Source organism: Mobula hypostoma, chromosome 7 (assembly GCF_963921235.1).
Source record: "Mobula hypostoma chromosome 7, sMobHyp1.1, whole genome shotgun sequence".
Taxonomy (NCBI): domain Eukaryota; kingdom Metazoa; phylum Chordata; class Chondrichthyes; order Myliobatiformes; family Myliobatidae; genus Mobula; species Mobula hypostoma.
Genome location: NC_086103.1, coordinates 7,600,928 through 7,673,016, shown reverse-complemented (window position 1 = coordinate 7,673,016; position 72,089 = coordinate 7,600,928).

Sequence of the window (72,089 nt, the reverse complement as noted above, 5' to 3'; positions counted from 1 at the left end):
CCACACATCTTGGGAATGTGGAAACTGGAATATCTAGAGGAAACCTACATACTCATGGGGAGAACATACAAACTCCTTACAGACAGCAGTTGGAATTAAACCCAGTCATTAGCACTGAAAAGCATTACGCTAACCACTACCATACCATAACTTACCTACCAACACATGGTTGGGATGTGCGGGGGAGTGGGTGGAGGGAACCAGAACATCCGGGGGTAGGGGATTTGGGGGAGAAGGGGACCATGCAGTTGTAGGGTAATATGCAAGCTGTGCACAGGAAAAAGGAGCTGTCAGGATGGAACTTGAACCTCAGGAGCTGTGATGCAATAGCACTAACCGCTGTACCAACAGTAGCCACATCCCATAAACTGATGAACACACATTTATCAAGCGTGAAGCATTTTCAGACAACCAAAGTAACGCTAGACTGTAGGATTTAATCATGAAGGTGACCTCAATACACTGGGAGTTAATTGAAAAATTAGAGATTGTACGTCTGTCTGCGAGCATATCCTTCAACTTTTTCTTCTCTTAACTGAAAGATCTCAAACCTGTTCTCCCACTCTCAAACATTCACCAGAGGTTCTGAAATGCCATTGTGCTGTGTACTTCCATTTTTAGAATTATTTATTCTTAGTATTATTTATCATTATTATCTGTTTCTGAGTTCAAAGTAAATTTATTGTCAAAGTACTTGTACATCACCATATACAACCCTGAGATTTATTTTTTTGGACGCACTCAATAAATCTATTGAATAATCATAACATAATCAATGGAAGTCTATTCAACTGGGGCATTCAACCAGAGTGTAGAAGACAACAAGCCATGCAGATATAAAAGAAGAATTAATATCCAGAACATGAGTTGAAGAGTCCTTGAAAGTGAGTTCATTGGTTGTGGGAATGTTTTAAAGATGGGGCAAGTGAAGTTACCCCTTTGGTTTGAGAGCCTGATTGTTGAGGGGTAATAACTGTTCCTGAACCTGATGGTCTGAGTTCTGAGGCTCCTGTACCTTCTTCCTGATGGTAGCAGCAAGAAGGGAGCATGTCCTGAGTGGTGGAGGTCCCTGATAATAAACGTTGATTTCTTGCAACAATACTTGGTGTAGATGTGCTCAATATTTGCAGATTGTCTGCTTTTGTATGTAGTTCTTCCTTGATTCCACTGTACTTCTTTCTGCAAGGAAAGAATCTTAGGGTAGTATTTGATGATATATACATGCATTGACAATGAACTTGCAAGGCAAATGGCGCAATCAGGAACCATAGTTAGGTAGCTGGGTTGAAAGTCCGGTCCTCTACAAATGTGTCACCAGGAATAGGTAGTAGACCCAAACGCAGAAACCACAATGCAGACAGGAGTTGATGGACAGATTCAAAAAGCAAGTTTTACTTTCTTGCAGCCAAGACAGGCAACCAGTCCATCTGAAAAATGCAGTAATCCAAATACAAATCCAGAAATAGCAGGCAGCAAACTGACATCAGAAAAGACTCAACAAAGAAAAAATTCCAGCAGCTCCTGCTACTTACAGGACCACACTTTGAGATACAGCAAGCAGGGTTTAAATACACAGATGTTAATTGGAAACGTGTGCACCCAATGATCAATAACAAGAGCGTTCAATCAGTCATGAAAAATATCCCGTAGGGAACTATGTCTGTCCCTGCTGGCCAACCCTGGAATAGACTGGAGTCCTAACATAACTTTATTTTGAACTTTGGACTTTTCCTTGGATTCATTGCAAAGCAGAAATGTTGAATCAACGTAAGAATCAGGTTTAATATCATTGGCAAACGTCATGAAGTTTGTTGTTCTGTGGCAGCAGTACCTAATAATAAAAACTATAAATTAAAAGAAGATGTATATTTCAAAAAAATTAAAAATTAGTCGTGCAAAAAGAGGGGAAAATGCTGAAGCAGTGTTCGTGGGTTCATTGTCCATTCAGAAATCTGATGGTGGAGGGGAAGAATCTGTTCCTGAAACATTGAGTGTGTGTCTTTAGGCTTCTGTACCACCTTCCTGATGGTAGCAATGAGAAGATGGTATGACCTGGGTGGTGGGTGTCATTAATGATGGATACCACCTTTTTGAGGTATTGCCTTTTAAAAGTGTTCTGGAAGCTGGGGAGGCTAGTGCCCATAATGGAGCTGGCTGAGATTACAACTTCTTGCATCTTTTTCTGAATCTGTGCGGTGGCCCCTCCATACCAGATGGTGACACAACCCATTAGAATGCTCTCCATGCTACATCTGTAGAAATTTGCAAAGGTCTTTGGTAATCAACCAAATCTTCTCAAACTCCTAATGAAATATAGCTGCTGTCATGTCTTCTTTGTGATTGCATCAATACATTGGGCCCAGGATAGATCCTCAAAGATGTCAACACTCAGGAAATTGAAACTGTTCACTCTTTCCTCTACTGATACCTTGATAAGGACTGGTGTGTGTTCCCTCGACGTGACCTTCTTAAGTCCGCAATCAATTCCTTGGTCTTACTGATATTGAATGCAAGGTAATTGCTGTGACACCACTCAACCAGCAGATCTGTTTCTTTACTGTATGCCTTCTTGTCAACATCTGAAATCATACCAACAATAGTTGTGTTTTGGCAAATTTATAGATGCCACTTGAGCTGTGCCCAGCCACACAATCGTGGGTGTAGAGAGAGTAACGCAGTTGGCTAAGCACACATTCCTGAGGTACGCAAGTGTTGATTTTCAGCAAAGTAGAGATGTTATTTCTGATCCGCCTAGACAGTAGGCTCTCTCTAAGGAAATCAAGGATCCAGTTGCAGAAGGAGGTTCAGAGGCCCAGGTTTTGGAGCTTGTTGATTAGAACTGAGGGTACAATTGTGTTGAACGTTGATCTGTTGTCAATAAGTGCAAGTATTACTATTGTCCGGGTGATCCACGGCCAAGTGGATTACATTCCACTTAGCTGCAACATCATTCAAAGTCCCGTATCATTTATTTTTAATGTAGATTCAAACTTTCATTGTCAAGAATATGTGTATCATCTAGGGTCCTGAAGGAAGACTGAAGGAAAGCCTGCCCATGAAATATTCCATACTGCAGATCCTTTCACATGACATGTTTACTAAAGTAGTACTAAAGGCTATCTAAGTTTATACAGTGGTAAAACTTGCTTGCATTTGTTAGTCAAGGCAGTGAGCCCAAGGGTTATGAAGTTATGTTGCAGCTTTATAAAACTCTGGTATCTGATTCTAGAGCCATGCATTTATTTCTGTGTCCTCATTATAGGAAGAATGCGGAAGATGTGCAGAGACTGCAGGAGAGGTTTATTAGGATATATGCCTGGATTAGACAGCGTGTGCTCTATGGAGTGGCATAGTAAGTGCCGTCACAAAGGCACAACAGCCCTTCTACTTTCGTAGAAGTTTGCATAGATTCCGAATGTCATTTAAAACTTTGGCAAACTTCTACAGATACACAGTGGAAAGTATCCTAACTATAAGACCATTAGACCATAGGACAAAGGAGCAGAATTAGGCCATTTGCCCCATCGAGTTAGCTCCGCCATTCAATCATGGCTGATCCTTTTTTTTCCCCTCCTCAGCCCCACTCCCCAGCATTCTCCCCATAACCTTTGATGCCGTGTACAATCACAAACCTATCAAGCTCTGCCTAAAAAGTAAACCCAACGACCTGGCCTCCACAGCTGTCTGTGGTAATAAATTCCACAAATTCACCACTCTCTGACTAAAGAAATTTCTCCTCATCTCTGTTTTCAATGGACGCCCCTCTATCCTGAGGCTATGCCCTCTTGAGCTAGACTCCCCCACCATGGGAATCATCCTTTCCATATCTACCATGTTTAGGTCTTCTAACTTCGAAAGATTTCAATGATATCCCCCTCATCCTTCTACATTCCAGCGAGTACAGGTCCAGAGCTATCAAATGTTCCTGGTATGATAAACCTTTCATTCCCAGAATCATCCTTGTGATACCATAAATTCTATTATATTTCTTTATTTTCCTGCAAATGCTTACACTAAAATTAATCCCGTTGGTAAATTTACATTAATAAGAAATATACTTTGACTTTGAGCTTGGATGGACAAACTAGGGTAGTTTTCTCTGGAGTGCAGAGGCTGACGGGAGACCAGATAAAAATTTATAAGCTTATGAGTAGCATAGGTAGATCAGATGTTCTGAGTGTTTTCCCTCGAAATGTCTAATACTAGAGAACATGCATTTAAGGAGAGAGGGAGAAAGTTCAAAGGAGATGTTCAGGTCATCAAGTTCTTTTCCACAGAGATTGGAGAGTGCCTGGAACGCCTTACTAGGAGCGTTGGTAGAGTAGCGATGATAGAGGTGTTGAAGAGGCACATGAATATTCAGAGAATGGAACTGAATATTTAGAACTAAATAACTGGACTGGGCAATTATAATAATTATAGGAATAAGATCCCCTCTCAGCCTTCTAAATTCCAGAGTATACAAGCCCTTTGCTTTTCATTCATCCATGTGCATAAGACTTTTTTAAATGTCTCCAATTATCCCCAACACTGTGTTCCATGCACTTGCCACTCTGACGTGCCCCTATACTTTCCCCAAATCACCTTAAAATTACGCCCTCTCATATTAGCCATTACTGTGCTGGGAAAAAGGTGTTGGTTTAAAAAAGAAAATCCCCCCACCTCCCCTCTATTCGGCAAACTGAACCTTTGCATCTGCTCACCTGCCTGTCACTTCCCAGTGGGTTCTATCCTCCTCTGCTTTCTCGTATGGTCCACTCTCCTCTATCAGATTCCTTCCTTTCCAGCCCTTTACTTTTTCTACCCACCTGGCTTCACCTACCACCTTCTAGCTATCCTCCTTCTCCCTCCCCACCTTTTTATTCCAGCAGCTTTCCCCTTCCTTTTCAGTCCTGAAGGGTCTCGGCTTGAAATGTCGACTGGTTATTTATTTCCACAGATGCTGCCTGACCTGTGGAGTTCCTCCGGAATTTTGGGTGAGTTGCTCTGCACAATCTCTTCTGTAAATGATTTGCTACGCAGTCCGTGCCTTCTAAAACCTTGCATACCTCTATCAAATCACCTTTTGCCCTCCTCTCCAAAGAGAAAAGTCCCAGCTTGCTCAATCTTTATCCTCTATTGAAGGAAAAGTATTAATGATTACACACCATAAAGAAATGTTCTTAGGCCCAATGCTCCATGGCAACCAAAATGTCTGCCTATGGCAGTCCCATTTATTTCTTTGGCATGTATCCCTCTCAGAGCTTCTTAATCATGTTTACTCTACTGATACCAGAGGCATGGAATCACGAACGACTCCATCTAGAAGCAGCAAGAAAGACTAAAGCTTCAAGGTGAATGTGAGGATGTGAGGGGGTTAGCGATGTTCCCAACAGAGGTCACCGGGTACACATTGGTCAGCAGCTGGGTTGGCGGCATTTGGACCTGGCGTGGTGGTCACTCTTCATGGAGGGACAGAGTTGGTGTGGCTGCTTTTCTCGTATGCTGAGGGAAAGATGTTTGATATTTTGAGATTCGTGTGATTATTAGACTGTTCTTTATATTGGTCTCCTTCAGTTTTTTTGGTGCTTTCTTGTAGCTGATTAGCAGGGAGTGATGTGTTAAACTTTGTGTGTGGAGGGGGTTTGGGGATTTTGATGCTACTGTTGCTGTTCTTCTTTGCGAATTGGAGATCAGGGATTGTTGAGTCACCGTTTTTCCTAAGAGGGAGGGGTGGAGGAGTTGTTGCTATTGTTTTTTTTGTGTGCAAGGGGGTGGGGATTTTGGGATTTGAGTTTTGTATATTTTTTAATGCAGGGGGCAGTTGATGTTCTTTTATGAACAAACCCCATGGTCTGTCTGTAGTTCATAGCTATCTGCAGAAGACAAATATCAGTTGTATTGTACATGCATACTTTGACAAAAAAAAAGAAACTTTGAACCTAGAATAAGTGGATTAGATCATAAATAAAGAATGGGATTCCAAACAATTAGTTCATTAATCATGACAGAATGTTTCTCTGGTGGTTTCTGGTCCCTTCCCCTCTCCCCAACCATGATTCCTCTCTCTCTGCCCTCTTCCCACTCTCAGTGCATAATATGATTAGGAATAGTCAGCATGACTTTGTCAAAAGCAGGTCATGGCTTATGAGCCTGATTGCATTTCTTGAGGATGTGACTAAGCACATTAATGAAGGTAGAGCCGTAGATGTAATGTAAATGGATCTTAGCAAGGCGTTTGATAAGGTAGCCCATGCAAGGTTTATTGAGAAAATAAGGAGGTAAGGAGGCATGGGAGTAGATTAGATTAGATTATGAGGACACTCAGTCCTCGTTTATTGTCATTTAGAAATGCATGCATTAAAAAATGATACAATGTTCCTCCAGTATGATATCACAGAAACACAAGTCAGGCCAAGACTAAAACTGACAAAAACCACATAATTATAACAGTGCAAAGCAATACCGTAATTTGATAAAAGTAGACCATGGGCACAGGAAAAAAAAGTCTCAAAGTCCCAATAGCCCTAGCATCTCACGCAGACGGTAGAAGGGAGAAACTCTCCCTGCCACGAGCTTCCAGTGCCGCAATCTTGCCAAAGCAGCATCCTGGAAGCACCCTGACCACAGTCCAACTCTGAGTCCGTCCGAAAACTTCGTGCCTCCGACACCGAGCACCATCTCTGCCAAACGCTTCAACCCCAGCCCCGGGCACCAAGCAACAGGCAAAGCTGAGGATTCAGGACCTTCCCCTCTGGAGATTTCGGATCACACAGTAGTGGTGGCAGTGAAACAGCATTTCAGAAGTTTCACCAGATGTTCCTCCATGCTTTCACATCTGCCTCCATCAAATCAGAATTGTGCACGGCCTCCTACTTGACAGAAAACAGATATCATCACCGGAGAGGCCGCATGCGCCCTCTTCCAAGGGCACATTGCTTTGTGGATCCAGAACTGGCTTGCCCACAGAAGGCAAAGAGTGAATGTAGACAGGTCACATTCTGCATGGAGGCTGGTGACCAGTGGTGTGCATCAGGGATCTGTTCTGGGATCCCTACTCTTCGTGATTTTTATAAATGACCTGGATGAGGAAGTGGAAAGATGGTTAGTAAATTTGTGGATGACACAAAGGTTGGGGGTGCTGTGGATAGTGTGGAGGGCTGGCAGAGGTTACAACGGAACATGGATAGGATGCAAAACTGGGCTGAGAAGTGGCAGATGGAGTTCAACCCAGATAGGTGTGAGATGGTTCATTTTGGTAGGTCAAATATGATGGCAGAATATAGCATTAATGGTAAGACTCTTGACAACGTGGAGGATCAGAGGAATCTAGGGGTCCAAGTCCACAGGACACTCAAAGCTGCTACACAGATTGACTCTGTGGTTAAGAAGACATATGGTGCATTGGCCTTTATCAATCGTGGGATTGAGTTTAAGAGCTGAGAGATAATGTTGTAGCTATGTAGGACCCTGGTCAGACCCCATTTGGAATACTGTGCTCAGTTCTCGTCGCCTCACTATAGGAAGGACGTGGAAACCATAGAAAGGGTGCGGAGGAGATTTACAAGGATGCTGCCTGGATTGGAGAGCGTGCCTTATGAAAATAGGTTGAGTGAACTCGGCCTTTTCTCCTTGGAGCGATGGAGGATGAGAGGTGATCTGATAGAGGTGTACAAGATAATGAGAGGCATTGATCGTGTGGATAGTCAGAGGCTTTTCCACAGGGCTGAAATGGCTAGCACGAGAGGGCATTGTTTTAATGTGCTTGGAAGTAGGTCCAGAGGAGATGTCAGGGGTAAGTTTTTTATGCAGAGAGTGGTGAGTGAGTAGAATGGGCTGCCGGCAGCGGTGGTGGAGGTGGAAACGATAGGGTCTTTTAACAGACTCCTGTATTGCTACATGGAGCTTAGAAAAATAGAGGGCTATGGGTAAAGCCTAGGTAGTTCTAAGGTAGGGACATGTTTGGCACAGCTTTGTGGGCCAAAGGGCCTGTATTGTGCTGTATGTTTTCTAAGTTTCTATGTTTCTAAAAGTCCTATATGAGAATCGGGTTTATCATCACTCACATGTGTCATGAAATTTGTCTCTTTTTGTGGCAGCAGTACAGTCCAATACAGAAAGTTACTACAATACTATGCAAAAGTCTTAGGCACCCTAGCTGTATATATGGGCCTGAGAGTTTTGCACAGTACTGCCCATTCCCTGCCTATCTATGTGCCGGACTAATTCATCTGAAGCATTGCTATGATATCTGCTTTCACTTTTCCCTGGCACCACGTTCCAGGCATCTCAATGTAAAGAAAAACCTGCCTTGTAAATCCCCTTTAAACTTTCACACTTTCACCTAAAAGCTCCATAATTGCACAACTGTTGAGAACAACCTCAAGAGGCAGTGTCTCAGCAAGGCTGCTTCCATCACTAAGGGCCCTCGCATCCAACATCGGTTCTCTTCTCATTACTAATAGTGGATGGGAGGTAGAGGAGCCTGAAGACCCAAGCTCAATGATTCAGGAATGGCTTCTTCCCTTCCAACATCAGATTTCCAAACAGTTCATAAATCTTTATTATATATTTTCTGTGTGTTATTTATTTACTATTTTTGTAAATTATTTTAAATTCATGTTTTTGTACAGTAGTGATGCCACAAAAGAACAATTTCTGTGTATCTAAAGCAGTAATAGTATATCTGTTTCTGTCTCATCTCCATACTAAGAGACTGGCTTTATCCTGGGATTACACCTCACTAAGTCCAGACTCTCTCTTCAGCTGCAACATCTACCTTGGCCATCCCCTTCAACTCTTCAGTCAGCTCTCCGTTCATTCTTTCAGGAATGGAATTCAACACTTGGGTTGCTTGTCTGAAACATGCAACACTGTTGTTGCTCCCATGAGATCTGCAGCCTTCAGGAGATGTGATTAAGGTGGACCCTTATCGTTGTTACATGCCCTTGTTAATGCATGCCAAGTGAAAGGTTAAGAAGGATGCCAGGGAGAGCATTTCAGAACAGATGGTTTGCTTTGCTGAGAGGGTTGCAAAGGGCAGAGAGGAGAGTGATCAAAGCCAATTCCACACGCTGAAATCCACAATCCAAGCTGACAATCTAAGCTTTCACATGGGACTTCTGGACTGTCAGAGATATTTTTGCCCGGATGTAATAAGGAACAATATTGTACAAAACTGTTCAAAAGTCTTAGGTGCATATGTATAGCCAGAGTGCCTCAGACTTTTGCACAGGATTGCAGCAATTTGATGCATTGCACTGTACTGTTGTTCCCCCTCCCCTCAAAAAAACAAATTTTATGACCTAAGTAAATGATTCCAATGAGCTTTTACAAGTATATTAAGAGCAAAAGGATTGTAAGGGATAAAATTGGTCCTCTTGAAGATCAGAGTGGTCGGCTTTGTGCGGAACCAAAGGAAATGGGGGAGATCTTAAATAGGTTTTTTGCGTCTGTATTTACTAAGGAAGCTGGCATGAAATCTATGGAATTGAGGGAATCAAGTAGTGAGACCATGGCAACTGTACAGATTGAAAAGGAGGAGGTGCTTGCTGTCTTGAGGAAAATTAAAGTGGATAAGTCCCCGGGACCTGACAGGGTGTTCCCTTGGACCTTGAAGGAGACTAGTGTTGAAATTGCGGGGGCCCTGGCAGAAATATTTAAAATGTCGCTGTCTACAGGTGAAGTGCCAGAGGATTGGAGAGTGGCTCATGTTGTTCCGTTGTTTAAAAAAGGATCGAAAAGTAATCCGGGAAATTATAGGCCGGTGAGTTTAACGTCAGTAGTAGGTAAGTTATTGGAGGGAGTACTAAGAGACAGAATCTACAAGCATTTGGATAGACAGGGGCTTATTAGGGAGAGTCAACATGGCTTTGTGCGTGGTAGGTCATGTTTGACCAATCTGTTGGAGTTTTTCGAGGAGGTTACCAGGAAAGTGGATGAAGGGAAGGCAGTGGATATTGTCTACATGGACTTCAGTAAGGCCTTTGACAAGGTCCCGCATGGGAGGTTAGTTAGGAAAATTCAGTCGCTAGGTATACATGGAGAGGTGGTAAATTGGATTAGACATTGGCTCGATGGAAGAAGCCAGAGAGTGGTGGTAGAGAATTGCTTCTCTGAGTGGAGGCCTGTGACTAGTGGTGTGCCACAGGGATCAGTGCTGGGTCCATTGTTATTTGTCATCTATATCAATGATCTGGATGATAATGTGGTAAATTGGATCAGCAAGTTTGCTGATGATACAAAGATTGGAGGTGTAGTAGACAGTGAGGAAGGTTTTCAGAGCCTGCAGAGGGACTTGGACCAGCTGGAAAAATGGGCTGAAAAATGGCAGATGGAGTTTAATACTGACAAGTGTGAGGTATTGCACGTTGGAAGGACAAACCAACGTAGAACATATTAATGGCAAGGCACTGAGGAGTGCAGTGAAACAGAGGGATCTGGGAATACAGATACAAAATTCCCTAAAAGTGTCGTCACAGGTAGATAGGGTCGTAAAGAGAGCTTTTGGTACATTGGCCTTTATTAATCAAAGTATTGAGTATAAGAGCTGGAATGTTATGATGAGGTTGTATAAGGCATTGGTGAGGCCGAATCTGGAGTACTGTGTTCAGTTTTGGTCACTAAATTACAAGAAGGATATAAATAAGGTTGAAAGAGTGCAGAGAAGGTTTACAAGGATGTTACCGGGACTTGAGAAACTCAGTTACAGAGAAAGGTTGAATAGGTTAGGACTTTATTCCCTGGAGCGTAGAAGAATGAGGGGAGATTTGATAGAGATATATAAAATTATGATGGGTATAGATAGAGTGAATGCAAGCAGGCTTTTTCCACTGAGGCAAGGGGAGAAAAAAACCAGAGGACATGGGTTAAGGGTGAGGGGGGAAAAGTTTAAAGGGAACATTAGGGGGGGCTTCTTCACACAGAGAGTGGTGGGAGTATGGAATAAGCTGCCAGACGAGGTGGTAAATGCGGGTTCTTTTTTAACATTTAAAAATAAATTGGACAGATATATGGCTGGGAGGTGTATGGAGGGATATGGTCCGTGTGCAGGTCAGTGGGACTAGGCAGAAAATAGTTTGGCACAGCCAAGAAGGGCCAAAAGGCCTGTTTCTGTGCTGTAGTTTCTATGGTTCTATGGTTCTATCTCACTGACCAATCCATTTCATTTTTATTTCTCTAATCTGGAATTTATTTTCAGTAAAAGTCACAAAGGCAGTGGGTGATTCAGTGGTGTAGTGGTTAGTGTAACGTTTAGGCAATGCCAATGATCTAGGTTCAATTCTCACCGTTGTCTGTGAGAAGTTTGTACATTCTCCCAGTGACCACATAGGTTTCCTCCGGGTGCTCCAGTTTCATTCCATATTCCAAAAACATATGAATTCAGATTGTTAAATTGTGGGCGTGCTAGATTAGCACCAGAAACATGGGAAAACTTGGGGCACCCTCCAGCATATTTCCACACTGCGTCGGTTGCTTTACGCAAATAATCAACATAGTCCATGGACACCTGTAATCAACACAGCCCACAACACAACATAGCATGCTCAGAACTTACTAACCCTAACCTTTTGAATGTGGGAGGAAATCCATACAGACAGTGGCAGGAATCGAACTGCAATCAGGGATTGCTGGTGCTGTGAAACGATTGTGCTGATCGCTACACTGCCATGTTGCTCACAGGTCTTTTGTCTGCCTGTGCATTATCAATCAAATCAAACCACCTTTCTAAGAATTAGGAACCATAATGTCTAAACTTCACCATTTCATCTTCAACAATTTGGGCTTCATTGCATAAATTTTCATTTTGATCTCTGAGAATGAGGTCATGTTTGATTATAACTGTCAAAATTTCCAAACAAAGTGAATTCATAGTGGCTGGTAAATGAGCCCCAAGCATCAAAAATTTCTAATTTAACACTTACTGTGATGAAAACCCCCATTAAAAAGAGGTGTGAAAATTCATATCACACAGTGAAACTCCTTTTTTAACCATGACTTCTGACAATATTACTCATATTTTCCATTCCATTAGTTGGAATCAAACTCTATTGCACTATTAAACTGAGAAGTGTTTTTTTTTGTCTAAATCATGGTTGCCAACATGATTTTCAATTTAGATGCCAGTACATATTTATCCTAACACATTTAATAGGGTGATTCAGCGATGCATTCCACTTATCTATAGACTGTGTGCGTGCTACTGGGATTGATATTCCTACTAGTAGCTATGAGGGGTAAAGCTAAGTATTTCCACTCATGTTCAACAGTAGTTTAACTATTCAATTAGTTTGTTATTCCTGTCACACAAATGGATAATATGCATGCTTGTTCATGGAAATGAACTAATAGTAAATAGACAAACAGACATGCTTCCAGGATGCTGCATTGGCAAGTTGGTGGCGCTGGAGACTTACCGTCTGCGTGAGATGATGGGACGTTCAAGAGACTTAGAGACTTTTACCGTGCCCATGGTCTGTTCTTATCAAATTATGGTATTGCTTTGCACTGTTGTAACTATACGTTATAATTATGTGTTTTTTGTTAGTTTTTAAGTCAATTTGTCATGTGTTTCTGTGAAATCATTCTGGAAAAACATTGTATCATTTCTTAATGCATGCATTACTAAATGACAATAAAAGAGGTCTGCGTGTCCTCATAATCTTAAAAAAAGTGAGTCCAGAGGCTGCGAAGCCGATTTAGGGTCGAAGTGAGTGAAGTTATCCACACTGGTTCAGGAGCCTGATGGTTGAAGCTCCTCAACCTATAGACTGATAGACAGAACTACCGGGGCTGGTGTTACTACCTCCATTTGGTGTTGGTACTAGTACTGTTTTTTTTATTGTCACGTGTTCCAAGATACAGTGGAAAAACTTGTCTTGAATACTGTCCATACAGATCAAGTCACTAAGACAAGAATATCTGCAGATGCTGGAAATCCAAGCAGCGCACACAAAATGCAGGAGGAACTCAGCAGGCCAGGCAGCATTACACAGTGCATTGAGCTAGTATGAAGTAAAACAACAACAGAATGCAGAACAACGTGTAACAGAGACAGAAACAGTACAATACAGGTAAGCAATGATTTGGATTCCAATGAGTTAGATTGTAAGGTCAGTGTTCCATCTTATATAGCGAACTATTTAATAGTTTTGAAGCAGCGGGACAGAAGCTGTCCTAATGCCTGGTGGTACATGCTTTCAGACTTGTATCTCCTGCCCAATTGAAGGGGAGTGAAGAGGAATGTCTGGGGTGGGTGGGACCTTTCATTACGCTGGCTGCTTTACTCAGGCACTAGGAAACATAGACAGAGTCCATGGAGGCGAGGCTGGTTCCCGTGATGTGTTGAGCAGTGCCCAAAAGTCTCTTCAGTTTCGTGGAGTCACATGCAGACCAGTTATTTCCAATATTTTTATTAATTTATATCTATAAGGTGGGAATGAGGTGGGAGGAGAAGATGGCGGCACGACGCAGCGCAGGCAGCTCTCTGGTGAAATGATATCGTATTTGTTAAATAGGGGGCCGTGCACAATGCTGATTTGATGGAAACAGGCGTGAGAAGCATAGAGGAACATCTGGAGAAATTTCTGAAATGCCCGGTTCGCTGCCGCTGCTACTGTGCGATCGAGAATCTCTGGAGGGAAGGCCCCAAAATCCCTGACCAAGGCTGAGGTCGAAGCGTTCGGCAGAGATGGTGCTCGGTACTCGGTGTCGGAGGGCTGATCGGAGCTTGAAGTTTTCGGACGACTCAGAGTCGGACTGTGGTCGGGCATGGCAGGGAGAGTTTTCTTCCTTCTCCTGTCTGCGTGAGATGTGGGACTTTCGAGGGACTTTGAACTTTTTTTTTACTGTGACCATGGCCTGATCTTCATCAAGTTATGGTATTGTTGCACTGTTGTAACTATATGTTCTAATTATGTGGTTTTTGTTAGTTTTTCAGTCTTAGTCTGTCCTGTGTTTCTGATATCACACCAGAGGAATATTGTATCATTTCTTAATGCATGCATTACTAAATGACAATAAAAGTGTCCTCATAATCTAATTTAATCTAATCTAAGAATACAGAGTACAGGAAAAAATATAAGCATGTCAATACATTAAACTAAATCGCATATAAAGACTCCTTACCCTATATTCGTACAAGTCAATTAGTTCATAACATTGAAAAATAGTAATTTTATAACATTAAAAAAATCTAATCCACTACCAAGACCGGAGCTGATTAGTAGAAAAAAAAAAGAAAAAAAGATTGTTAGTCATCATCTGTGCATTAACAGCAAATCAAAGGTTCTGAAAATAATCCAGAAAAGGTCCCCACCATGTTTGAAAGTATTGATTAGATTCAAAGATTGAACATCGAATCTTCTCTAAATTTAAACATGACATCACATCACGTAACCATTGGGCGTGAATAGGAGGGGAGACCAGATCTCTGGGCCACCCCTTGCACTACCACCGACTTGTCTGTGAATCTGTTTTTTTTTTGCAATAGTGCCTTGACTTGCCTCGAAGAGGACCACAACCTTGTCGTGTTTTGGGGCATGCATGCCTCAATGAGTCAGAGAGCTGTGTTGGCTAGTGTCAGTGCTTTATGCTTTGGCTATTGGTAGGGCCACCCATGCCGAACAGCTTAAAGGATAGAGGTCAGACGAAAAGTGGTCCACCGATTCTCCAGGTTTGGGGTTCAGCACGTGGCCAAGTGGTTAAGATATTTGTCTAGTGATCTGCAGGTCGCTAGTTCGAGCCTCAGCTGTGGCAGCGTGTTTGTGTCCTTGAGCAAGGCACTTAATCACACATTGCTCTAGTCTGTGCAAGGAGTGGCGCCCCACACAGACTTCCAATCTGCACCTTGTAAGGCATGTGAATGCCCGACGCAGGCCTCTCATGGTCTGAGTCGATGCTCCCCCCTCAGGGATAACAACCACAATTGGTAAAACAGAACTGTTATGGAAACAACAATAGAGAACCCTTCTGCATCTGATTGTAGCAGCATCCCTAAGTCTTCACTTGGGATTTGTATGACTGACAGTAGTGAAAACTGAGACGAAGCTACTGACACGACAAAGGAAGCCCTGGACACTGCCTGAGATGGAGGACTTCATTGCTGCCCTATTTGCCAATGGTGCAAAGGGCAGCTAGGCCTTGATTTGGACAGCCTTTCTTTTTCCCCCAAGTGTCTCTGAATCTGTGTAGGCAACAGCAGCTACATTAGCTGTATCTTGATGTCACTCCATCAGCAGTTGACACCGATCAAGGTATAACTGTAAGCTTGAGAAGAATTCCCTTGTTCTTCACAAGGGTGCCAAAGGTTCCATCGTAGCTGCTTTAGACACAGGTCCCCGATATAATGCTTCAAACCATCTTCCTTTTCCTCTATCTTTTTTATTCTCTGCTGCACAAATAGGTCACAGTGCATCAAGACTCATCCCTGGCGAAAAAGTGATGGATGGTTGCTCTCAGGTGGCTGTTTTGAGTTCAGAAGACAAATAAAGTCAGCTATTCCTTGCGGACAGATATTGACAGCTCAGAACTATCGTGCAGCATAGTGCTAACTAGCTTGAATGGAGGAACCCTACTGGGCAAAAGACACAGTGATACAATGCATGTGAAGCAAAAATGACATGCCTGTTCTGTAAGGGAGGTTGCTGAGGTGAGGGTTAATTGGCACTGTCAAGTGCATAGAGGAGATAATTCCACACTGAATATAAGAACACTTGACCTGTAAAGACACAGAAAAGAAAAGCACTAGCCATCGTCTATCAATCTGTGAATGCATATCCAGGAAACAATGGATTGTATTCCTGTATAGAAATAATTCGCTGTCCCTTTGGAAACGACAGGACTAAAGTGACAAGGCTTGTAATTGCTGCATATCTATGTCTATATGTTAACACATAGTGGTCATTATAGTGGCTTATTTTTTAAGCATTGGGATTAATATGATATAATATGAATGGACACTCGCTGTTACAGGAATTGCAGGGCATCTAACTGCAAGAGCATTAGGAATAAAGAATTAAAAAGGGTAGTAAGTAAAGTACTCAAAGTGTTATACCTCAACGCACGGAGCTTCAGAAATAAGGTGGATAATCTTGTTGCATTATTACTGATTGTCAGGTATGATGTTATGGTCATCACTGCATCATGGCTGTAGTTGGGAGCTAAATGTCCAAGGTTACACGTTGTATTGGAGGAATAGGAAGGTAGGCAGGGTTCTGCTGGTAAGGAATGGCATCATATTAGTTGAAAGATGTGACATAGGACTGGAAGATGTTGAATCCTTGTGGGTGGTGGGTTGAGATAAGAAACTGCAAGGGTAAAAAGATCCTGTTGGCAGTTATATACAGGCCGTCCAACAGTAGTTGGGATGTGGACCACAGATAACAACAGGAAATAGAAAAAAGCACGTCAAAAGGGCAATGTTACAGTAGTCACAGGGGATTTTAACATTCAGGTAGATTAGGAAAATCAGGTTGGTAATAGATCTCAAGAGAGTGAGTTTGTTGAATCCCTATGAGATGACTTTTTAGAGGAGTTTGCCCTTGAGCTTACTAATGGATCTGCTGTACTGGATAGGGTGTTACATAATGTACTGGAGGTGATTCAGGAGCTTAAGGTAAAAGAACCCATAGGAGGCAGTGATCACAATATGAAGGAGTTCAACTTGAAATATGAGAAGGAGAAATTAAAGTCTGATGTATCAGTATTTCAGGGGAGTAAAGGAAATTACAGAGGTGTGAGAGAGGAGTTGGTCGAAGTAAATTGAAAGGGGATGCTGGCAGGGTTGACAGCAGAGCAGCAATGGTGTGAGTTTTTGGGAAAAGTGAAGAAGGTGCAGGATAGATATATTCCAAAAACAAAGAAATACTCAATTGACAATATAGCACAACAGTGGCTGACTAGGGAAGTCCAAGCTAATATTAAAGCAAAGCAGAGGGCATACAACAAAGCAAAGATTAGTGGGAAGATAAAGGATTGGGAAACTTTTAAAAACTTATAGAGAGCAAATAAAGAAATTATTAGGAAGGAAACTATGAAAACAAGCTAGCAAACAATATCAAAGCAGATAGTAAAAGCCTTTTCAAGTATGTAAAAAATAAAAGAAAGATGAGAGTGGATACAGGACTGCTTGAAAATGAGACCAGAGAAACAATAACGGGAGAGTACTGAGTATTTTGTATCAGTATTCACTGTGAAAGATACCAGCAGTCTGTAAGATGTTGAAGGGAGTAAGGGAAGAGAAGTAAGTGCAGCTGCTATTACAAGGAGAAGGTGCCAAAAAAGCAGAAAGACCTAAGAGTATGCAAGTCATCCGGACCAGATGAACTGCCCTAAGGATTCTGAAAGGGGTAACGGTAGAGATCGTGGAGGTATTAGTAATGATCTTTCAAAAACATTAGTTTCTGGTTTGGTGCCTGAGGACTGGAAAATTGCAAATGTCACTCCACTTTTAAGAAAGGAGGAAAGCAGCAGAAAGGACATTATAGACTAGTTAACCCGACCTCAGTGGTTGGGAAGGTATTGGAGTCAATTCTTAAGGATGAGATTATGGCCTACTTAGTGACATAGAACAAGATAGGATGAAGTGAGCATGGTTTCCTTCAGGGAAAATCTTGCTTGATGAACCTATTGGAATCCTTTGAGGAGATTACAAGTAGCATAGATAAAGGGGATGCAGTGGATGTTGTATGTTTGGACTTTCAGAAGGCTTCCAACAAGGTGCCACACATGAGGCTGCTTATCAAGTTAGCAGCCCATGGTATTACAGGAAAGTTATTGGCATGGTTAGAGCATTGGCTAATTGTTAAGAGGCAGTGAGTGGGAATGAAAGGGTCCAGTTCTGATTAGCTGCCAGTGACTAGTGGTGGTCTGCAGGAGTCTTTGTTGGGACTGCTTCTTTGTATGCTGTATATCAATGATTTAGATGATGAAATAGCTGGAATGTTTGCAGATAATACAAAGTTGGGTGGGCAGACACGTAGTGTTGCTGAAACGGGAAGGCTGCAGAAGGAGTTAGACAGATTAGGAGGATGGGCAAGAAAGTGGCAAATGAAATACAATGTTGGAAAATGCATGGTCATGCACTTTGAAAGTAGAAATATATGTGCAGTCTATATTCTAAATGGGGAGAAAATCCAAAAATCTGAGATGCAAAGAGACTTGGGAGTCTTTGTGCAGAACATCCTAAAGTATAACTTGCAGGTGAGTTAGTGGTGAGGAAGGCAAATGCAATGTGAGCATTCATTTCAGGTGGTCTAGAATACAAGTGTAGGGCTGCGATACTGAGGCTTTATAAGGCTCTGGTGAGGCCTCACCTTGAGTATTGTGAACAGTTTTGGTCTTCTCATCTACGAAAAGACATGCTGGCATTGGAGAGGTTTCAGAGGAGGATTGCAGGGATGATTCTGGGAGTGAAAGTGTTGCCACAGGAGGAATGTTTGATGGCTCTGATTCTGTACTTGCCAGAACTTAGAAGGATGAGGGGGGATCTCATTGGAACCTTTTGAATGTTGAAAAGCCTAGACAGAGTAGATGTGGAAAGGTTGTTTCCCATGGTGGGGGAGTCTTGGACAAGAGGGCACAGTTTCAGATACAGGGGTGTCAATTTAAAACAGAGATGCAGAGAAATTTCTTTGGCCAGAGTGTGGTGAATTTGTGGAATTTGTTACCACAGGCAGCTGTGGAGGGCAGCTCATTGGGTGTTTTTAAGACATAGCTTGATAGGTTCTTGATTGGACACTGCATCAAAGGATATGAGGAGAGGGCCATGAAGTGGGGCTGAGGAGGGACTAAAAAGGATCAGCCATGATCAAATGGTGGAGCAAACTTGAAGGGCCTAATGGCCTATTTCTGCTCCTATGTCTTATGGTCTTATGGACCTGACAAAGGATTGTGCATACTGCTGACAGGATCAATGACATCTTTCTTCCACCCATCCGTGATATTTACGAAATCTCTTGGCATAGTCAATGATTGCTCCCATCCATCTAACAACCTCTTTGACCCTCTACCATCAGACTGGAGGTACCGTAACATTAGGACAAGGGCTGTTAAGATGGGAAATGGCCCCATCCCGAGGCTGTGAGACTACTAAACTCCCTGCCACCACTTAGGTCTCATCATGTGCTATATACAGCATATATACCAAAGACTTTTGGACAGTACTATAGATGATTGAAAAATGGAGGGCTGCGTAAGAGGGGAGAGTTAGATTGATTTCAGCATGACATCATGTGCCAAAGATCCTGTATTGTACTGTAGCGTTCTATGTTTCATGAATGAGTTTCTAACACAACTACCATTTTAATCAGGATCTGATTATCTGCTATCAGGACAAAGCCAACTTCCCTTCATTGTTGAATCTTGAATCTTGAATTTATAGAGTCATGCAGCATAGAAACTCACTCTTCAAACCATGTCTATGCTGACCTTGAAGTAGGTAGTTATAGTAATTCTACTCTAATCCATTTTATTCTCCCCTGATCCACCTCCACCCCTGTAGGATCTACTACTTACTTGCATGTTAAAGGCAAGTTATATTGGCCAATTAAGCAACGATTTCTGAACAGTCTAAGAACGCACAAACACTGCCCCCATTATTCTTTATTTTGTACTTTTTAAAAGTCTATAACTTATAATAATTCTATGTCTTTGCACTGTACTGCTGCCACAAAACAACAAAACTCACATCGTAAACACTGGAAATCCAGAGCAACACACGCAAAATGCCAGAGGAACTCAGCAGGTCAGGCAGAATCTATGGAAATGAATAAACAGTCAACATTTCAGGCTGAGACACCTCTTTAGGTCTGGAAAAGAAGGGGAATGGCACGTTAGAATGTCTGTAGACAAGGGAAATCCAAAGCAACACACACAAAGTGTTCAAGGAACTCAGCAGGCCAGATGGCATCTATGGAAACAAGTAAACAATCAACGCTTTGGGCCGAGACCCTTCATAAGATGGACAATGGGCTGACGTTTGCCAGAAGAAGAAGAAGAAGGTGGGATCAGAAGAAGGAGTGTAAGTTGGAAGGTGATAGGTTGAACCAGGTGTTTTGGATAGTTGGATGGAGTGATTGGTTCAAAAGGTAAAAGGATGGAGAAGAAGGAATCTAATGGAGGAGAGTCGACCAGGGGAGAAAGGAGAGGAGGAAGGGCATTAGACAGTGACAATATATCTGTTTCTGATATCAGTCCCATACATCTTGGGGGGAAATAGGTCATTCAGAGGAAACCCCCGCAGTCATAAGGAGATCATGCATACTCTACAAAATGAGCATTCAAGATCAGGACTGAGCTGGGTCATTGGACCAATGAGGTAGCAGACCAACCAGCTGTGCTACTGTGGTGCTCCTTGTCATTAATACCTTGCAGTGTTATTTCATGAAATGTCAAACAAAGGCCATTTGGCCCTTTGTATGAGTCTCTGGACTTTGGGTTATCCTACCTGCTCCCTTCACCTACTCTCTCAAGTCAGAGCCTGACTTCTTTCCCCTTTTCAATAATTCATCCTTAAAGATTCTTTATTGTTACATACACATTGAAGCATACTGTGAAATGTATAATTTGTGTCAGCCACCAACACAGTTTGGATATGTGATCGAGTCAGCCCCCAAGTGTTGTCATGTTTCCCGTGCTAATATAGTATACCCACAACTTAATATTTCTAACTCGAACGACTTTGGAATGTGGGATGAAACCGGAGCACACAGGGGAAACATACACAGTCACTGGGAGAACATACAAACTCTTCACAGACAGAGACAGGAATTGAATCCAGATCACTGGCGTTGTAAAGCATTACACTAACTGCTACACTGCCTTGTGATACACTTGTAAGGTGTTTCTTCTTTTATGTTACTGCGCATGAAAATTAAAATGGCTTCTTTGTTATGTTAAATGCTGAGGAAGTCTCTAGCTAGCACTTTGCTTGGGTTATAACAGATATCAGAGTACTATGAACCAACGGGTGTCCATGTTATTCTTTCTTGGGGTGATATGCTGTCTCATATGGCTGGGAACCAGGGGCTTTTGGCGGAGAGTTGGAGGAGAGACCGGGAGGATGGTATATAATTAAGCTGGAAAGGGTTCCAGAAATGATTCACAGTTCATGAGATTGTTACTGGAACTGGAGAAGTAAGTGGTAGAAGTGGGTACAATTGCCAATGGTTAAAATTCCTTTTCAAGTTCAAGTTTAATTATCATTCAACCATGCACAAATCCAGTGGAACAAAACAGTGTACATCTGGGACCATGATGTACAACACGATAACTCTTAAACTCTGTGAGAAGATGAAAGATGTATGATTGTTATGAGGCAATTAAGCACTATTGTCTGAGTGATGTGCAGCTAATGTTGCAAAGCCTGTGTAACGTTAGCTAGTCTGGTGATTAGGATATATTTACCATACACAGACATGGATGATCAGCACCTTTACCCAGGGCGGCAATGGCTAACGCCAGAGGACGTTCCTTTAAGGACGAAAGCTTAGGAGAGATGTCTGGGGTAGATTTTTTACGCAGAGAGTGGTAAGTGCCTGGAATATGCTGGCAGTGGTGGTGGTAGAGGCTGATACATTGGGGCATTTAAAAGACTCTTAGATAGGCACAAAGATGTAAGGAAATAGAAGGTTATGGACTGTGCAGGAGGTAAGGGCTGGATTGATCTTAGGGTTGTTTAAAAGGTAGGCATAACATCATGAGCTGAATGGTCCATCACGTGTTTCACTGTTCTATATTCTGTATTATGTAGAGGAGTGGAAGAAAGTGTGGTCTTCTACTTCTATGGCACTTCCAAGTCAAGGTTCGACATGTTGTGCATTCAAAGATGTTCCTCTGCACACCACTACTGTAATACATAGTTATTTGAGTTAAGCCTGATTTATACTTCTGCGTTAACTGGATGATGTAACCTACGCAAGTGACTTACGCGTGTTGTGAGCATTTATACTTGTGCGTTGGTGTGTCTGCAATTTGCGCACGTCACGCATGCGCACACACCTGCCCTTGCAAGGCTTCATGGTCATGGTAGTCTTTCTCGGGGTAAACAAGATGCGAGCGTCTTTTTTCATAAAAGCGAAATGTGTCCTCCATAATTTCGGAGGTCTGTAAAGCTTTATGGAAAGCATTGCAGCCAGAGTTCCTTCCCTGCCCTTCAGTCGCCCAATGGGAAGCTATTGCAACGTAAGATGACATGCGATGCTACCAAGCGGACCAATCACAGCTGTTGCGTTCTGCGTTGCAGCGACACGTAGTTACATTTTGGGAGAGGTGCGTGTTGCAGCAACGCAGGCTGTCACGTAGGGTTACGTTTTGGCTTTGCATAGGGTTTGCGGCGACGCAGTACTTACAGCGACGCGTTGACATAGAAGTATAAATCAGCCTTTACTGTCACCATCCTGTCAGTTTGAAGCAGTCTGGCCATTCTCCTCTAACCTCTCTCATTAACAAGGCATTTGTGCTCACAGAACTGTTGCTCACTGGATGTTTTTTTTTCCTGTTTTTCACATCATTCTCTGTAAACTCTGAGTCTGTTGTGTGTAAAAATCCCAGATCTGCAATTTCTGAGACACTCAAACCACCAACAAGCATCCTACGGTCAAAATCACTTAAATCATATTCTGCCCCCTTTCTAATGTTTGGTCTGAACAAAAGCTGAAGCTCTTGACCACGTCTGCATGGTTTCATGCATTGAGTTGCTGCCACGTGATTGGCTGATTAGATATTTGCATTATGAGCTGGTGTTTAGGCATACCTAATAAATTGAACACTAAAGTTTATGTTTAAGATGTGGGCAACAGTACAGAGGGAGGTCTGGAATAATTTCTTTACTTTTGATTTGGAACAAAATCCAGTCAGTGGTAATGACCTGGATTTTACTGCAAGAAATTGGATTCACACAAGGAAAGTAAATACTCAGGACACATGGGAATGGCACTAAATGGATTGTTCTGTAGCGAGCTGGAATTAAATGTTCCGAATGCCTCCTTCTGTGTCTCTCTGACACATGGCACATTAGCAAAGTACATTCTAACATTAGGTACATTAAGCAGGTACATTAATATCATTTAAAAGACAATTGGATAAGGATGTTCACTCAGTGGCCATTATATTAGGTACATCCGTACATCTACTCATTAATGCAAATATCTAATCAAGCAATCATGTAGCAGCAACTCAATCCATAAAAGACTGTGGACATGGTCAAGAGGTTCAGTTGTTGTTCAGACCAAACAGCAGAATGAGGAGGAAATGTGATCTGAGTAACTTTGATCGTGGAGCGATTGTTGGTGCCAGATGGGGTGCTGTTAGTCTCTCAGAAACTGCTGTTCGTCTCTCAGAAACTGCTGTTCGCATGGGAATTTCTTCAACAACAGTCTCTAGAATGGTACAAAAGAACCCCCAAAAAATCCAGTGAGTGGCAGTTCTGTGGAAGAAAGTGCCTTGTTAATGAGAGAGGTCAGAGGAGATTGGCCTGACTGGTTCTTGTTGACAGGAAGGCAACAGTAACTCAAATAACCACATGTTACAACAGTGGTGTGCAGAAGAGCATCTCTGAATGCACAATACATTAAACCTTGAAGTTGATGGGCTGCAGCAGCAGAAGACCATGAACATTCACTCCATGGCCACTCTATTTCAAGTCAAGACAAGTCACTTTTTATTGTCATTTCAACCATAACTGCTGGTACAGTACACCGTAAAAAACGAGACAACATTTTTCAGGACCATGGTGTTACATGAAACAATACAAAAACTAAACTGAACTACGTAAAACAACACAAAAACTACACAAGACTACAGACCTACCCAGGACTGCATTAACTGCAGTCCTTTTGGTGCAGGAGATACCTAATGAAGTGCCTGCCGAGCGTAGTAGGAAATATTTGGAGGGTTAAGGACCAAACACGAACAAATGGAACTAACTTTGAAGGATATCTGGCTTGGCATGGATCAGTCAGGCTGAGGGGCTCATTTCCATTCTGTATGACTCTATTGTGACTCTGTGCACTGAGTTTTGGCCATGAAGTTGCATACAGATGTGCCCCTACAAATAACTAACTGCTGTGCAGCAATTAAAAAAATGACAGAGAAATGAACACACTGAACACATTTCTCTTAGCACCTGACCTGATGCATGAGATCCTTGCACATTAGTTTGAAGTGCAGTGAAGAGTTAAAATGCAGATTGCAGGAACAGTGCAATTTTTCCAAGGTACAACTTTACATTTTCATCTGGAAGGTTTAATGACAGGATATTTCAACCAAGTGAAGTCTTAATGAGCTCAGCCATTGATGTGAGTGAGGCAAAGTCAGGTCAAAAGGCTAAACAAAAGCTTTAGGTAAAAATTTACAGGCAGATGGAGATCAATTCAGAAAGTGGGAAGTGATTCATTTCGAAAGGTCAGATTTGAAGGTAGAGTTCAGGGTTAATGACAGGATTCTCAACACTGTACTGTACTGGAATTAGAGAGCATGAGAGTTGAGCAAGCTAGTGCTTTTCTCTTTGGAGTGAAGGAGGATGAGAAGTGACTTGATAGAGATAAATCAAATGATAGATGCATAGATCGAGTGGATAGCCAGATATATTTCCCCAGGCGGAAATGACTAATACAAGGTAGTCTTAAAGTGATTGAAGGAAAGTATGCAAAGGATGTCAGAGGTATGTTTTTTTTTTAACAGAGTGATGGGTGGTGGTAGAGGCAGATCATTTGGGACATTTAAGAAAATATCACATAGGCACATGGATGATAGAAAAATGGACAACTATGGAGGAGGGTAGGGGTAGACTGATCTTAAGTCACTCAGCATCATGAGGCAAATGGTCTGTACTCTGTTGTAACATTCTACATTCTACGTTGTTGTTCTAATCGGCTATTGTATACTATTCTGGTCCGAACACCACATGAAGGCTATGGCAGAAACAGAGCGGGTGCAGATGTTTCCTGGAATGGAGGGCTATAGTGATAAGGAGAGATTGGACAGGCTTGGTTTATTCTCACTGCACTACAGGTGACTGAGAAGTGACCCTATAGAGGTTTATAAGAGTCATAGAAAGTACGTATAGCGAGACTCTTTATATCAGGGCACCGGAATATTGAACTAGAGGAATAGATTTTGCTTGCAGGATGTCACCCAGTATATCCACATCAGCCTCTCCTCTCCATAGTTTCTCAGGACTGTTTATCAACCTATGGACTGAAACTTTATATTTACACTCCACATGTCATACCACACTGACATTGTCACTGTCCTACTGTGTTTTCATACGCCCTGCTGCTACCTGGAAGAGTTGATTTTGCCAAGAGCTACTTTTTCACTTCGTTGTTTCCTGTCAAATCAGAATCGTGTTTAATATCACTGGCATATATCATGGTTTGTTGTTATGCAGCAGCGCTACAGCACAATACATAATAAAAAAACATGTAAATTACAGTAATAAGTATATATATGTTTTTAAAAAATTAAGTAGGTAGTGCAAAAAGAGAAAATAAAGCAGTGAAACAGAGTTCATGGGTTCAATGTTCACCCAGAACCCTGATCGCAAAGGGGACAAAGGTATTCCTGAATCATTGAGTGACCTCATCTAAGTCACCGTATAAAATAGAATAGAAAACCTACAGAACAATACAGGCCCTTCGGCTCACAATGCTGTACCGAGCATGTGCTTACTTTAGAAATTACCTAGGGTTACCCATAGCCCTCTATTTTCCTAAGCTCCATGTACTTATCCAGGACTCTCTTAAAAGACCTTATCATATCTACCTCCACCATCATCGCCGGCAGCTCATCCCATGCACTTACCAGTCTCTGAATGAAAATCTTACCCCTAACATCTCCTCTGTACCTACTTCCACGCATCTTAAAACTGTGCCCTCTCGTGCTAGCCATTTCAGTCCTGGGAAAAAGCCTCTGACTATCCGCACGATCAATGCCTCTCATTATCTTGCACACCTCTATCAGGTCACCTCTCCTCCTCCGTCGCTCCAAGGAGAAAAGGCCGAGTTCACTCAACCTATTCTCATAAGGCATGCTCCCCAATCCAGACAACATCCTTGTAAATCTCCTCTGCACCCTTTCTATGACTCCCACATCCTTCTTGTAGTGAGGTAACCAGAACTGAGCACAGTACTCCAAGTAGGATCTGACTAGGGTCCTACAGTTGAAATCAGAAGTTTACAAACACCTTAGCCAAATACATTTAAACTCAGTTTTTCACAATTCCTGACATTTAATCCTAGAAAATATTCCCTGTCTTAGGTCAGTTAGGATCACTACTTTATTTTAAGAATGTGAAATGTCAGAATAATAGTAGAGAGAATGATTTAGTTCAGCTTTTATTTCTTTCATCACTTTCCCAGTGGGTCAGAAGCTTACATACACCCTGTTAGTACTTGGTAGCATTGACTTTAAATTGTTTAACTTGAGTCAAACGTTTTGGTTTGCCTTCCACAAGCTTCTCACAATAAGTTGCTGGAATTTTGTTCCATTCCTCCAGACAGAACTGGTGTAACTGAGTCAGGTTTGTAGGCCTCCTTGCTCGCACATGCTTTTTCAGTTCTACCCACAAATTTTCTATCGGATTGAGGTCAGAGCTTTGTGATGGCCACTCTAATACCTTGACTTTGTGCTTAAGCAATGTTGCCACAACTTTGGAGGTATGCTTGGGGTCATTGTCCATTTGGAAGACCCACTTGTGACTGAGCTTTAACTTCCTGTCTTGAGATATTGCTTCAGTATATCCACAAAATTTTCCTTCCTCATGATGCCATCTATTTTGTGAAGTGCACCAGTCCCTCCTGCAGCAAAGCACCCCCACAACATGATGCTGCCACCCCCATGCTTCACGGTTGGGATGGTGTTCTTCTGGGATTGATTTGCACTTTTCGCACCAATGTACGTTCATCTCTAGGAGACAGATTGCGTCTCCTTCCTGAGCGGTATGACGGCTGTGTGGTCCTATGGTGTTTATACTTGCGTACTATTGTTTGTACAGATGAACATCGTACCTTCAGGCGTTTGGAAATTGCTCCCAAGGATGAACCAGACTTGACATAATTTTCTGACCTTAATCCAATAGAAAATTTGTGGATAGAACTGAAAAAGCATGTGCGAGCAAGGAGGCCTACAAACCTAACTCAGTTACATCAGTTCTGTCTGGAGGAATGGAACAAAATTCCAGCAACTTACTGTGAGAAGCTTGTGGAAGGCTACCCAAAATGTTTGACTCAAGTTAAACAATTTAAAGGCAATGCTACCAAATACTAACAAAGTGTATGTAAACTTCTGACGTACTGGGAAAGTGATGAAAGAAGTAAAAGCTGAAATAAATCATTCTCTCTACTATTATTCTGACATTTCACATTCTTAAAATAAAGTAGTGATCCTAACTGACCTAAGACAGGGAATGTTTTCTAGGATTAAATGTCAAGAATTGTGAAAAACTGAGTTTAAATGTATTTGGCTAAGGTGTATGTAAACTTGTGATTTCAACTGTATATATCTGCAACATTACCTCTTGGCTCCTAAACTCAATCCTATGGTTGATGAAGCCCAATGCACCGTATACCTTCTTAACCATTGAGCCAACCTGCGTAGCAGCTTTGAGTGTCCTATGGACTCGGACCCTAAGATCCCTCTGATCCTCCACACTGCCAACTGTCTTACCATTAATATTATATCCTGCCATCATATTTCACCTACCAAAATGAACCATCTCACACTAATCTGGGTTAAACTTCATCTGCCACTTCTCAGCCCAATTTTGCATCCTATTGATGTCCCGCTGTAACATCTGACAGTGCTCTACACTATCCACAACACCCCCAACCTTTGTGTCATCAGCAAATTTACTAACCCATCCCTCATCTTCCTCATTTAGGTCATTTATAAAAATCATGAAGAGAAGGAGTCCTTGAACAGATCCCTGAGGCACTCCACTGGTGACTGACCTCCATGCAGAATGTGACCCATCTACAACCACTCTTTGCCCTTTGTGGGCAAGCCAGTTCTAGATCCACAAAGCAATGTCCCTTTGGATCCCATGCCTCCTTACTTTCTCAATAAGCTTTGCATAGGGTACCTTATCAAATGCCATGCTGAAATCCATATACACTACATCTACTGCTCTACCTTCATCTATATGTTTAGTCACATCCTCAAAAACTCAATCAGGCTCGTAAGGCACATCCCGCCTTTGACAAAGCTATGCTGACTATTCCTAATCATATTATGCCTCTCTAAATGTTCATAAATCCTGCCTCTCAGGAACTTTTCCATCAACTTATCAACCACTGAAGTAAGACACACTGGTCTATAGTTTCCTAGACTATCTCTACTTCTTTCTTGAATAAGAGAACGACATCCACAACCCTGCAATCTTCCAGAACCTCTCTTGTCCCCATTGATGATGCAAAGATCATCACCAGAGGCTCAGCAATCTCCTCCCTCTCCTCCTACAGTAGCCTGTGGTACATCTCATCCGGTCCTAGTGACTTATCCAACTTGATGCTTTCCATCATATTTGCTATATGCTCAAGCTTTTCAGTCCTCTGTAAGTCATCCTTACAATTTCCAAAAACCTTTTCCATATTGAATACTGAAGCAAAATATTCATTAAGTACCTCTGCTATCTCCTCCATTTCCATACACACTTTCCCACTGTCACACTTGATTGGTCCTATTCTTTCACGTCTTATCCTCTTGCTCTTCACATACTTGTAGATTCCCTTGGGATTTTCCTGAATCCTGCCCACCAAGGCCTTCTCATGGCCCCTTCTGGCTCTCCTAATTTCATTCTTAAGCTCCTTCTGTTGCAAGGACGTGGCTGGGGATGAACCCAAGTGCAGGACACAGATGTTGAGGCAGAGTCGTTAGGCGTAGCCCCTTCACAACAGGGAGTCAATATCCAGGAGATGAAGCGGAGCTTGGAACTAACAGTTCTTAGGAATAGGAAGCAGGGTTTGCTCTCACAAGAGTCAACCAATGAACTGGCAGCTTCTTGCTGTGGTCACAGGGTTTTTATCCTGCCGTTTGATGGGAAGCAGGTGCGTGTAGTTAGTGGTACTTGGGAATGATTGGAATCTAAAAGAGGTGATCGAGGCCCAAATCTTGAGGTAAATGGCAAGGTGGGGGATTGCTAGATGGGACCATGACACCTTCCTGATAGCCTTATAATCTTCTAGATCTCTATCATCACCTAGTTTTTTGAACCTTTCATAAGCTTTTCTTTTCTTCTTGACTAGATTTACAACAGTGTTTGTACACCACAGTTCGTGTACCCGATTAACCTTTCCCTGTCTCATTGGAACGTACCTATGCAGAACTCCACACAAATATCCCCTGAACATTTACCATATTTCTGCCATCCAGTTCCCTGAGAACATCTGTTCCCAATGTATGCTTCCAAATTCCTGCCTGATAGCCTCATATTTCCCCTTACTCCAATTAAACACTTTCCTAACTTGTCTGTTCCTATCTCTCTCCAATGTTCAGAGATTCTTGTCAGGAAAAGTAGGGGAGGCTTGACCCAAAAGCAGAGTAGTGTAGTTTGAATTTACTTTTCTTTGTGACTGTTGTTCTGAAATCGTAATCATATGTCCTATTTGTGTTATGAGTAGTGTGCAATATTGTTGGTATTATGTATTATGATATTATTGTTGGTACCTTGGCCTTAGAGGAATGCTGTTTTGTTTGACTATATTCCTGTGTGGTTGAACGATAATTAAACTTGAACTTGAATAATAGCTTTAATAATGGACAGCAAAGAAAAGAAGCCATGAGGGTTCTCAAAACAATGGAGAAAATACTAAATACAACAAGTAACAGTGTAACAATGAAGGCCTGTGTGTTCATCACCCCGTCTACCTGTGACACCAGTTTCAGAGAACAATTTCTGAGGTTCTCTTGCTCTACAACACTCCCGTACTGTTCACCATGGACATCCTGACCCAGTTTGACTTCCTAAAATGCATTGCAGCTTGTTGTCCTGGAATAGAGGAGAAAAATAGGTTTAAAATTGTTAGATCAAATGTAGGAATAGATTGGAACACTATTCAATCTTTATATCTCTCTCATTTCTCTCCCTTTTTATTGTTTTATTTCCTAGTTTATCTCCATCACCATATACAAGTTTGCTGATGCTGTTGTGGGCTGTATCAAAGGTGGTGATGAATCAGCCTACAGGAGGCAGATTGAAAATTTGGCTGAGTTGTGTAATAACAACAATCTCTCACTCAATGTCAATAAGACCAAGGCATTGATAGTAGACTTCAGGAGAGGGAACCCAGAGGTCCATGAATCAGTAATCATCAGAGGATTGGAGGTGGAGAAGGTCAGTAACTTTAAATTCATGAGTGTCACTATTTTAGATGACCTGTCCTCGACCCATCATACAAATATAATTGCAAAGAAGGCCCAACAGCACCTCTGCTTTCTTTGGAGCCTGCAGAGATTCAACATGTCATCAAAAGCCTTAGCAAACTTCTATAGATGTGTGGAGGAAAGTGTGCTGACTGGCTGCATCACATCCTGGTATGGGAACACCAAAGCCTTTGAGTGAAAATCCTACAAAAGGTAGTGGATTTGGCCCAGTACATCATGGATAAAACTGTCCCAACCACTGAGGCACATCTACATGAAACATTTCAGTAGAAAAACAGTATCCATCATCAAAGATCCTCACCACCCAGGCCATGCTCTTTTCTCGCTGCTACCATCAGATAGAAGGTACAAGAGCCCCAGGACTCGCACCTCCTGGTTCAAGAACAGTTACCACCCCTCAGTCATTGGACTCTTGAACAAAAGGTGATAACTACACTCATTTAAGGACTCTTTTATCTTGTTACTTCATGCTCATTATTTATTGCTCTTAATTTATTCTCTGCATTTGCTCAGTTTGTTTACAGATTATAGTTCCTGATGTTTACAGTTTACAGATCCTGTCTACAGTTACTGCTCTATAGAGTTGCTGAGTATGCCGGCAGAAAAGGAATCTCAGGGTTGTATGTGGTGACATTTCTGTGCTCTGATAATAAATGTACTTTGAACTTTTGAACTTTGTCCTGGATGGTGAGGGTCCTTACTCATGCAGGCAGCCTTCCAGAAGTTGTTCTCAGTGGTGGGGTTGGTTGTGCCAACTATGGAGCTTTAAGGCAGGGAGTGGGAGGTGCTTGAAATGAACTGCCTGAGGAGGTGGTGGAAGAAGATATAATAAAAAATGTTTTAACAATTTAGTCATGCAAATGGATTGACAGGAACTGGAGAGGTATACAGTACAGTGCTTGCAGAAAAAGAATCTCAGGGCTGTGTATGGTGACATGTATGTACTCTGATATTCAGAAGGGCATTCAGAAGAGGGCGGAGCTTCATCATGATAGCACTAAACAGCGACTCCTTTGCTTACACCTTCAGAAACAGCTCTATTTCCATCTTTAATATCTTTATTTTCCCCTTTCAGGGTTCTTTTGAAGACCCTGATCTGGGGTTACATGCTGACTTCAGTTCTTTGCAGGAATGGGACCAGATCTCGGGGTTTTACGACAGGCCGTTATTCGACATGCCAAGGACGCGGCCTAAGATCTTAGCTCACCTTCAGAGGTCCAAGATCTTGTGGCTCTGTAGATGGACGGGTCGAAGGTCAGTGTCCCAGCAGGAGATCGGTGTGTCATGGGAGTGGGAAGATCTTTGGCTGTGTCCCCAGAGATCTGAGATCTTTGGGTACAGAGCTCAGAAGAAGCGACACGATGGACTTTTAACATCGTAAACTAGCAAGTTGGTTGTTATGTCTCCCCTCTCGTTGTGAAATGGAGACGTCTTTATCAGGGAGAGAGAGAACCTGTGGTATGTCGTATACAGGGTGAATGAGTAGTCTTTGGGGTACTGCAAGTCTATGTCTTTTCTGTTGCTTTGCTTCACACTTGAGTGCTCGGTGGTGGGTGCCGATGATTTTTTTTGCTGGTGGGGAGAGGGAGGAATCATTGATTGCTGCCGCTTACTCGCGGGAGGGAGGGGAACTGGGGGGAACTTTGGGGTTCTAACATTTAAATGTCATTCATTCTTTGGGGGCACACCTCTCTTTTCATGGATGGTTGCGAAGAAAAAGCATTTCAGGATGTATATTTTATTGATTTCCCTGACATTAAATGTACCTTTGAAACCTTTGGTAATAAATTTTACTTTGAACTTTAAGCTTTATACTTCAGTTTATCTTTCTTCATCACCCCCCTTGTCTCATTTTAACTCTTTCTATTTTTTTTCTCTTTAATCCTTGGATCATCTGATTGATTCAAATCATTCATTTCAGAGAATGTATACAGTATGCAACCTGAAATTCTTACTCTTTGCAGACATCCATGAATCAGAAAAAAAGGAATGACTGGGAGAAATGCCAGAACCCCAAAGTTCCCCTCCCTTGAATGGACTAATAAACTAAGCTAATTCTTCAATGGGTTTGACAATTGCCCTCTTATTCACACCCCCTCAGCACACCTGTCCAGGTGCAGAGGTATCCAGTACACCCTCAGCACCAACGCTTCCCCTCTTCCCTCCTCCCCCCTCTAGTTCAACACATGGAGGAACAACACAGGTTACCTCTGTCTGTATCTCTTCCTTCTCCTACCATACACACCTCTACCTACCAACTGCTATTGTCTCAGTCTTCACCTCCCCCATCCCCCAACTTCCATCAACTCCCCAGTCATGGACTCACTTTTACTGCCCAGCAGGTGAGAACAGTAAAACATTGGGACCGGATGGTGTGAACCCCAAGGTCCTGAAGGGGTGTGCTGAGCAGCTGTGTGGAGTTTTTGAGTGCATTTTCAATCCCAGTCTCAGCCTGGAAAGGGTCCCGACTGTGAAAACATTATGTGAGGTCCCAGTACCCAAGAGGGGCCAATCAAAAGTCTTGAATGACTACTGTCCAGTGGCCCTGACCTCACACATCATGAAGACCTGAAAGATTTGTCCTGGCTCACCTCTGGTCAGGTCAGCCCTCGATCCTCTGCAGCTTTCCAACCAGAAGCATATTGGAGTCAACGATGCTGTCGTCTACCTGCTGAACAAAGCCGACTCCCATTTGGATAAGCAGGGCACTGTGAGGATCATGGTTTTTGATTTCTCATGTGCCTTCAATACCATACAGCCCTCATTGCTGGGGGAAAAGCTCAGTTCAATGTAGATTGGCACTTTCATTGCATTCTCGATAATGGACTACCTGACTGGCAGACCACAGTTTGTGTGGCTTCAGAGCTGTGTGTCAGATATGGATATAAGCAGGGGAGTGTATTGACTCCCTCCCTCTATACCTTGGACTTTAGATCCAACACTGAGTCATGTCTTCTGCAGAAATTCTCTGGTGACTCAGTGATAGTTGGGTGTATAAAGGGAGGATGGGAGGATTAATACAGGGCTCTAGTGGAAGACTTTGTCAAATGGTGCAAACTGAATCATCTGCAGCTCAGCATTAGTAAGACAAAGGAGATGGTGATGGACTTTAGGAAGACGACACCTACATTGTTCCCTGTTACTGTTGATGGTGAGGACCTGGATGTGGTGAGGACCTACAAGTACCTGTGGGTGCACCTGAATGACAGACTTTAGGGGAGAACCAACACAGAGGCTGTGTACAAGAAGGGCCAGAGTCACCTCTACTTCTTGAAGAGACTGAGGTCCTTTGGGGTATGCAGGGCTCTCCATCACGTGCTCTAACAATCTGTTGTCACCAGCACAATCTTCTATGCAGTGGTATGCTGAGGTAATGGCATCAACATGGGTGATGCCAACAGGCTCAATATATTGATTAGAAAGGCTAGCTCTGTTATAGGAGTCAAACTGGACACACTGCAGGCTGTGTTAGAACAAAGGACCCTATGTCAAATTCTGGACATTGATTGTGCTGCTCCAAAGAGCACTATATGAGGTCCTTCTTACCCCCGACCATTAGGCTATATAGTGAGTCAACCTATAGCGGGGGAAGTGATGCCCCCTCTGTTCGTGGTAAATTATTTTTTATTCTTTCTACTTATCTTCTAATATTTATATCTGTGTACTGGTAATACTACTGACACTGTAATTTCCTTTGGGATCAATGAAGTATCTACCTATTAATGAGACCAGCAGCAGAAGAGCTATGTAGACTTGCATGGACATCATTCTGTGGCGTCACTTGTTATAGCCACCCGGGTGCCAGAAATGGTGCGACAGAGCGTGCTGAAGTCTGTGCTAGGTGAAAGGCTAACCCCTGCAGGCCCACTCTCCCATAAATACTGCACTCTAGTGTTCACTCCCTGGAAAGCAACATGGATTATCTTCGTCTGCTACCGACACAGCGCAAGATGAGTAACTGCTGCATGAACTTGAATCAGGAGTGGAAAGAAAGGGGGCAGAAGCCGGAATAACAAGCAACACACACACAAAATCCTGATGAAGGGCCTTGGCTTGAAATGGTCGGCTTGTCATTCCTCTCCGAGAATGCTACCTGACCTGCTGAGTTCCTTCAGCATTTTGTGCGAGTGTTGCTTCGAATTTCAGCACCTGCAGAATTTCTTGTATTTAAGAATAGCAAATAACAGGCTTGTACTCTTTCCTCAACTCCACCTTCATACTCAAGCTCCTGATGCCTTCCTTTTCAGTCCTGATGAAGGGTCTCAGCCTGAAACATTGACTGTTTATTCCCCTCCATAGACGCTGGGTGACCTGCTGAGTTCCTCCAGCATTTTGTGTGTGCCACTCCATAAGCTTACTCCATTTATTCCTCCAGTAATGTCAAAAACTCCAGGATAACTTAGCAACTGTAATTCCTCTGGCTCTCTTAGTTGTAATCTATATTCATTTTGCTGCTCAGCGGCTCTGTTGTCAGTGCTATGCAGTGAAAGGTTAATTTTACTTTGTGCTTCTGCGATCCCAGGGAATTCACCTGAGTGTTTCAGAGAAACACAACATTCAGAAGTAGTCAACCTGCGTTCCCTGAGACAGGAGCAGAACAGTCTGCTCAATTGCTGCACAACAGCTTAAATTATATTTTACACAAAACATGATAGGAATAATTTGGGAGAGGCACGCAAGGGGGCAAAACACGCATTTGCCATTGTGTGAATGACAAAGTTGGCATGGAAGAAACATATCTCAGTCGATGAAAAGGTTGGAATGAACCTGTAGAAAGGAACTAAACATAGATAAATAAAGAACTTATGCAGCGCTTGTCATAATGCCAGAGCTTTTGGAAATCTCAAGTGTGATGACTCTTTGTGAGCTGCCCCTCTTGTCATACTTTTTACAATTAAAAAGTTGGGGCCTTGAAGACAGAAACGGGTGAATTTATTATGGGGAACAAGGAAATGGCAGACGAGTTGAACAGGTACTTTGGATCTGTCTTCACTAGGGAAGACACAAACAATCTCCCAGATGTAATATTGGCCAGAGGATCTAGGGTAACAGAGGAACTGAAGGAAATTCGTATCAGGCACAAAATGGTGTTGGGTAAACTGATGGGACTGAAGGCTGATAAATCCTCAGGGCCTGATGGTCTGCATCCCAGGGTACTTAAGGAGGTGGCTCTAGAAATCGTGGATGCATTGGTGATCATTTTCTATAGATTCAGGATCAGTTCCTGTGGATTGGAGGGTAGCTAATGTTATCCCACTTTTTAAGAAAGGAGGAAGAGAGCAAACAGGCAATTATAGACCAGTTAGTCTGATATCAGCGGTGGGGAAGGTGCTGGAATCTATTATAAAAGATGTAATAGTGGCATATTTGGATAGCAGTGGCAGGATAGGTCCGAGTCAGCATGGATTTACGAAGGGGAAATCATGCTTGACTAATCTTCTGGAATTTTTTGAGAATGTAACTATGAAAATGGACATGGGAAAACCAGTGGATATAGTGTACCTGGACTTTCAGAAAGCCTTTGATAAGGTCCCACATAGGAGGTTAGTGTGCAAAATTAGAGCAAATGGTACTGGGGGTAGGGTACTGACATGGATAGAAATTGGTTAGAAACATAGAAACATAGAAAATAGGTGCAGGAGTAGACCATTCGGCCCTTCAAGCCTGCATCGCCATTCAGTATGATCATGGCTGATCATCAAACTTAGGACCCTGTACCAGCCTTCCCCCCCATACCCCCTGATTCCTTTAGCCACAGGGCCATATCTAACTCCCTCACCACAAGGGCCATAGTTGGCAGACAGGAAACAAAGAGTAGGGATTAATGGGTCCTTTTCAGAATGGCAGGCAGTGACTAGTGGGGTACCGCGAGGCTCGGTGCTGGGACCGCAGCTATTTACAATATACATTAATGATTTAGATGAAGGGATTAAAAGTAACATTAGCAAATTTTCAGATGACACAAAGCTGGGTGGCAGTGTGAAATGTGAGGAGGATGTTATGAGAATGCAGGGTGACTTGGACAGGCTGGGTGAGTGGGCATTTTCTAAGGAATAGAAGGTTTTAACTTTACACTGGGTGTCAGATGTGGGAATCCTGGGAATCTTCCAGTCTCCCAGATGGCCACATCTGCACCAGGTGCACTGAAAATCAGCTCCTGAGAGACCATGTTGGGGATCCTACAGCTTATTAGGAAAAGTAAGCTGGAGATAGGGAGGAGCTATAGGGAGTTAGTCACCCTGAGGCTGCAGGAGTTAGATAAGTGGGTGACTGTCAGGGAAGGGAAGGGAAGAGCTCAGATAGTAGAGAGCACCCCTGTGGCCATCCCCCTCAGTAATCATTATCTCATTTTGGATGCTGTTGAGGGGTGTGACCTGGCAGAGGCGACCATGGCGATCGGATCTCTGGCACTGAGCCTGGTTCCATGATGCAGAAGAGAGAGCAGAAGATGAGGAATACTGTAGTCATAGGGGATTCCATACTGAGGGGAACAGACAGGAGGTTCTGTCAGCCTGATAGAGATACCTGCATAGTGGGTGGTCTCCCAGGTCCAGGGGATGGGATGTCCCTGATCGGGTGCAGAGTATTCTGAACAGCCAGAAGTCTTGGTACACTTTGGCACCAATGACATAGGTAGAAAAAGGGAGGAGTTCCTCAAGAGAGAATTCAGGCAGTTGGGTAGGAAGCTGAAGAGCAGGACCTCCAGGGTAGTAACTTCAGAACTGCTGCCTGTGCCACGCGCTAACGTTTGCAAGAATAACATGATCAGGCATATTAATGTATGGCTGAGAGACTGGTGTAGGGGGCAGGGCTTTGGGTTACTAGATCATTGGGCGAGGTACAACCTGTATAAAAAGGATGGGTTACACCTGAATGCAAAGGTGTTTAATATCCTAGCTACGACTACGTCAACAAGCAGGCAGGTTTAATAGAGCTCTTAAGGAGGGTTTAAACTAATTTGGCAGGGGGATGGGGATTGGCGTGATATGGCTGAGGAAGGGAAAAGCAGAAATAAATCAAAGATAGCATGCAACAGAGATGATAGGAAGGACAGGCAGAAGATGAGGCATAATCACAACAGGTGGGATGATTTACAGGTCAATAGAGATGTGGTGCAGTTAAAATAGAAAGCCATAAATATTGGGCTGAGAGTGTTATATTTGAATGCATGCAGCATAAGAAATAAAATGGATGATCTTGAAATTCAGCTACAGATTGGCAAGTATGACGTTGTGGCCATCTCTGAAACTTGGCTAAAAGATGACTGCGATAGGGAGCTGAATATCCAAGGATATACAGTGTATTGGAAAGATAGGTTAGTAGGCAGAGGAGGTGGTGTAGCATTGTGTATCAGAAATGATAATAAATCATTAGAAAGGGATGACATAGGATCGGAAGGTGTAGAGTTTCTATGTGTTGAGTTAAGAAATGGCAAGGGTAAAAGGACACGAATGGCAGATGTATAAAGGCCTACAAACAGCAGCCAGGATGTGGATTACAAATTACAGCAGGAGATAGAAAAGGCGAGTCAGAATGGTAATGTCATGATAATTGTTGCGGATTTTAACATGAAAGTGGATTGAGAAAACTAGGTCAGTACTGGACTTCAAGAGAGAGAATTTGTAGAATGTCTAAGGGATGGATTTTTAGAACAGCTTGTTATTGAGCCCACTAGGGGATCAGCTGTGCTGGATTGGGTGCTGTGCAATGATCCAGAGGTGATAAGGGAGCTTAAGGCTTAGGAACCCTTAGGGAACAGTGATCAAAATATGATCGAGTTCACTTTGAAACTTGAGAAGGAGAAACTAAATTCCAATGTGTCGGTATTTCAATGGAATAAAGGAAATTACAATGGTATGAGAGGGGAACTGGCCAAGGTTGACTGGAAAGAGACACCAGCAGAGCAGCAATGGTTGGAGTTTCTATGAAAAATGAGGGAAGTGCAAGACAGATATATTCCAAATAAGAAGAAATTTTTGAATGGAAGAAGGACACTACTATGGCTGACAAGACAAGTCAGAACCAAAGTAAAAGCTAGAGAGGGCATACAAGCTAATGGGAAGACAGAGGATTGGGAAGCTTTTAAAAACTTGCAGAAGGAAACTAAGAAGGTCATTTAGAAGGAAAAGATGAATTATGAAAGGAAACTGGCGACTAATATCAAAGAAGATATTAAAAGCTTTTTTAAGTATATGAAGGATAAAAGAGAGTCAAGGGTAGATATAAGACCAATAGGCACTGGAGATATTGTAATGAGAGATGTAGAGATGGCAGAGGAACAGAACATGTATCTTGCATCAGTCTTCACAGTGGAAGACACCTGCAGTATACTGAACATTCAAGAGTGTCAGGGAAGTGAAGTATGTGCAGTGAAAATTACAACTGAGAAGGTGCTCAGGAAGCTTAATAGTCTGAGGGTGGATAAATCTTCTGGACCGAATAGAATGTACTCTCGAGTTCTGAAAGAAGTAGCTGGAGAGATTCCAGAGGGATTAACAATGATCTTTCAAGAATCAATAGATTCTGGATGACTGGAAAATTGCAAAAGTTACTCCACTATTTAAGAAGGGCGGGAGGCAGCAGAAAGGAAACTATTGACCAGATAGCCTGACAGCAGTGGTTGGGAAGTTGTTGAAATCAATTGTTAGGGATGAGATTATGGAATTCCTGGATGCACTTGACAAGATAGGCCAAAGCCAGCATAGTTTCCTGAAAAGAAAATCCTGCCTGACTAGCATACTGTAAATTTTTGTGGAAATTACAAGCAGGGTAGACAAATGAGATGCAGCAGATGTGGTGTATTTGGAGTTTCAGAAGGCCTTTGACAAGATGCAGCACATAAGGCTGCTTAACTAGATAAGAGCCCATGGAATTCCAGGGAAGTTAATAGCATGGGTGGAGCATTGGCTGTTCGGCAGAAAACAGAGTGGGAATAAAGGGATCCTCTTCTGGTTGGCTGCCGGTTATCAATGGAGTTCCACAGGAGTTGGTGTTGGGACCGCTGCTTTTTATATGTCAATGATTTGGACTATGGGATTAATGGATTTGTGGCTAAATTTGTCAATAATACGAAGCTAGGTGGTGGAGCGGGTAGTGTTGAGGAAACAGAGAGCCTGCAAAGAAACTTGGATAGTTTAGGGGAATGGGCAAGGAAGTGGCAAATGAAGTACAATGTTGGAAAGTGTATGGTCATGCACTTTGGCAGAAGAAATAAATGGGCTGACTATTATTTAGGTGGGGACAGAATTCAAAATGCAGAAATGCAAAGGGACTTGGGAGTCCTTGTGCAGGATATCTTAAAGGTTAACCTCGAGGTTGAGTCGATGTTGGAGAAGGCAAATGCAATATTGGCATTCATTACTAGAGGTATAGAATATAAAAGCTGGAATATGATGTTGAGGTCCTATAAGGCACTTGTGAGACCACACTTGGAATATTGTGTGCAGTTCTGGGCTCCTCGTTTTACAAAAGATATTCTGACATTGGAGAGAGTTCAGGGAAGATTCACAAGAATAGTTGCAGGAATGAAAGGGTTACCATATGAGGAATGTCTGGCAGCTCGTGGGCTGTATTCTCTGGAGTTCAGAAGGATGGCGGGGGGCATCTCATAGAAACATTCCAAATGTTAAAAGGCCCAAACAGATTAGATATGGCAAAGTTATTTTCCATTATAGGGGAGTCCAGGACAAGAGAGCATAATTTCAGGATTGAATGACGTCCATTTAGAACAGAGATGTGGAGAAATTACTTTAGTCAGAGGGTGGTAAATCTGTGGAATTTGTTGCCACAAGTGGCTGTGGAGGCAAAGTCATTGGGTGCATTTAAGGCAGAGATAGATAGGTTCTTGATTAGCCAGAACATCAAAGGGTATGGGGAGAAGGCTTGGAAGTGGGGATGACTGGAGGAATTGGATCAGACCATGATTGAATGGCGGAATAAACTCGATGGGCCGGATGGCCTACTTCTGCTCCTATATCTTACGGTCTTACGGATTTATCTTATACTGTGCTCCAATGTTGTATGTTCCTCTAAGTGAAGCTGAATAATAAAATGTACGATAATCAATAGATGAGATAGTTGGGAAAGATTAAAAAATTTTTAAAAAGAAGCACCAAAGTGCTTTAACACACAAGATAATGGAGGAACTTAGCAGGTTAGGCAGATCCTATGGAGAGAAATGGACAGTCTACGTTTCAGGTTGAGACCCTTCATCTCGATTGAAAGATGAAGGGAAGATAGCCAGAATACAGAGGTGGAAAAAGAGGTGGCAGGTGGTAGGTGGATCTAAGTGACGGCATTGGTGGCCGATTGGAAAATGGGATAGGAGAATCTGGAAATGGTGCAGGAGGCAGGGAAGGGATTGGTAGATCCAGATGAGGGGGTTAATGGTGGTTTATGATAGACAAATGGGGGAGTGTAGAGTGTAATTGCCGTAACAGGCTGGGAGGAGATAGGTTGATCCAGATGAGGAGGGCAAGGCTGGTGTGCAATAGGAAAATAGAGGAGGGTAGAGTGGGAATGGCACGTGAGGCTGGGAGGTGATAGGCGGAAGTGGCAAAGGGCTGGAGGTGAAGAAATCGGATAGGAGTGGAAGGTAGAGTGTGGAATAGAGGGAAGTGGGCCGATGAGTAGATGGGATGGGTGAGTGAGGGGAGGACTGTGTGAATGATGGCTAGTGTGGAGGAGGGGAAAGGGATGTAGTGAATGGCGGCCATGTTGATTAGGAGGAGAGGCAAAGGGGAACAGAGTCGGAAAAGTTACTGGAATCTTGTTGTCCAGATTCTAACATCTGCATTCTCTTGGGTCACTGCATGTATTGACTGTCTTTAGACACCCAAAACTCAGGATGGCAAGGTCAGTGGTGAATCATGTAAGTCCCCAGACTGCGATAGCAGTTGTAGTTTTCTCTCTGTCACTGATGCAACTATCTGTGAATGTCCTGACACCACAGGTGTCAGACTTCATATTGTGGAGTGCATGCCATCTGCGTGTGAGATCTTTTCATGTCAGGTAACTGTTGTTCACCATTTCTCTCACAGACTTGACAGAGTGAAGTCTCGGTCCGATCTCAGGGGAGACGAAAGCAACTAGAGACAGGCAGTGATGCAGGGATACTGATCCTCAGTCACTGTGGCACATGTGTAGCTGCCAGTGGAAAGCACTGATTTACAAATGCAAACACACACACACACACACACACACACACACACACACACACTCACATACATGCACACAGATGCAGATGTGCATACACAGGGACATACACACATATATACATGCAAAAAGGCATAGCCACAGATACACATATGCACACAAAAACACTCACATATACATGTGCAAATGGATATACAGTTCTTGCACGCACACACACACACACACACACACACACACACACAATCTCAGATCATTATTTTACTCACAATGACTTGCATCAAGAATATTTGTACACCTGCAGAGCGGTATGTGCAGTTTAAATTCAGTGATGCCTAACAGAAACAGCCTGTGAGGGGATGTTATCATCCCCTACTAACTGGGATTGGTATTAGTTTGTTATTGTTACACATACTGAGATATAGTAAAAAGCTTGTCCTGTCGTCTGTTCGTACAGATCAGATCATTACACAATGCACTGAGGTAGAAAAAGGTAAAACAATAGCATTGCAGAATAAAGTGTAAAAGGTACTGGAAAAAGTGCAATTCGGATAAAGTGCAAGATTGTGAGGCAAGAGTTCATCTTATGCAAAACGTCCATTTTAGAGTCAGTCAGGTGGATGCTGAACTAGAGCCTGGTGGTATGTGCTTTCAGGCTTTTGTATCTTCTGCCTGATGGGAGAGGGGAACAATGAAGAGAACTATGCGCAAGTCCATGGAATGGAGGGTAGAGAAGGCTATGGTCCAGGTGTGGGTCAGTATGACTGGGCAGAATGACAGTTCACCACAGTCTAGATGGGCTGTACAGCCTGTTTCTGTGCTGTAGTGCTCTAAAACTCTATGACTGTAAGAGAGAATATCTGGGTAGGGGGTAGGGAAATCTTTGGTTACATCAGCTGCTTTACTAAGGCAATAAGTGTAGAACAAATAATCGAGTCCAACATCTTCCAAAACACAGAGGTCAGACTAGCTGGCTTAACATCAGCCACGGGAGGTGAGAACATGAAAACTAAAAGCAGTATGATTCGTTTGACAATTGGCTTTATTGCAGTATTATCTTTTTCCCCTGTGGCTCGTAGCCCGCCAGCTTCATTTCACTCAAACAAGTGCTGGCATCAAACCCAAGAATGTTTACACATGCCAGAGTGTGGGTACAGTTGGAAGGCTGAGGTAATGAACATTCGTAAGACCAAAGAACTGATTGTGGACTTCAGAAGGGGTAAGATGACGGACTACACACCAATCCTCATAAAGGAATTAGAAATGGACAGAGTGAGCAATTTCAAGTTCCTGGGTGACATCATCTCTGAGGATCTCTCCTGAACCCAACATATCAATGCATCTACAAAGAAGGCACAGCAGCAGTTGCATGTCATTGGGAGATTGAGGATATTTGGTATGTCATCAAGAACATAGAAAGACTCAGAAAGTCTGGTGTCTCATAAAGGCAGCATCCATTATTAGGGACCCCCAGCACCCGGAGCATGCCCTTTTCTCACTGTTACCATTACGGCAGAGGTATAGAAGCCTGGAGGCACACACTCAGTGATTCAGGAACAGCTTCTTCCTCTCTGCCATCCGATTCCGAAAAGGACATTGAACCCATGAACACTACCTCACCTTTTAAATATATATTATTTCTGTTCTTGCATGATTTTTCATCTATTCAATATACATATACTATAAATGATTTACTTATTTATTTATTTTTTACTTTTTTATATATTATGTATTGCATTGAACTGCTGCTGCTAAGTTAACAAATTTCACGATGCATGCCAGTGATAGTAAACCTGATTCTGATTCTGACACTCACAAATTTCCAACAGATGTACCATGAAGAACATTACAACTAGCCACAGCACCATCTGGTATGAAGGTGCTTCTGCACAGGATCGAAATAAACTGCAGAGAGTTGCAAACATAGTCATCTTCATCATGGACACTAGCCTCCATAGTATCCAGGACATCTTCAAGGAGAAATGCCTCAAAAAATGTCATTCATCATTAAGGAACCCTTATCATTCAGGTCATGCCATGCCCTCGTTACAGCCATGGGGAAGGAGTTACAGAAGCCTGAAGGCTCACACTCAATGCCTCAGGAACAGCTTCTTCCTCTCTCCCATCGATTTCTGAATGAACATTGAATCTATGAACACCATCTCACTATCTTTTATTTCTATACTTGCATTATTTATTTAATTTAACTACTTAATATATAAATACAATAATTCACATTTTTTCTATTATTATGTATTGCATTGTACTGTTACCGCAACACATGCTGGTGATAAGACCATTGAATATAGGAACAAATTTAGGCCATTCAGCCCATTGAGTCTATTCTGCCATTCCATCATGGCTGATCCCAGATCCAATAAATCTGCCTTCTGGCCATATCCTATGATGCCCTGACCGATCAGAAAACTATCAATTTCTGTCTTAACTATACTCATAGACTTGGCCTCCACCACAGTCTGTGCCAGATCATTCGACAGATTCACTACTTGCTGGCTAAAAAAATCCTCCTTACTTCTATTCTAAAGGTCACCCCTCAATTTTGAGTTTGTTCCTTCTAGTTCTGGATACCCACACCATAGGAATCATCCTCTCCACATCTACCCTACCTAGTCTTTTCAACATTTTGTAGGTTTCAATGAGATTACCCCACATTCTTCTAAATTCCAGTGAGTACAGGTCCAAAACTGCCAAACTCTACTAATATGTTAACTCCTTCATTCCCGGAATCATCCTCTGGAATGTCTCCAATGGCAATTTATCCTTTCTGAGATAAGGGGCCCAATACCGTTGACAATACTTCAAGTGCGGCCTGACTAGTGTCTTTTAGAGCTTCAGTGTTATCTCCTTGTTTTAATATTCTATTCCCCTTGAAATAAATACAAACATTACATTCGCCTTTTTCACCACAGCCTCAACCTATGAATTAACCTTCTGAGGGTCTTGCACAAGGACTCTTAAGACCATTTGCACCTCTGATGTTTGAATTTTCTCCCCACTGATCTGCAGCATTGATCCTTTTACCAAAATATATTATCATACATTTTCCAACACTGTATTCCATCTGCAACTTTTTTGTCTATTCTTCCAATTTGTCGCAGTCGTATCATCCACAAATTTTGCCATAAAGCCATCAATTCCACTATCTAAATTATTGACAAGTATATGAAAAGTAGTGGTCCCAATACTGACCTCTGAGGAACACCACCAGTCACTGGCAGCCAACCAGAAAGGCCCCTTTTATTCCCACTTGCTGCCTCCTGCTTGTCAGGCATTCCTCTATCTATGCCAGTAGCTTTCCTGTAACGCCATCTTGTTAACTATCCTTATATGAGGCACCTCATCAAATGTCTTCTTAAAATCCAAGTAAATGACATCCACTGCCTCTCCTTTGTCCACCCTGCTTGTTACTTCCTCAAAGAACTCAAACAGATTTGTCAGGGAAGATTTCCCTTCACAGAAAACATGCTTATTTCATCATTACTCTCCAAATATCTCGAAACCTCATCCTTAATAATGAACTCCAACACTTTCCCAACCACTTAGGCTAACTGGCCAATAATTTGCTTTCTTTTGCCTTCCTCCATTCTTAAAGTGTAGAGTGACATTTGCAATCTTCCAGGCCTCCAGAACAACGCCGGAATCAAGTGATTCTTGAAAGATCATGACCAATGCATCCGTTTTCTCTTCAGCAACCTCGCTTAGGACTCTGGGGTGTAGTCCATCTGGTCCAGGTGACTTATTCCCCTTAAGACCTTTGAGTTTGCCTAGCACTTTTACCTTTATAAAACAAAGGGTGATTGATAAGTTCGTGCCCTAAGGTAGAAGGAGTCAATTTTAGAAAACCTAGCACATTTATTTTTCCTACATTTACACACTTAGTTCAGTGGTCATGGAGCATACGGATCCCTTCTTCGTAGAAGTCGGCGTCTTGGACCTCCAGAAGTGGTCCACAGCAGGGTTGATTGATAAGTTTGTGGCCTAAGGTAGAAGGAGATGAGTTATTAACTTCAAGCTTTCCGCATTTTTCACTCAAAGAGTTGAACTGCACGTGCATGTAACGAGAGCTGTATAACTCATCTCCTTCTACCTTAGGCTATGAACTTATCAATCACCCCTGCTGCGGACCACTTCTACAAAGAAGGGATCCGTATGCTCCACGACCGCTGGACTGAGTGTGTACATGTAGGAGGGGACTATGTTGAAAAATAAATGTGCTAGGTTTTCTAAAATTGACTCCTTCTACCTTAGGCCACAAACTTATCAATCACCCCTCGTAACAATGACACTCACTCCTGAATCCCTGACACTCACAGACTTCTGGCATACTGCTAATGTCTTCCACAGTGAAGACCGATGCAAAGTAGCCATTAAGTTCATCTGCCATTTCATTGTCTCCTATTACTACCTCACCAGCATCATTTTCTAGTGGTCCAATATCAACTCTCACCTCCCTTTCATTCTTTATATAACTGAAATAAAAAATTAGGTCCTGCTTTATATTGGCTTGTTTGCCCCCATACTTCATCTTTTCCCTTCCTATTGCAGTTTAGTTGCCTTTTGTTGGATTCCCAATCATACAAATTCACACTCACTTTTGCTACCTTATAAGCCATTTCCTTGGCTTTTATGCAGTCCTTAACTTTCCTTGTTAGCCATGGCTGCCTACGCCTACCATTTGAGAACTTCTTCTGTAATTAAGCATGGTTCGTATTCTGATTCTGATGAGTAACAGGACAACATCGGAGAGGCCTTTGTGACTTGTATCATTCCACTGCTGTTTAATGATCTGCTTGGGCTCATTTTCCCTGAGTCACTGTTTCATCTCTTCTGCTGGCTGATACGTTTGGGCAGTTCAGAAGACTGGTTTGTTAAATGTAAACACAAGAAATTCTGAATATGCTGGAAATCCAGAGTAACACACGCATACAAAATCGGTAGCCGAGCAGTTAGTGTGACGCTATTACAGTTCAGGGTTTTCAGAATTCAGAGTTCAGTTCTAGTGCCATCAGCAAAGGGTTTGTCTGTTCTCCCAGTGAATGATGTGAGCTTCCTCTGGGTGCTCTGGTTTGTCCCATAGTCCAAAGACACCGGTTTTTTATAGTGAGGAAGAGGCCCTTCCAGCCCAGTGAGCAGCCCGCCCAGCAACCACTTGATACAGAATCACATTTTCCCATAATTTATCATGAAACAGGAGAAGGTCATCAAAGATTTCCTCACTGTATTTTCTCCTGCTTTTCTGACAGTGGGTTATTGATAATTTTTGGTGAGGGTATTGCAGTGAAAAAATAGCTACACTCTCACTGTGATTAGAAAGAATTTTTTTCTGATACGTTGGCCGCTGTTTATCCTTCTGGTAAAGCTGACACCCTCCCACAGAATAGTCTGATTAACAGGCACACAACATCAGAATCAGAACCAGTTTTGTCATCACTGTCGGCAAGTTACAGTAAGTAATATGAAAATAAACATGTAGTGCTAAAAAAGAGCAAAAGTGAGGTAACGTGCATAGGTTCGTGGTCAGTTCAGAAATCTTACGGCAGAGAGGAAGAAGCTGCTCCTAGAACACCAGGTGAATGTTGGAGGTGAGTACAAAAACAATATTTAAAAGACCGATTCGTGGATAGGGAGGATTTAGAGGGTGTGGGCCAAATACAGGCAAATGAGAATAGCTTAGGGGAAATTTTTGGTTGCAGGGATGAGAATTAGAATAATAATTTATATATTTATATATATGGTGCAAAAAGAGAGCAAAGATAGTGAGGTAGTGTTGTTTGCATGAAATCAAATCAGTGAGAATTGTGCTGGGAAGCCCCGCAGGTGTTGGCATGCCTCTGGCGCCAACGTAGTATGCCCGCAGCTTACTAAACTTGAGCCATACGCCGTTGGAATGTGGGAGGAAACTGGTACGCCCAGAGGAAACCCGTGTAGTCATGGGGAACATGTACAAGCTTCTTACAGGCTGTGGTAGGAACTGAATGGTGATTGGTGATCGCTGGTGCTGTAAACACGAAATACTACTTTACCATGTCGTCTATTCCCTTTGTGCAATCTTCTCCCAGCATTTTTGCTGGGCTTGCTTAATTTCTTTATCCTTGCTCAAAGCATGTTTTCTTCTACAGGGAGTTAGCGAGAAGGCAGCCGAACTACAGGAACAGAATGATCTTCTTTCTGGGATAATCACTTCAGTTCTAATGATCCAAAGGCATAAATATAAATCTCATCACCACGGTATTTAGAAATTTATATTTAGTTAGTTAGATGAATTGGGAATATAAATCTAAAATTTCATCAGGAAATTCCAAGATTTTCATAAAAACTTATTTTTGTCATGTTGGAAACCTCACTTTAGGAAGAGGCCATTCAGCCCACATAGTCCGTGGTGGCTCTCAGAGCAATCCCGTGGGCCCCGTTCACCTACTTTTCCCTATAAAATATTTTCAGGAGACCAGGTACACCATGATCTGGAGGAATGTGCTTTGCTTTCTTGTATATGTGTACAGTCAGATGACAATAAACTTGAACTTGAATAAAGAAGGAGTAAGAGTGCTGAAAAATATTTACAAGGATATTTACAGGACTTGCAGGCCCGAGTCATCAGGTAAGGTACATTTTTTTCTTGGAGTGTGGGAGAATGAGGGGTGACTTGATAAAGATATACAAAATTATGAGGGGTATAGAGAGGGTCATGGGTGGCAGTGTGGAGATATGTCCCTACTAAATGAGGGGTAAGGTGCTCCTCCCCTCCACTAGCCTGCAGGTCATCCTTGGGCAAAGTGTAGCACCTGCTTAGCCTCACCAATCATGGTTACTGAAGCCATGGAGTAGGTGGTGGATGGTTGTTTGAGCAGCTGGTGCTATCACAAGTCCTGGTTATGCAATCACTGACACCAAGCAGACAATCTCTGCAGAGTATTGATAATGGCTGTGGTCACCCATCTTATAAAGACACTGCCTAGAGAAGGCAATGGCAAACCACTTCTGTAGAATAATTTGTCAAGAACAACCATGGTCATAGAAAGACCGTGATCGCTCATGTCATATATAGGCATCCGTTAGTCTCATGAGACCATGGATTTGCACCTTGGAAGGTTTCCAGAGCACAGGCCTGGGCAAGGTTGTATGGAAGACTGGCAGTTGCCCACGCTGCAAGTATCCCCTCTCCATGCCACTGATATTGTCCAAGGGAAGGGCTTGGCACCGGTGTCGTCACAGGGCAATGTGTGGTTAAGTGCCTTGCTCAAGGACACAACACGCTGCCTCAGCCAAGGCTCGAACTAGCTACCTTCAGATCACTAGACAAATGCCTTAACCATTTGGCCACGCGCCAAAACTCATGTCATATAGCATGCACATAACAAAGGAACAAGATCGGGTTAATGCTTTTTCCACTGAGTTTTAATCGGACAAGAACTAGAGGTCATAGGTTAAGGGTGAAAGTTGAAACATTTAAGGAGGAACTGAGGGAAGCTTCTTTATTCAGAGGGTGGTGAGATTGTTGAGTGAATGGAAGTGGTGGAAGCAGGTTTGATTTCAATATTTAAACGAGACTTGGATAGTAGATGGTTGGTTGGATGTGTTTATGGGGGGAGCTATGGTCCAGGTGTAGATCCATGGTACTAGACAGAATAATAGTTCGGCATGGACTAGATGGGCTAAAAGATCTGTAGTGCTCCATGACTTGAAGACAAGGGTTTCCAACCATTTTCACACCATGGAGCCTTACCATTAACTAAAGGGTCTGTACACCCCAGGTTGGGGACCCCTGCTCTAAGGAGACTACAGCTCATCATTGTAAAAGAACAGTCCAATTATCCTCACTTCCCCTCTGCTGTCTGCTCTGACCCTCAGCAGTAATAACTGGTTAGTCACAAAGAGAATCTGCATTAACTAATGATGAGCTTTGCTGATTCTGTTAAAAACAGCCATTTAATTCATGCAATTTGGTTGAACCCAAGCATGCAGTTCATATAAGATTAAATGTGTATGGGCACTCACTGTGCTTCCCTGACCATCTCTAAACAGTCAAACAGAACAGAAAATCTGATACCCAGGAGGGGAATAGGAGCTCACACTGGTGAGGGCTCTCTCTTGATCCCAGTGTAATCTCTATGTTTCCAAAGTGGCGTCATCCACTTCCACGGTTCTTATGTATTTATTTATTTGGAGATGCAGTGCTGAACAGAAAGAGCCACACCGCCCAACAACCCACCTGTTTAACACCAGCCTAATCACAGGACAATTTCCAAAGACCAATTATCCTACTTACTGGTATATCTTTACACTGCTTAAGATCTACCATTTCTCCCTTGCTAAGTGTTTTGATCTGAAATTTGTGGTAAGCTTGCTCTATCTCCTTGAAGTAGTTTTCAGATGTCAAAATAGACAATAAAAGGCCATTCAGCCCATTGAGGCTAGAGAGCCCTGCCTCATTTCTAGGTGTTTTGCTAACATGCACCTCCAAATGAGAATCAGAATCTGGTTTAAAATCACTGGTATATGCTGTGAATTTTGTAGTTTTGTGGCAGCAGTACATTGCAATATATAAAAATAAAAACTTATGAATTATAATAAGAAAAAAAAATATATATAAGACCATAAGACATAGGAGCAGAATTCGGCCATCTGGCCCATCGATTCTGCTCTGCCATCCAAAAATGGCTGATTCTTTTTTTTTATCGCCTCCTCAACCCCTGTTTCTAGCCTTCTCCCTATAGCCTTTAATGCCATGTCCAATCAAGAACCTATCAATCCCTGCCTTAAATACACCCAACAACCTGGCCTCCACAACTGCATGTGACAACTAATTCCACAAGTTCAGCACCCTTTGGCTAAAGAAATTTCTCCGCATCACTGTTTTGAAAGGGTGCCCCTCTATCCTGAGGCTGTGCCCTCTTCAGCTAGACTTTCCCACCATGGGAAACATCTTTTCCACATCTATTCTGTCTAGGTATTTCAATATCGAAAGGTTTCAATGAGATCACCACTCATCCTTCTGAATTCCAGCGAGTACACACACAGAGCCATCAAACGTTCCTCATATGATAACCCTTTCATTCCTGGAATTATCCTTGTGAACCTCCTCTGGAACCTCTCCAATGCCAGCACATCTTTTCTAAGATGAGGAGCCCAAAACTGTTCACAATACTCAAGGTGAGGCCTCACCAGTGCCTTATAAATCCTCAGCATCACATTCCTGCTCTTCTATTTTAGACCTCTTGAAATGAATGCTAACATGGTATTTGCCTTCCTCACCACCAACTCAACCTGCAAGTTAACCTTTAGGGTGTTCTACACAAGGACTCCCAAGTCCCTCTGCATCTCAGATTCTTGGATTTTCTCTGTTTAGAAAATAATCTGCACATTTATTTCTACCTCAAAAGTGCATGACCATGCATTTCCAACATTGTATTCCATTTGCCACTTTCTTGTCCATTCTTCTGATCTGTCTAAGTCCTTCTGCATCGTACCTGTTTCCTCAACACTACCCACACCTCCACCAATCTTCATCTCATCTGCAAACCTGGCAACAAAGCCATCTATTCCATCATCTAAATCATTGATATACAGCATAAAAAGAAGTGCTCCCAACACCGACCCCTGCAGATACCACTAGTCACTGGCAGCCAACCAGAAAAGGATCCTTTTATTCCCACTCACTGCCTCCTGCCAATCAGCCTATGCTCTAACCATGTTAGTAACTTTCCTGTAATACCATGGGCTCTTAACTTGGTAAGCAGTCTCATGTGTGGCACCTTGTCAAAGGCCTTCTGAAAGTCCAGATATTCAACATCCACTGCATCCCCTTTGTCTATCCTACTTGTAATTTCCTCAAAGTATTCCAACGGGTTTGTCAGGCAGGATTTTCCCTGAAGGAAGCCATGCTGACTTTGTACTATCTTGTCCTGCATCACCAAGTACTCCATCACCTCATCCTTAGCAATTGTCTCCAACATCTTCCCAACCACTGAAGTCAGACTAACTGGTCTATAATTTCCTTTCTGCTGCCTTCCTCCTTTCTTAAAGAGTGGAGTAACATTTGCAATTTTCCAGTCCTCTGCCACCATGCCAGAGTCCAATGATTTTTGAAGGATAATTTTTAATGCCACCACAATTTCTAATGCTACCTCTTTCAGAACTCTAGGGTGCAGTTCCTCTGGTCCAGATGATTTATGTACCTTTAGGTCTTTCAACTTTTTGAGCAACTTCTCTCTTGTAACAGTACCTGCACCCACATCTCTTCCTTTACACACTATAACATAAGGCATACTGCTAGTGTGGTTTGTGTTGGATCACAAGAGGAGGAATTTGTTGAATACCTACGAAATGGCTTTTTAGAGCTGCTTGTGCTTAAGCCTGCTCAGGGAAGCATTTCTTAGATTAGGTGTTGTGTAATAGCCCAGATCTTATTAGGGAGCTTAACGTAGAGGAACCCTTAAGAGGTAGTGATCGTAATATGATTGAATTCATACGCAATTTTGAGGGAGAAGCATACGTCACATGTATCAGTATTGCAATGGAATGAAGGGAATTACGGAGGCATGAGAGAGGAGCCTGCCCAGATGGATAGAGGACAATACTGGAGGGGATGATGACAGAGCAGAGGTGGCTGAAGTTTCTGGGAATAGTTCACAAGGCGCAGGATAGATACGTCAGATAGATGAAGAAGTTCTCAAATGGCAGGAGTAGGCAACTGTGGAAGTTAAGGACTTCATAAAAGCCAAGGAAATTGCATATAATGTAGTAAAAGTGAGTGGGAAGTTGGATGATTGGGAAGATGTTAAAATCCAACAAAAGCCAACTAAGAAAGCTATAAGAAGGGAAAAGATGAAATACAAGGACAGACTAGCCAATAATATAAAACAGAATACCAAATGATTTTTCAGTTATACAAAGAGTAAAAGTGATATGAGAGTGGATATTGGGCCAATGGAGAATGATGTTGGTGAGACAGTAATGTGGGACAAAGAAATGGCAGATGAACTTAATGGGCACTTTGCATCTATCTTCATTGTGGAAGACACTAGCAGACTGCCAGAGGTGCAAAGAAAAATGTGTTAGGCAAACTCAAAGGTCTTAAGGTGGATAAGTCACCTAGACCAGATGGTCTACACCCCATAGTCCTGAGAGAGTTTGCTGAAGAGATAGCAGATGCATTGGTCATGATCTTTCACAAATCACTTGTTTCTAGCATGCTCCCAGAGAACTGGAAGATTGCAAATCTTAAAGACTCCATTCTGTAAGAAGGGAGGAAGGCAAAACAAAGGAAATTATTGGCCTGCTAGCTTTGGCACTGCTACTTTTCACATTGTTTGTCAATGATTTGGGTAATGGAATTAATGGCTTTGTGGCGAAGTTTGCAGCTAATACGAAGGTATGTGGAGGGGTAGGTAGTGCTGAAGAAGCAATGCAATTGCAGCAGGACTTAAACAATAGGAAGAATGGACAGAAAAGTGGAAGATGGAATACAGTGTTAGGAAATGTATGATAATGCATTTTGGTAAAAGGGACAATAGTGCAGACTATTATCTAAATGGGGAGAAGGTTCAAACATCAGAGGCGCAAAGGTTAATTTACAGATTGAGTCTATGGTAAAGAAGGCAAATACAATGTTGGCATTTATTTCAAGGGCATAGAATATAAAGGCAAGGAAATAATGCTGAGCCTTTATAAGACATTAGTCTGGCCACACTTGGAGTATTGTCAACAGTTTTTGGCCTCATATCTCAGAAAAGATGCATCGTCATTGGAGAGAATCCAGAGGAGGTTCACAAGGATGATTCTGGGAATGAAGGGGTTAACATATGAGGAGCATTTGGTAGCACTGGGCCTGTAATCACTGGAATTTAGAAGAATACAGGTGAATCTCATAGAAACCTGTTGAATATTGAAAGGCCTAGACAGGGTGGCTATGGAGAAAATGTTTTCTATGATGGGGGAATCCAGAACTGGAAGGCACAGCATCCAAACTGAGGCATAATCTTTTAGAACAGAGGTAAGGAGGAATTTTTTTAGCAAGGCAGTAGCGAATTTGTGGAATGCTCTACCACAGACTGCAGTGGAGGCCAAGTGTATGGGTATATTTAAGCTGGAAGTGGATTGTTTCCTTATTGGTCAGGGTGTCAAAGGATATGGCAAGAAGATAAGTGTATGGAATTGAGTGAGATCTAGGATCAGCTGTGATGGAGTGGTGGAGCAGACTTGTTGGGTTGAATAGCCTAATTCTGCTCCTATGTCTTATGGTCTTAACAAGAACAGACGGAGAGGCACGTTTTTCACACCGAGGTAGGTGCGTGTCTACTAACAAAAGTTGTAGAAGCAGGTACAGTTGGAATTTAAAGACATTTCCGCACATATGTGGAGGGGAGAGGTTTACCTCGGATGGACCAAATGCATGCAAATGGAATTGGTTCACAAGTGCAGAGCAGGTTCTCAGTTCACTGTTGTCACCAGGAAGAAGGTGGAATAAGCTCTTTAGGCCTGTGCATTGGGCTCAGATGTTTTTAACGCACCTGAATTGCTTTATTGTTGTTTAATGTGAGTCATTAATCGTTTAGAGTGTCCCGTGTTTTTTCTCGAGCGAATGGGTCTTCATAATGCAGCCTCCTTTATTTTGAAAGGCTCAAGAATTCCATGTTACTTGCATTATTTTAGCAGCTGCCCAATTAGCTAATCACAGGGTCCTGGTTTTAAGAATGTCGCCTCTCAAGGGGCGCTTGGCTGAGCCGACAATGTTCTTTTGGTATTATTAGGAATAAACTCTTGGCACCATCACTGCACCAGAGTCTGTCTTTTCTCTGCACTTGGGTTCCAATATTGCCAGCGCACATCGTGACATGATGTCCAGGAGCCTCAAGTCCCAAACCACCAGGTTCCAGAACAGTCATTACCCTTCAACCATTCGGCTCTTGAACCAGTGGAGATAATTTCACTCAACTTCATTCGCTCCATCACTGAACTGTCTCACAACCTAATGGACTAATTTTCAAGGACTCTTCATCTCATGCTCTAAATGTTTTTTTTTGTTCCTTTGTATTTACTGTGAATGCCAACAAGAAAATGAATTTCAGAGCTGTATATGGCAATATATATGGACTTTGATAATAAATTTACTTTGAACTTTGAATCTACATTGGCTAGTTCCCCTGCTGTATGACTCTCTGATTCTATATAACACTAGCACTGTATATCCAGTAATAAACAGATTCAGAAAAGTAAATAATAAAAATAACCAAGCTACAATTTTATGCACCCGTTGATGACTGCTTACCCCCAATATAATTTGGCTAATGTTCTTATTCAGGACACTTAAGAGTTATTAAAATTTTAATGGATATCTTGGATTGATGCCAATCCTTGAATATTTTGAACTATAAAATCTGAATGGAATAAAGAAGTAGTTCACCAATCAGAGCTCTGCATTGTTCGCTCAGTGGAAGAGAGAGCTGGACCAGGGCAATCTACAGTCATGCCACTCAGGGACTTGGGCTACATTATTTCTTTGTTTTCTGACTGTATGTTTATCTGGAATCAGAACCATATGTGTTGTTTGTGCTTTGTGAAATTTACAGCCTGCTGTGTTCTATTATTATGTGTTTTCCACCTTGGTCGCAGAGAACCATTATTTTGTTTGGCTACATTCATGTATGGTTGAATAATGATAATTAAACTTGAACTTTTCTTAGGCTTACACTATTATATTAACATTTATATAAACAGCCTGAAACATCAACTGTTTATTCCCATCCATAGAAACTGCCTGAATTGTTGAGTTCCTCAGCACTTTCAAATTCCTATCTTTGTGCATTCTTCTGGTACAAACTGATGGCTTCTCTGAAGAACCAGCTTAATAATTTGTTTGTTCGTTCTGTGTCGTTTAACATAGGCATTCACGGTCTTTCCATGACCATTATTGATCTTGGCAAATTTGTCTGCAGAAGGAGTCTGCCATTCCTTTCTTCTGGACAATGACTTTAAAGACGAGCAACCCCAGCCATTATCAATACTCTTCAGAGATTGTCTGATTGGCATCAGTGGTCGCATAACCAGGATTTGTGGTATCTACCAGCTGCTAATATGACCACCCACTGCTGGCTTCCATGGCTTCATGTGACCCTGATCAAGGGGTTAAGCAGGTGCTACACCTTGACCAAGGGTGACTTGCAGGCTAGCGGAGGAATGGAGTGCCTTACACCTCCTTTGGTAGAGACATATCTCCACACCACCAACCATAATGCTATCTATACCCCTCATAATTTTGTACAACGCAGTTACTAACAGGTTCATGCAAATTTGAAATTATCAGTTAGACGGAGAAACTAAGAATTGGAAGAACCAGTAAGCTCATGTTAACATTTTAAATGAGAGCAGTTTTTACTTCCTTTAGATGAAAAAAATACACTTTAAAGAATAGGCATATGATGAGTCAAATTCAGATTCATTTTTCTTTGCTACACGTGCATCGAAACACACAGTGAAACGTGTCGTTTCATTAATAACCAACACAACTTAAGGGTATGCCGGGGGCAGCCCGGAAGGGCTGCCACAAATCTCGACACCAACATAGCATGCCCATGAGTCTCAGCTGAACAACACAGAACAGGGCATGGGGACTGGAGTGACAGTGCTGAAGATGAGGTAGAAGGTTTACAAACAGAGGCAATGTGTAGTGAGACTGCAGGCAAGGAGAGGCCTACGAAGGGGCAAAATTGCAGTCAACAGGATGAGTTGCAATGTAAAAGGCAGAAAGAGATTGAAAAGGGTGAAAACAGGAGCAAAGGTGTTACATTTGAATGTGCACAGTATATGGAATAGGGTGGATGAACTTTCAGCACAGTTACAGATTGGCATGTATGATATAGGCATCACTGAATCATGGCTGAAAGAAGATTATAGCCGGGGGCTTGGTGTCCAAGGATACACATTTTATCAGAAGGACAGACAAGTAAGCAGAGGGGGTGGAATTGCTTTGATAATAAAAAATAAAATCAAATTATTAGAAAGAGATGACATGGGGTTGGAAGATGTTGAATTGTTGTTGACAGAGCTAAGAAACTGCAATGCTTAAAAAAATCCCTGATGGATCTATATACAGACCACTAATCAGAATCAGTTTATTATCACCAGCATATGATGAGAAATTTGTTAACAGCAGCAGCAGTTCAATACAATACATAATATAGAATTTAATAAATAAATAAATCAATCAATTAGAGTATTCGTATATTGAGTAGATTAAAAATTGTGCAAAAAAACCAGAAATACTATATATTTTAAAAGATGAGGTAGTGTCCAAGGGTCTGTACCTCCTACCTGATGGTAATAGTGGAGAAGGGCATGACCTTGATTGCTGTAAGTCCTTATTAATGGACGCTGCCTTCCTGAGACACTGTTCCTTGAAGATGTCCTGGGTACTTTGTAGGCTAGTACCCAAGATGGAGCTGACTAAATTTACAATCCTCTGCAGCCTCTTTCGGTCCAGTGCAGTTGCCTCCCCCACCCCTCCCACCCCCCATACCAGATAGTGATGCAGCCTGTCAGAATGCCCTCCACGATAGATCTATAGAAGTTCTCCAGTGTAGTTGTTGACATACTAAATCTCTTCTAACTCCTAATGAAGTATAGCCACTGTCTTGCCTTCTTTATAACTGCATCGATATGTTCAGACCAGGTTAGGTCCTCGGAGATCTTGACATCCAGGAACTTGAAACTGTTCATTCTCTCCACTTCTGATCCCTCTATGAGGATTGGTACGTGTTCCTTCATCTTACCCTTCCTGAAGCCCACAATCAGCTCTTTCGTCTTACTGACGTTGAGTGCCAGGTTGTTGCTGTGGCACCATTCCACTAGTTGGCATATCTCACTCCTGTACGCCCTCTCGTCACCACCTGAGATTCTACCAACAATGGTTGTAAGGATGTGGTGTACAAGTTATAATGGGAGATAGAAAATGCATGCCAAAAAAGCAATGTTACAATGGACATGGGGGATTTAAAAATGTACGTAGATTGGGAAAATTAGGTTGGTGCTGGATCCAAAGAGGGGGAATTTCTAGAATGTCTACCAGATAGATTTTCAGAGCAGCTCATGCTTGAGACTACTAGGAGATCAGCTACTCTGGACCGGTTTTTGTGCAATGAACCAGAAGTGATTAGAGAGTTTAAGATGAAAGAACCCTTAGGGGCAAGTGATCATCACATGATCAAGCAACATACATCAAAGTTGCTGGTGAACGCAGCAGGCCAAGCAGCATCTATAGGAAGGGTCTCGGCCTGAAACGTCGACTGCGCCTCTTCCTATAGATGCTGCTTGGCCTGCTGCGTTCACCAGCAACTTTGATGTATGTTGCTTGAATTTCCAGCATCTGCAGAATTCCTGTTGTTTGCGTTGATCACATGATCAAATTCACTCTGAAATTTGAGAAGTAAAAGCCGAAGTTAGAGGTATTAGTATTACAATGAATTTAAGGGAATTACAGAGGCATGAGAGAAGAGCTGGTCAGAATTGATTGGAAAAAGACACTGTCAGTTACGATGACAGATCAGCAATGGCTTCAACTTCTGGAAGCAGTTTGGAAGGCACAGGATATACACATCCTAAAGAGGAAGAAGTATTCTAAAGGAAAGATGTGGCTAACAAGCAAACTCAAAGTCAATAAGGTAAAGATGGAATACAAAAGTAAGCTAGCCAATAATATTTAAAGAGTATACAAAGGGTATTTTCAGATACATAAAGAGTGAAAATGAAAGGTGAGAGTCAACATCGGACTGCTGGAAAATGATGCTGAAGAGGTAGTAATGTAGGACAAGGAAATGGTGGATAATCTGAATAAGTATTTTCCATCAGTCTTCACTGTGGAAGTCCCTAGCAGTATGGTGGAAGTTCCAGGTATCAGGGGGAATGAAGTATGTGAAGTTAGCATTACTAGGGAGATGGTTCTTGAGAAACAGGAAGGTCTGAAGATAGGTAAGTCACCTGGACCAGATGGTGTACACCCCAGATTTATGAAAGAGGTGGCTGAAGAGATTCTGGAGGCATTAGTAATGATCTTTCACGAATCACCAGACTCTGGAATGGTTCTGGAAGACTAGAAAATTAAAAATGTCACTCCACTCTTCAAGAAGTGAAAGAGGCAGAACGAAGGAAACTATAGGCCAGTTAGTCTGACCTCAGTGGTTGGGAAGATGTTGGAGTCGATCTTTAAGGATGTGGTTTCGGGGTACTTGGAGGCACATGATAAAATAGGCTGTAGTCAGCTTGGTTTCCTCAAGGAAAAACAATGCCTGACAAATCTGTTGCAATTTTTTGAGGAAATAACAAGCAAAGGAGAATCAGTTGATGCTCTGTATTTGAATTTTCAGAGGGCCTCTGACAAGGTGCCACACTTGATGCTGCTTAACAAGCTATGAGCCAATGTTCTTACAGGAAAGATTCTAGCACGGATAAAGCAGTGGCTGATTGGCTGGAGGTAAAGAGTGGGAATAAAGGGAACCGTTTCTGGTTGGCTGCCGGTGACTAGTGGTGTTCCACAGGGGTCTGTGTTGGGCCCAATTCTTTTACATTATATATCAATGGTTTGAATGATGGAATTAATGGATTTGTTGCAAGGTTTGCAGATGATATAAAGATAGGTGGAGGGCCAGATAGTTTTTAAGAAGTAGAGAGGCTACAGAAGGACAGACAAATTGCGAGAATGGGCAAAGAAGTGGTAAGTGGAACAAAGGGCGGGAAGTGTATGGTTGCGTATTTCGGCAGAAGAAATGAAAAGGTTGACTATTTTCTAAACAGAGAAAATACAAAAATCTGAGGTGTAAAGGGACTTGGGAGTCCTAGTGCATGATTCCCTAAAGGTCAATTTGCAGCTTGAGACTGTGGTTAGGAAGGCAAATGCATTGATAGCATTCATTTCAAGCAGACTAGAATATAAAAACAAGGACGTAATGTTGAGACTTTGTAAGGTATTGGTGAGGCCTCACTTGGAGTAATGTGAGTAGTTTTAGGCCCTTTATCTTAGAATGGATGTGCTGAAACTGGAAAGGTTTGAAAAGAAGTTCCTGAAAATGATTCCAGGATTGAGTGGCTTGTCATATGAAGAGCGTTTAATGGCTGTGGGCCTGTATTCACTTGAATTCAGAAGAATAAGGGGTGACCTAATTGAAACCTGCTGAATAGTGAAAGACCTTGAAAGAGTGGATGTGGAGAGGATGCTTCTTATGGTGGGAGCGTCTAAGACCAGAGGACACAGTCTCAGAATAGATGAGGAAGAATTTCTTTAGCCAGAAGCCAGTGAATCTGTGGAATTCATTGCCACAGGGAGTCATGGAGGCAAAGTCTTTATGTATATTTAAGGCAGAGGCTGATAGATTATTGATTGGTCAGGGCATGAAGGGATACAAGGTGGAGAGGCAAGAGATTGGGGCTGAGGGGAAAATGGATCAGCCATGATGAAATGGTAAAGGATACTTGATGGGCCAAAAGGTTTAATTCTGCTGCTATATCTTATGGTCGAATACAAGCAACAGACAACAACGGGGAAAACAGGAGGTTTTGAAGTGAAAAGCCATTGCAGTGGGTCTGTTCCATTGTCTTGACCTCAGAATTCCAGGTCCAGTGGTAGGAGTAGTTGTCACAAACTGAGGTCTGTCTTGGTTGCAGTGGAAGACCATGACTTCTTCTGTGCCTTGTCATGCTCCTCAGCCTCCAGGAAGTGTTGCACGATTGCCTTCCTGACTGTTGAGCTCACTGTTTGTCTCATTCGGCCAGTCCGCTTGAGCTGGCTTTGCGTGCTAGCACAGGCGTGTCCCTATCTCATCGGGTATGAGGCCTACCGGCTACCCTCACCTGGGTTAGCCTGTCGAAGTGGTGTACCTGGGTGTGGTCACGATCACTTGCAAACAGGTACTTGAGTTCATAGATGAGTTGAGTTTCTGGCGGGTACCAACTGTGAATGAGCTGCCCAGAAAGGAAATGACCCTTCCCTGGACACACCATACTGTTGCTGCTAAGTTAACAAGTTTCTTGAACACATGCCAGTGATGATAAACCTGATTCAGAAATGCATTTTTTTTTTTGTCAACAACCAACACAGCCCAAAGATGTGCGGGGCAGCCCACAAGTGTCAACAGGCCAAACCACAATTTACTAAGCCTAATTCAAATCTGCCTCTTTGAATGTGGGAGGAAACTGGATAACACAGAGAAGACCCACATAGTCATGGGGATAACAAAGTCATGGACCCCAATCTTCTGATCACTGGCACTGCTTGGCATTACGCTAACTGCTAGGCTACTCTACTGCCCTTACTATGAATATGCCATGCTTCCAAGAATTCAGTGACTATGAGAGAAGTGGCAATGCACAATATAGTAGTTAAGCTTCACTGTAAATACTGAAACACTTGTTACCCTGGTCCAAGATCTCAGCAGTCACTAACTAGGCTGCATGCTGTATTAATATCTCACTGATAATCATGACATACTGATTTATAGAGCAGTAGTGTGTAGAGCTGAATCATGGACCACCTACCGTAGGCATCTGAGTACCCTGGAACCATCACAGGTCCTTACAAAGGATTTTGAGGATCAGCTGGAAGGACCGACACATTAACTCCAGCATACTGGGGGAGGCCAATATGAACAGCATCTCCACCATGATAAAGCAACACCACCTCTGATGGATAGGTCATGTCATCTGGATGTCTCCGTAGCTCATCTCTCCCCAAACAGATCCTTTACTCCTAGTTGAAGAAAGGTTAGTGACCCCCTGGTGGGCAAAGGAAGCATGTCAAAGATAACATCAAAAATGGCCTGAAGAAATTGAACATTACGTCTCAAAACTGGGAAGACATTGCACTCAACAGCTGCACCTGGAGGAAATATGATCGAGGGAGCTGCACTACATGAGAATAACCTACACTGTGCTGCAGAGAACAAGCGGTAGCTGTGAAAGGAGAGACTGAACCACTAACCACAGCCACCACTTACCCACGCCCACACTGCACCAGAATGTGTGAATTCAGAATATGTGGATCCTCAGCCACCTGAGAACCCAACAATAGACAACTCTTTAGGAGAATATAATGAGAGGTGGGACTAACAAGAGTTGTCCTCTCTAGAGTGGCAACGGCTAAGGGGAGATCTAATAGAGATTTATGAAAGGTTAGGAGAGGCATAGATACAGTAGGCAGACAGTATCTTTTTCTCAGTGCTGAAATGGCTAATAGCAGAGGGCATGCATTTAAGGGTGAGCGGGTAATTTCAAAGGAGATGTGAGGGGCATATTTTTTACGCAGAGAGTGGTGGATGCTTGGAAAGGATTATCTGGGGTGAAGGTAGAGGCAGATACATTCGGGATTTTAAGAGGCATTTTGATAGACACATGAATGTGAGGAACATGGAGAGATATGGGCACTGTGTAGGCAGAAGGGATTAGTTTAGTTGGTCATTTGATTCCAAATTCAATTGGTTTGGCACAACATTGTGGGCTGAAAGGCTTGCTCCTGTGCTATACTGTTCGATGTTCGATGAGAACATCGTTCTCAACTCGAAAGATCGTGCTACCACTATTGGCAAACTAATTTAAAGTTGAGCTGTTGGAGGAGAGCTGTTGGTTGAGTGTGTGGAGGCAATGAGAGAGTTGTCACCTATTTACTCACTGCTGCAATCAAATTTGTCATTTATAAAATACGACAGAGCCAAAGGGAATGGTTAGCAAGGAAATATCAAAATTAGCAATTAGGCAAAGTTAGGAGAACAAATTGTTTGCTGTTGCAATCCGTAACCATCATGAATTTTAATTTAAAATTGATTTGCAAAATAATTAAAGATGCATGAAAGTGCCAAGGTCTCTGATGTATAACTGGGTGTTTGGTACTGAGTGGAATTGCTGAAAATATATTTAATCAATAATGCACTATAGACTAATGAAAAGTCCCACCTGTTAACTCTTCTCTGTTGCAAAATGGTCTCAGCATTTGCTTTTTACACCAGAAGAATGCACAGCTGAGGAGGTGGTGGAGGGAGATTCTCTCACAACGTTTAGGAAGCATCTCTCTTTATTCAGAATCATCACATCAGTGTGTGGAGCTGAGCAGGATCATTGATTTGATCACCCACTCTCCAGGACAATTTCACACTGGTACAGGTAGCAGTGGATATGAAAGGTGATAGTCCATTGCCAGCTAGAGAAGCATCTGCTGTGAAGTGGTGAAGAGTCCTAACCTCATGGGAGGAAAATACTCACCATCGTATTAGTATTGTTACTTGGATTAAAAGATTCCCTACAATAGCGAAGAGACTGCATTGCAAATTTCAAGTGGCTGCAAATCTTTTTTTGTCTTTACTGAAAGGTGCATGTATAACACAAGTAAATACTCGATGTCCTCGTTATTATTTGTTACTTATTATTATCATTATTTTTCATTTTTCCTTAACTCAAGCTAGTAAAACCTGAGGTGTGGGCATAACCAAGCATGCTTATTGCTCAATTGCCAGGAACTTTGGGACTTTTCTAGTGGTGTTTAATATTGTGGCTTTCTGGAGATTTACACAGATATTGCTGTGCAGCCCTAGTTGTTTAAAGCTATAGTATAGCGCTATTGGGATGATACTAGTTGTAGATATTACTATTGAGACAATGTATACCCTGTTCATGTTCCATAGTCTTTCAATTTCCTCTTTTAATTCAGCACATTAATATTATTATTGTTAGGGGGTATTCTGGAGTTATATGAAAATTGTTCGTTCAATATGTGGCATGTCATGTGACATTGACAATCATGGTCTCATGACTATGACTGTTTCTCGCAAATTTTGCTGTAAAAATGGTTTGCCATTACTTTCTTCTGGACAGTGTCTTTACAAGATAGGTGACCCCCAGCCGTTATCAATACAGTTCAGGGATTATCTGCCGGGCATCAGTGGTTGCAAAATCAGGAATTGTGATATGCACCAGCTGCTTACGACCATCCACAACCTGCTCCCCATGTTTTACGTGATCCTGGTCAGGAGGCTGGGCAGACACTACACCTTTCCCAAGGGTGACCTGCAGGCCAACGGAGGGAAGGCGTACCTTACACCTCATTTGGTAGAGATGTATCTCCAGCCTGCCACCCTTATGTGAATATAGCAGATATTAATTCAAACACAAACCTGTTTTAAGTTCTTACTGTAAATATAAATAAGTTCAGGAAGCTTCAATTAACCTTCATTTTTCTTTGTAAATTGCAAACAGTAAATTGAAGTTAAAAACACAGACTGCTCCACAGACTAAGGGACTGCATAAGCAACAGGCATATATTAAGACAATGTGGTTATGTCAATTGTCCTGCATCAGCTATGGATTTAAGGAAATTGCACCATTGTAAATGTAAATAAGCTCACAACAATTATTTTTTGTATCTGCACAATTTGTCTTATTTTGCATTTTGATTGTTTCTCTGTATTTGTGTGTGCTTTTCATTGATTCAGCTGTATTTCTTTGTATCTACTGTGAATGCCTGCAAGAAAATGAATCTCTAGATCATATATGGTGAAATATATGTACTTTGATAATAAATTTAATTGAATTTTGTAATTTTACACATTGATCTATAGGGTTATACAGAACTGAAACAGGCCCTATTATGCTGTAGTGTTCTAATGTGTGTTCTATCATTTGGACAATGGGCTAACATCATTTCACCAATTTATATTCTGGTTCCTTGCTATTCAACTAGGTGTCCACATACCTATCCAATTTTATTTCAAGCTGCCATTGCCTTTGGTGAAAATGTCACCTCACCTGGTTTCCTCAAACCAACCAGAGAGGTGCAGGTCAATAGGCTAATTGACTGCTATAACTGGGCAGTGGGCAACAGAAGGGTCTTTTAGGAGCTTATGGGGATGAAAGAGGAAAAATGTTATCAGTCGAATTGAGTTCTTGAGAGTCAGTGATGGTCCGAAGGTGGAAGCCGGTGAGAGGGAAGGTGGGAGAGGATGATGAAGTAAGATGCTGGGAGGTAATAGATGGAAGAAGTAAAGAGTTGAAGAAGAAGGGAGCTGGAAGGAGAGAACAGTGGATCATAGCAGAAAGGAAAGGAGGGGCACTAAAGGGAGGTGATGGGCAGGCTAGGTGAAGAGAAGGGCTGAGAGGACAACCAGAATGGAGAATGGAAAAAGAAAGAAGGGTGAGAGGGAGAAAGTACTGGTAGACATTGTTGTTCATGCTGTCAGGCCGAAGGCTAGTGAGAAAGAAATATGAGATGTTTCTCCTCCAACTTATATGTGGCTTCATTGTGGCAGAAGAGGAGGCCATGGGTTGACATGTTGGAATGGGAATGAGAAATCAAATTGAAATGGGTGGCCACCAGCAAGTCCAGCCTTTGTGGCGGACAGAATGAAGGTGATCAATAAAATGGACCCCCCCCCCACCATCTACGTTGGAATTCACTGACGTAGTGGAGGGCAGAATAATTATCACCACCATTACTCTTTTACTTCATGTGAGAAAGGAATTTCATTGCATCCTGCAGTATATGACAACAAGCTAACCGGAAACTGATTCTGAAGGGGAGCCATGCTATTGGTAGTGATGTCTTTGAAGTCAGGGTCAAAGTCAAGTTTATTTTCATATGCACAAGTATGTGTATGCAGAGCTTTGATGGAAACAGACCTGGATGATGGAAAGTACAAAGTTTAAAATAAATTTATTATCAAATTGCACATATGACATTATACATTGTACGTATAAATCATAAGATATAAGAGCAGAATTTGGTCAATCACATGTGCACCACCATTCCTCAGGGCTGATCCAATTTTCCTCTCAGCCTAATCTCCTGCCTTCACCCCATATCCCTTTATGCCCCAATCAGTCAAGAATCTATCAACATCTGCTTTAAGTATGCTTAAAGACCTGGCATCCACAGATGCCTATGACAAAGAATTCCACAGATTCAATACTCTCTGGCTAAAGACCTTCCTCCTCATCTCCATTCTATAAGGACATCCTTCTATTCTGAGCCTGTGTCCTCTGCCCTAGACTTTCCCACATTCACTCTATCAAGGTTCACCATTCGATAAGTTTCAATGAGGTTTAACCCTCATTTTTCTGAATTCTAGTGAATACAGGCCCAGAGCCATTAAATGAATTATATGCCTTTTCTTTGGCTTTTATGTTGGCTTTGACTTCTCTTGTTAGCCACGGTTGTGTCATCTGACCTTTAGAATACTTCTTCCACCTAGGGATGTATATTTCCTGTGCCTTCCAAATTGCTTCCAGAAATTTCAGCCATTGCAACTTTGCCATTATCCCTGCCAGTGTTCTTTTCCAATCAATTCTGGTTAACTCCACTCTCATGGCTCTGTAACTCCATTTACTCCACTGAAAACATGCTTGATGCTGTCCGGATACTAAATGTGCAGTGCATATATCATGCTGAACGATGTTGTTGGAGGAATGAATGAAGATTAAGGAAAACAAGAATTGATTTATATTGCACCTTAAGATGTCCTCTGAATACTCTTAAGTATTTTTCATTGACTGCAATACTTACAAAGTAGTCACTTTTGTACAGGCAAGGTTTATCTGAATATCAATGAGGTTCGGTTGGATGACTAAATGAGGTTGCTTTGATTAGTGTTGAAGTTTACTTGGACTCCAAAAAGATTTGAATGGATTAGAGAGTTTCGACTGGTTTAGTGAAAAGTTTTAGTTTGATTAGAAAGGTAATTTGTTTAAATTTGGATAGATTGGCAATTAGATTTGGTTGTATCAGTATAAAGGCTTATTTATATTAATAATTTGGATTGATTACATTGTTAATAAATTTATTTAGCCCAAGAGATTCTGCAGATGCTGGGAATTTTAAGCAAAGCACACAAAACTGGAAGAACTCAGCAAAATGAGTATCCAAAGAAAGGAAAGAATTTATATAAAATTCAGAACAGGGTGGCAACTCAACTGGGAATGGATATGTAAGGAGGGAGGAAGTTGTCTTGCAAAGCTATGTAGTGGACATACTAGGCTGAACAATTTCCTGTTAATAATCAATATGCCTGATACTGGCAACTATATGGAGTGCATTTGTCAAGTAATGGTACTACAAGTATTCTTTGAATGCAATTCCTGTGAGGTGCAAAGGAAATGACTAATTGCTAAATTGAGATCTTTGGGACAGATTCAGTTAACGTGGAAAGTTTGTTAGGATATCACGGTCATCGGAAATGTATATAAGACTTTTTGACATTATTTAATTTTTTTTGTGGGGTGGGAGGGATTTAGTGGATATACTTCCTGTGTCTTTGCTCCACGCTCCAATTCAGTAGGTGACATTAAAACACTTTGTGTTGGTCTGTCAACCATCATCAAACTTTACAAGAAGATGAAGTCAGAGTATCCATGGAAGGGAAAAATTAGACAATATTTTGTGCCAAAAATCTTCAACAGGATTGGAGAGATAGTGGAAAGAAGCCAGAACAAGAAGATGAGGATGGGGTTGGGGGTGGGGATGGGCAAAGGAGTATAAACTAGCAGGTCTAACCAGTTGAATGGGATGGTGGGTGAATAGGAGGGGGGAATGAAGTAAGAAACTGGAAGGGAGTGGATGGTTGAGGTAATGGGCTGATGAAGAAGGGATGTAATAGGAGAGGATAGAGGACCATAAAAAAGGAAGGAGGAAAGCCAGAGGGAGGTGATAGGCAGGTCTCAATAAGAAATGGGATGAGAGGGTCACTAGAATAGGGAATGAGAAAGGAAGGGGAGAAATTACTGGATTTGAAGAAATTGATATTCATGGCCTCATCAGGACACTAGAAGTGAATGTGGACAGACATAATGGGAATGGGAAGTCGAAGTGAAACTGGGAGATCACGTCTTCTACAGCAGACAGATTGAAGGTGTTTGACAAAGCTGTATAACAATCTGTGCTCTAATGAAGATTTTTCTAGGATGATGTTTGATGAAGAAAAGTATTTGGTGAAGTAATTTGGTTTTGGGAAGTGAAGGCGTTTAGATGTACAAATGAAAAAGGTTTGGTTAGATAAGTGAAGAATCTTGGTTTGATTATTTGTAAAGTTTAGTTTGTTTAGATCCAGAATCAAATGTGTTTATGACATTCATTTTGATAATATACAGTGAATGTTTCATTTATGTTAACTAATGAAGACTGCTGATCAATTAGTGAAGAGCCTTTGTTTAATGGATAAACTTTTTTAGATTAGTAAGGAGATTTAGATTCATTAGATGAATCAGATTCAGAATCGTTTATTATCACCAAGTATGTGGACACATACAGGGAATTTGATGCCGGTTTCCCTGAGCTCTTGCTGTACAGAATCAAAAAGCAGACAAAACAATAGTGCAAATAATCGTGAACTATATACAATGAGGTATACCTGTGTATGTACAGGTGGACTTGGTTTATAATAGACTAAAATTCAAGTGTTCATAGGACTGATGGCATACAGAAAGAAACTGTTCTTGTACCTATTTGCCCTGGCATACAGTGATCTAAAGCACCTACCAGAAGGAAGGAGTTGGAACAGGTGATATCCAGGGTGTGATGGGTCTACAATGATGCTGTTTGCTCACTTCCTGACTCTAGATGCATATAAGTCCTGGATCGAGGGCAACTTCACACTAATAATCCTTTCCACAGCCCTGACAGTTCTTTGGAGTCTATTCTTGTCTTGTCTGGTAGCTGATCCAAACCAGACAGTGATGGACGAACAGAGAACAGACTGAATTATTCCTGAATAGAATTGAATCAGCAGCTCCCGAGGCAGGTTGTACTTCCTGAGTTGACGTAGGAAATACAACCTCTGCTGAGCTTTTTTGATAAGAGTGTCCGCATTGGGTGTCCACTTCAGGTCCTAGGAGATAGTGACACCCAGAAACCTGAAGGTCTCCACAGCAGACACAATACTGTCGAGTATAGTGAGTGGGGGGAGTATTAGGGGGCTCTTCCTGAAGTCCACTGTCATCTCCACAGTCATGAGCATATTTAGCTCCAGATTGTTCTGACCACACCAGAGGGCCAGCCGTTCCACCATCCGTCTGTATGCAGACTCATCACCGTCTCGGATAAGGCCAATGACAGTTGTGTCGTCTGCAAACTTCAGGAGTTTAACAGATGGATCCTGTGAGGTGCAGTCATTAGTGTAAAGGGAGAAGAGCAGTGGGGAGAGCACACATCATTTTAAATTGCTTAATAAAGATGCTTTTTCTTCCTTCAGCGGTGAGATTTGGTTTAATTATAGATTTTTTGATCATGGAATAATAGACTAAACACAGAAGGAGACCATCAGTGAAATAATTCACTGACTGTTGTGTTCATGGTTATTCAAGAAGCTTGGATAAGTGAGATTGAAGGGGTTGAATTATAATGAAATGTAGGATAGGCTCAGATTGTTTTCTCTCCTGGAGCAGAAGAGACTGAGGTTTCATAAACCATGGAGGTTTATAAAGTCATGAGGGGGCATAGATAAGGTGAAAAGCCAAACCCCTTTTCCTCAGGGTAGGGCAGTCCAAAACTAGAGACGGAGGTTTAAAATGAGAGGGGCAAGATTTAAAAGGGACATGATAGTAATTTGTTAGAAGACCAGAACAGATAGGAAGGGAATTTGGCCATTTGGCCCACTGAACCTGCTCTGCCGTTTGTTCATGACTGATTTATTTTCCCTCTCAACCCCAGACAGGATTTTCACCCAGATGGTGGGGGATGTGGGCGAGCTGTCAGAGGTAGTGGTAGAGGTGGATACAATTATAACAGTTAAAATGCATTTGGCAATTACATAGACAGGAAAGATTTAAAGGGAAATGGGTCAAATGCAGACAAATGGGACTAACTCAATTAGTTTTGGAACTTAGTCATCATGGACAAGTTGGGCCAAAGGGCCTGTGTGCAACTCTATATCTGTGAACACCCACACTGAATCCTGCTGTCAACAGTTGTTGGATTAGATGGTTTGATTGTTATTTTCTTTGCAGCTTAACAATTAATTACCTGCTTGTATTTTATCTAACTACTTAAAGTTCAAATTGAATGTTCAAAGTAAATTTATTATCACCATTTACAACCCTGAGATTCATTTTATTGTGGGTATTAATAATGTTCTCCAAGTTTATGGGGAGAGGGCAGGAGAATGCAGTTGAGAGGAATAATAAATCAGCCACGATGGAATGGTGCAGCAGACTCAGTGGTCAAATGGCCTAATTCTGCTCCTGCTTCTCATGGTTTTATGATCTTACGTTGCCGTTTCTCCTCTCTTCCATCTGTCAATCATTCCTCCTCGTATGGATCCACCTATCCCCTGCCAGCTCTTTGCTCCACTCCTTCCCTTCATCACTTTATACTGGCTACTTCCTCTCTAGCTTTTCGTTGAGATGAAGGGTCTTGACCCATAACATGAGTTGCCCATTTCCCACCATGAATGCTGCTTGACACAATAAGTTCATCTAATATCTTGCATTTTGATCCAGATTCCGGCATCTGCAAGCTCTTGTGTCTTCGGCATTCCTGTTTGTTTATTTTGGGCAACTCTGATCTTTTTTTCAACCACAGATATACTTGTGCTATGATTGGAGGGTAGATCTCTCAACTACTGAGATAGTTAACACTGAAAATCCCTTTAAAGATTCAAAGTTCAGTTATTATCAAAGTATGTAAGTGGTATACAACCCTGAGATTCATCTTCCACAGACAGTCAGAAAACAAAGAAACCAATGGAACATGTTTTAAAAAAAAAATCAAACTCCCAACGTGAAAAAAAAACAAATTGTGCAAATGGCAAAGAAGAGCGCAAAACACAAAATAGAAAACACCAAATCACAAAGACATGAAAAGAGTCCGATTATATTCAGTTTAGTTCAATCCAGCGCCATGTCTCTTGCTATCTGCAGGCTGCAGTGTGAGTTCACCCTGATTTTTAAAAAAAAATGCACAAAACAGTGGCAAGAAAAAGGATTGAAATAAATGAGGATTGACAGAAAAGAGCCTACATCTCTCTGCTCTTGCCTCTTAAAACATAATCCATAACGCTTGTGAATTAGTCTCCAACCTGCCTTAGGATATTATGTGATATTGTGCTCAAGTGGATGGAATTTAATCGGCTTCACTTATTACTATTGTTTTAATAATTGGCGTCCTATTAAACTAATCATAACTGCTTAACCGAGAACCAAGCAGAGAGAATATGAGGAGTGAGGGAATGTGGGACAGAGGAAGAGAGAGGTGATGGAAGATGAGAAGACATAGGAGCAGAATTAAGCCATTTGGCCCATTGAGTCTGCTCCTATGGGATATAACCTCAAGATTCAGGGGAGCAAATTTAGGTCGGAGATGAGGAAGAACTGCTTTTCCCAGAGAGTTGTAAAACTGTGGAATTCTCTGCCTAATGAAGTATTGGAAGCTAACTCTTGTCACGTACCCCATGACGGGTTAAAGATCCAGCAGAAATGGAAAACACTTTGGAGTCCAGTATTGCTATTAACTAATGATAGTTGCTAGTAACTGCAATACAGTAATATAAATGTAGATCTATCAAACAGCTTAGCAATGATTTTATATATATATATGGTATTTAGTTGAGTAGTGATGGAGAGAGAGGGAGAGTTTTGAGTCTTCAGCTGAGCTGATGCTGTCGATCTTCCCATTGTCCTCCGAAATTTTTAGAAGTCACCGACTGTGACCACAACAAAGGGGACTGTTCTTCTGTGGTGGAATTATCAACCCAGGCGAGGGTTGGACACACGAATAACCCCCCCACCAGTCACACCCTTTTCACACTGCGAGAGCCGCTGATCGATCCACCTGATCGATCCTCCAAAACCCACCTTTTCTGTGGGCACAACAATGCTCATTCAGTGTCCAAAACCATGTGTCTGTAGGGCTAACAGTTGAACTTCTATTTATCTCACCATGCTGAACACCAACTGTCCATCAAACAGCTCCTTCCTTCTCTCTCTGTAAGAACTTGGAAGCTGCTAGTGTCCTTGCAAAAGTGTAAGCATACTGCCGAAAAACCATAACACCATCTCAAGCAACACACATCAAAGTTGTGGGTGAACGCAGCAGGCCAGGCAGCATCTCTAGGAAGAGGTACAGTCAACGTCTCAGGCCGTACGTCGACTGTACCTCTTCCTAGAGATGCTGCCTGGCCTGCTGCGTTCACCCACAACTTTGATGCGTGTTGTTTGAATTTCCAGCATCTGCAGTATTCCTGTTGTTTGCATTTTTAACACCATCTCAAAGCAGTCTTCGTCTCTCCCTCCTCCCTCCTCCATAGTACAGTTCATAGGGGTAATTCAGGACCCCATCACACTTGGTAAAGACAAAGTTGGGTAAACCTTGGCATAGTAAGGGAATTATGGGTTATGGGGAAATGGCTGGGGGGTGGAGATGAGTCCATGGTCAGACCAGCCATGATCTGATTGAATGGCAGAGCAGACTCGATGGGCCAGATGGTCTACACCTGCTCCTAGTTCTTATGTTCTTAATTCCATCATGGCTAACTTACTGTCCTTATCAACCCCATTCTGCTGACTTGTCCCCATAACCGTTGACACTCTGACTAAATAAGAAC